The sequence below is a fragment of the Mytilus galloprovincialis genome, chromosome 8 (genome assembly GCF_965363235.1).
Source record: "Mytilus galloprovincialis chromosome 8, xbMytGall1.hap1.1, whole genome shotgun sequence".
NCBI lineage: Eukaryota > Metazoa > Mollusca > Bivalvia > Mytilida > Mytilidae > Mytilus > Mytilus galloprovincialis.
Window position 1 is genome coordinate 74,929,282 of NC_134845.1, and position 72,089 is coordinate 75,001,370.

The 72,089-nt window shown below is 32.3% G+C and overlaps 1 protein-coding gene and 2 long non-coding RNA genes across 3 annotated transcripts; 2 read left to right on the top strand and 1 right to left on the bottom strand.

The window, feature by feature from the left end:
* Positions 1-6,870: 6,870 nt before the first annotated feature.
* Positions 6,871-7,800, bottom strand: LOC143042573 (uncharacterized). Its single transcript, XR_012968050.1, has 2 exons — positions 7,561-7,800; positions 6,871-7,024 (listed from the first exon to the last, which is right to left on the bottom strand). It is a non-coding gene; the product is annotated as an uncharacterized LOC143042573 (long non-coding RNA).
* Positions 7,801-31,359: 23,559 nt separating this feature from the next.
* Positions 31,360-56,143, top strand: LOC143043774 (E3 ubiquitin-protein ligase MIB2-like). The gene is made up of 11 exons (XM_076215952.1): positions 31,360-31,428; positions 32,403-32,556; positions 41,622-41,814; positions 42,651-42,757; positions 43,715-43,891; positions 44,549-44,607; positions 46,800-46,965; positions 47,870-47,976; positions 48,621-48,711; positions 55,451-55,563; positions 56,084-56,143. Exons 1-11 carry the CDS (start codon positions 31,408-31,410, stop codon positions 56,141-56,143), a joined length of 1,248 nt encoding a protein of 415 aa, XP_076072067.1. The 5' UTR covers positions 31,360-31,407.
* Positions 56,144-68,476: 12,333 nt separating this feature from the next.
* LOC143043517 (uncharacterized) lies at positions 68,477-71,871 on the top strand. Its single transcript, XR_012968435.1, has 3 exons — positions 68,477-68,555; positions 71,216-71,264; positions 71,740-71,871. It is a non-coding gene; the product is annotated as an uncharacterized LOC143043517 (long non-coding RNA).
* The last annotated feature ends 218 nt before the right edge of the window (positions 71,872-72,089 follow it).

The window sequence follows — 72,089 nt, forward strand, 5'->3', positions numbered from 1 at the left end:
ATATTGTAGGTTCAAATAATTGCCAAGTCATACCAAATTCTTTACAGTTCGTATTTAATTCTTCTCCAGTATACACGCAGCAATAAGTAATAATCGCAAAGGATTTCCGGTTCGGATTCAGAACAATGTGTTTTGGCAAGTTGACGTCTTCCTCGAACTTTCATATACACCTAGTGAACTAGCACGTTGAAATAACGACTCAGCATATTATTATAGCACAAAGCAGGATACATAGTATTCATATAACATTAATATATCCTCGTCCGGGATAAATATAAACATTGCTTAATTGTTCGTTTCCGTTCTCCTACTTTGTTTGCTCCAACCAAATATCATAAAACTTATATACAATGCTTATTACCACACATACAGAATAAGTTTGAAATTGGGTGCCCTCACTTTTACTGTTCCTGAGTTGTGCCTATTTGTCAATGGAAAAATAGAAAAAAAAGTGTCGTTTCCGTTCTCTACTTTTTTAAAGCAAATGTTATACACAATGCTTATAGAGACAAAACAAACGGTCTTAATAAAATGAAGTTGTACAGGGGAAAATACTTATTTTTATTCACAGGCGAGGCATTTGTGGTCCATACACACATTCTTCTTTCATGCATCTATCATATTTCAATGATGTAATTTAAATAAAAAACTATTTTACTACAAGAAAAGACAATTGTATTGTGTTTGATATGTAACTTTGCTTAACATTTGACTTATACTAATGATCACACGTAGCTATTTTTGTAGCGGAGAGACGATTATAAATAAAGATGAACAACTTCCAAATAATGCTGATAGTACTGGTAAGTTACTAATACTGTTAAAGATATCGAAAGAAATGTCTTCGATGTTTTGAAACATTAAGTTATATTAGATTGTAATATGAGTAAGCATACAAATATAAAATCTCGTTCGGTTATTTATTGGGCTATTGGTACTTTACGGAACGGAACGGAACGGAACGGAACGGAAAAGAATTTCATTTAAGGTATCCAAAGGGGGCATTTATCAAAATTTCGAAAAATCTTTAAAACAAAACAAACTTTAAAATTTCTGTGTTTTACGGTTTTCCATATACAAATAACACAAATGTATACTAAATCTCATCTTCACAGGTGAAATGTGTAATAATGTATAACATCGGGAAATATACTCTGTAGATGAATATGTCGGATTGTCCTGATAAATTATCATGAAATTAACGCATTTGCAAGTCATGCATTATGATATCTAGACTGACCTCACGTCGTCCTTGATTAGAGACAGTGATCAAGTTGAATCTGATTTAAACTTATTAATTTATTTTTCCGTTCCGTTCCGTTCCGCAAAGTACCAATTGCTCTGAGGAATTGGTATTTAACGGAAAAAACGGAAACAGACATCTTTAATGTAATTAAAGCTGTATGATAACAAAAATTGTCTGACACCTCTTTTTGCATGAGTGGTATGTGTTTTAGATAGCATTTTCGACTTGATCAATAATAAAAAATTTAACACAAAGGCAGGTTACACAAAAAGTCTTTCGCCTTCCATCGGTAATTATATTTTAAAAAAGAGGCCTTCAACAGCCCGTTCCGACGATGATTAGAGACAGTGATCAAGTTGAATCTTTATTAAATCTTTTAATTTATTTTTCCGTTCCGTTCCGTTCCGCAAAGTACCAATTGCTCTGAGGAATTGGTATTTAACGGAAAAAACGGAAACAGACATCTTTAATGTAATAAAAGCAGTATGATAACAAAAATTGTCTGACACTCTTTTTGCATGAGTGGTATGTGTTTTAGTGGCATTTTCGACTTGATCAATAATAAAAAATTTAACACAGAGGCAGGTTACACAAAAGTCTTTCTCCTTCCATCGGTAATTATATTTTAAAAAAGAGGCCTTCAACAGCCCGTTCCGACGATGATTAGAGACAGTGATCAAGTTGAATCTGATTTAAACTTTTTAATTTATTTTTCCGTTCCGTTCCGTTCCGCAAAGTACCAATTGCTCTGAGGAATTGGTATTTAACGGAAAAAACGGAAACAGACATCTTTAATGTAATTAAAGCAGTATGATAACAAAAATTGTCTGACACCTCTTTTTGCATGAGTGGTATGTGTTTTAGATAGCATTTTCGACTTGATCAATAATAAAAAATTTAACACAGAGGCAGGTTACACAAAAAGTCTTTCTCCTTCCATCGGTAATTATATTTTAAAAAAGAGGCCTTCAACAGCCCGTTCCGACGATGATTAGAGACAGTGATCAAGTTGAATCTGATTTAAACTTTTTAATTTATTTTTCCGTTCCGTTCCGTTCCGCAAAGTACCAATTGCTCTGAGGAATTGGTATTTAACGGAAAAAACGGAAACAGACATCTTTAATGTAATTAAAGCAGTATGATAACAAAAATTGTCTGACACCTCTTTTTGCATGAGTGGTATGTGTTTTAGATAGCATTTTCGACTTGATCAATAATAAAAAATTTAACACAGAGGCAGGTTACACAAAAAGTCTTTCTCCTTCCATCGGTAATTATATTTTAAAAAAGAGGCCTTCAACAGCCCGTTCCGACGATGATTAGAGACAGTGATCAAGTTGAATCTGATTTAAACTTTTTAATTTATTTTTCCGTTCCGTTCCGTTCCGCAAAGTACCAATTGCTCTGAGGAATTGGTATTTAACGGAAAAAACGGAAACAGACATCTTTAATGTAATTAAAGCAGTATGATAACAAAAATTGTCTGACACCTCTTTTTGCATGAGTGGTATGTGTTTTAGATAGCATTTTCGACTTGATCAATAATACAAAATTTAACACAAAGGCAGGTTACACAAAAAGTCTTTCTCCTTCCATCGGTAATTATATTTTAAAAAAGAGGCCTTCAACAGCCCGTTCCGACGATGATTAGAGACAGTGATCAAGTTGAATCTGATTTAAACTTTTTAATTTATTTTTCCGTTCCGTTCCGTTCCGCAAAGTACCAATTGCTCTGAGGAATTGGTATTTAACGGAAAAAACGGAAACAGACATCTTTAATGTAATTAAAGCAGTATGATAACAAAAATTGTCTGACACCTCTTTTTGCATGAGTGGTATGTGTTTTAGATAGCATTTTCGACTTGATCAATAATACAAAATTTAACACAAAGGCAGGTTACACAAAAAGTCTTTCTCCTTCCATCGGTAATTATATTTTAAAAAAGAGGCCTTCAACAGCCCGTTCCGACGATGATTAGAGACAGTGATCAAGTTGAATCTGATTTAAACTTTTTAATTTATTTTTCCGTTCCGTTCCGTTCCGCAAAGTACCAATTGCTCTGAGGAATTGGTATTTAACGGAAAACACGGAAACAGACATCTTTAATGTAATAAAAGCAGTATGATAACAAAAATTGTCTGACACTCTTTTTGCATGAGTGGTATGTGTTTTAGATAGCATTTTCGACTTGATCAATAATAAAAAATTTAACACAGAGGCAGGTTACACAAAAAGTCTTTCTCCTTCCATCGGTAATTATATTTTAAAAAAGAGGCCTTCAACAGCCCGTTCCGACGATGATTAGAGACAGTGATCAAGTTGAATCTGATTTAAACTTTTTAATTTATTTTTCCGTTCCGTTCCGTTCCGCAAAGTACCAATTGCTCTGAGGAATTGGTATTTAACGGAAAAAACGGAAACAGACATCTTTAATGTAATTAAAGCAGTATGATAACAAAAATTGTCTGACACCTCTTTTTGCATGAGTGGTATGTGTTTTAGATAGCATTTTCGACTTGATCAATAATACAAAATTTAACACAAAGGCAGGTTACACAAAAAGTCTTTCTCCTTCCATCGGTAATCATATTTTAAAAAAGAGGCCTTCAACAGCCCGTTCCGACGATGATTAGAGACAGTGATCAAGTTGAATCTGATTTAAACTTTTTAATTTATTTTTCCGTTCCGTTCCGTTCCGCAAAGTACCAATTGCTCTGAGGAATTGGTATTTAACGGAAAAAACGGAAACAGACATCTTTAATGTAATTAAAGCAGTATGATAAAAAAAAATGTCTGACACCTCTTTTTGCATGAGTGGTATGTGTTTTAGATAGCATTTTCGACTTGATCAATAATAAAAAAATTAACACAAAGGCAGGTTACACAAAAAGTCTTTCTCCTTCCATCGGTAATTATATTTTAAAAAAGAGGCATTCAACAGCCCGTTCCGACGATGATTAGAGACAGTGATCAAGTTGAATCTGATTTAAACTTTTAAATTTATTTTTCCGTTCCGTTCCGTTCCGCAAAGTACCAATTGCTCTGAGGAATTGGTATTTAACGGAAAAAACGGAAACAGACATCTTTAATGTAATTAAAGCAGTATGATAACAAAAATTGTCTGACACTCTTTTTGCATGAGTGGTATGTGTTTTAGATAGCATTTTCGACTTGATCAATAATAAACAATTTAACACAGAGGCAGGTTACACAAAAAGTCTTTCTCCTTCCATCGGTAATTATATTTTAAAAAAGAGGCCTTCAACAGCCCGTTCCGACGATGATTAGAGACAGTGATCAAGTTGAATCTGATTTAAACTTTTAAATTTATTTTTCCGTTCCGTTCCGTTCCGCAAAGTACCAATTGCTCTGAGGAATTGGTATTTAACGGAAAAAACGGAAACAGACATCTTTAATGTAATTAAAGCAGTATGATAACAAAAATTGTCTGACACTCTTTTTGCATGAGTGGTATGTGTTTTAGATAGCATTTTCGACTTGATCAATAATAAAAAAATTAACACAAAGGCAGGTTACACAAAAAGTCTTTCTCCTTCCATCGGTAATTATATTTTAAAAAAGAGGCATTCAACAGCCCGTTCCGACGATGATTAGAGACAGTGATCAAGTTGAATCTGATTTAAACTTTTAAATTTATTTTTCCGTTCCGTTCCGTTCCGCAAAGTACCAATTGCTCTGAGGAATTGGTATTTAACGGAATCAACGGAAACAGACATCTATAATGTAATAAAAGCAGTATGATAAAAACAAGTCAGACCCTTCTTTTTTGAATGAGTGGTAAGTGTTTTAGATAGCATTTCGACTGGATCAATATTTAAATAAACAGCTGCGCCATGAGCGCATGATACGCCCGTCGTCTTGTGAAAAAACATAAATCTTTTTTGAATAACACAGGGTTGTACAGGATGTCATGCTTAGTATATCCTGACTCATTCCTTATTCCCGCTCAATAGGAAGATTGTACAAGATGTATTTGGAAACCCGACGCAACATTAGCCTGTTAAGTTTTAAGCAATAGAGATACAGCGCAACATGTGAAAAAAACCTCTTTTTTTACAAAATCTCAGTAACTCGAAAATATAAAAATGAATCATCACCAAAAAGTATACAGATCTTTAGATTAATATAACAAAGAAGTGTGTAAAGTTTTAAGCAATAATCATAAACCGTTTTTGAGATATGGTGCGACATGTAAACCCCCCCTTTTTTTTTTACAAAATACTCAATAACTCAAAAATGACATTTTGAATCATCACCAAAAAGTATACAGATATATTAAGATTAATATAACTAAGAAGCCTTTGAAGTTTTAAGCCATAATCAAGAATCGTTTTTGAGATACGGTGCGACATGTGAAAAAAACACACCCCTGTTTTAGTTACAAAGTGCCATAACTCAAAAAGTTGTAATCTTATTTTCACAAAAAAGTATACAGATCATTTGACCATCATAAGAAACAACTATGTTAAGTTTCAAAAAATTTGGATAAGTCGTTCTCAAGTTACGGTGCGACATGTTTACACCAGACAGACGGACGGACGGACGGACACTGGACATTTGTATACCATAATACGTCCCGTCAAAATTGACGGACGTATAAAAAATAACACAAAGACAGGTTAGACAAAAGGTCTTTCTACTTCCATTGGTAATTATAAATTAAAAAAGGGGCCTTCCGAAGATGATAAGAAACAGTGATCCCCATTTCCATTCTCAATTTTATATTAGAAACAAGGTCTCATAAATATTAAAACATATGTTTAAAATATATCTTCATAAAAATATGAGCACTAAACACTGGTTTACACTATAATAAAAAAATGTTTGCAAATTGTTAAAACATTTTCGGATTTATCAAAGCACTATAAAAAATGGTAACTCCTTAAAAGTCATAAAACCACAATAATAACTGCTGTTAATCAAAGTATTTATAAAAACTAAAAGTCTGTTCTGTTACAAAACCTATAGGCAAAGGTCTTACTATAATATTAGCGGGAAATTTCGGTTCTAGAGGTGCATTCCGTATTTAATCTGCAGGGGCGGATGCAGGAATTTTCGAAAGAGGGGGTGCTAACCCAGGTAACCCAGGGCAAAAGGGGGGGGTGCAAAACATATGTCCCGATACAAATGCATTGATCGGCAAAAATAAAGGGGGGGTGCAAACCCCCGGAACCCCCACCCCCTGGATCCGCCACTGAATCTGTTTTTTTTTCTCCTATCTCCTGATGACAGCTGGTGTGTCCGTAGATATTGTTTAAATTTTCTATATTTTCACTTTTTAATTAGTTTACCTGCACAATGGCGCAGAAGCAATATTTATTTTTTGGCGCAAATGAAAAACTACAACTTTTAAGAATTGGCGCAAAAGCAATGCGTACTTAAATATCAATCAAATTTGACCGTGCCCACAAAACGATTGTTCAAATTACGAATAGTTTCAGCTTAAAATCCATGGCACTCTAAAATGTAGATTTTTTAAATCACATAAATTCCATATCGATATACGTATATTTGGATCTATGCAATATGTTTATCTGGACATCAGCATGCTAGCTGTAATGACTCCCATCTATTCTTTGCGGGCATTAAATAATGGACTTCATTAAAGATAACCGTTTTATTTATTGTCATATAATCCACTCTATTAACACAATGTAGCATGAATAACAAAGGTATGCTGGTGTTCAATGAATGATTACAAATGATGACAGGTAAGTATAACTCCAAACTGAACGTGAACATCAAACGGTAAAAAGCTGAAAGAACAAATAAAAACTCAATATAAAACCTATCAATCAAAAAGATTTGCCAAAACATACAAAAATACAAAGTTGGCTTATGACACTAATTGTGTTCCATACATTCACATAAAAAATACAAGTATTAACAATATATCAAGTTTGTAACATAACTGTGAGTCAAAACTGGTGTGTTCAGCTTTTAATGTGTTGAAAACTCGACAAGTATCAAACATTATGTATGCAAATTATGACACGAATTGCTTTCCATACTTTAAAAATAACGAAATGAGGGGGGTGCTATGAATCATACAAAAATTACCAAAAAGGGTATTTGAATGTTTATAGAACATTTTTATAGTGTAAATGTTGTATCTGTGTGTTATCAAGTAATAACAAACGGTTGTGAAACAATAAAACAAATAATCTGGTGAAGTGGCATATTTGTCATCATTGTCATTTATCCAACGTTTTATACGTCATCAAAACACAATACATGTTATATATGTTTACAATAAACAGTTCTTCAAATTGTCAATATGCTATAAACGTACACTGTGCCGGAATCTGGCAGATATATCAATAAATGATGCTGAATCATCAACGTGAGCATGTAAATAAGGGGAAATTACAAAAGAGGGGAAAGTAACAAAGAAGATAGTAAATGTAAGTCAACTTTCGGAAACATCATGAAATAATTACGGACGAGTCAGTACACTAGCTTAGTTCCGTCATTTCAATAACATGGATGGCAATATGTTTGATTGATCTAACCATACGTTAACCAGTGTCCTTTGAATACTGTGATCATGCATGATGTGAACATTTTTTTCTATAGACATAGGTAGATTTGATTAATCCAAATAATATAGGTATAAAGCATACCGGTGTCCATGCAATTCATAATGCAATACAACAATATATAGAAATAAATTATGTTTTTTTTATGAAATGTATGTGCTTATGCAACATTATCAAACTGCTGTAATGCATTAGTTATAAACTTTGAAAGAACCGATGACTTTTCATTCGTTTTTAAACTCAAATGTACTTAAATAGCACATTTTAAACCGTAAGAAATTGGTTTATCTCTCGAAAAAACCTGAACTGTTCTCGAAAAAACCCGAACTGCTCTCGAAAAAACTTGAACAGATGGAAATGAATATACCCTTAAAATTGCCTTTTAATTACAATAACTAAAACTTTTGTTATATAGCATATGTAAATGTAAGGATATAAAGACATCATGTGTGCATGCTCTTTGAAATTTGCATTGGTTATGTGTATAGAAATTGCTTTTTTCTATATTTTGGCATAAAAGCATTATTAGGCCAAATCAAACTTTTTTAACTGCAAAGTATGTATGGTTGGCAACATCCTTTCATCACAAATACTTACTTAACTTGTTTGATTTTGTAAATTTAGTTTAAGCATTTATTTTACGTGTTACAGGAAAACATGTCTGTTTGTTTACATTTTTAGTCATAATCTCTCGAAAAAAACTGGACGCTCTCGAAAAAACCCGATCTCAACCGGACACTATACCTACGGTGGTAATACTGATACGTATTATTACATATCAGTAAAAAAAATCTACAAACAGTATGTTAATAAAGAGTTATGAAGTAAAATGTACATGGGACAAAATCACAAAAAATACATAGAATAATACAAATTATCAATGAACAGGTGTTATATATATGTCAGTTTGGTATGGTCAAGACGTTTGGTAAAGATAACATCCTTTTAAGAGAGTTATCTCGCCTTAACCAGTTATGGGGTTTTTCGTATTGCGGATTGCATTCCGTATTTGTATGATATGTTAGTTGATTTGTTCTCTTGATTTATTGTTACCATTCCATGTAGATGTGTTTTTGAAGAATAGAATTTATTAACTTGAATATTCGTTTATTATCTATGCCAGAAAGGAGCATTAAACAGGGCTTTACTTGACAGTGGATGTAGAGTCTGCAACAAAAAACGAATCATAGTATATTTTTAGCATTCTTTTAAACACATACAGTAGACGACTTTAGTTTTAATACCGATTTTGCCGCAAATACTAATATTCTCTTAGAAATCAAAGACGGTTACTTCGAAGTCGATAATAGGGCTATCTTAACTAGTTATCGTAAGTGTATACTAAGATTTAAGGGTCCTTTTAAGAGTGTATCAAAAAGCATTCTATTTTCGTTCTTTTCTTTCCCATAACTTCGTTTGATAAAACCCTTAAAACATTCTTAGTCTAAGCGCACTTATTAATTTTCGGACTTATCCGACAACGTTTTCTTTGAAATTCTTTGATTTACATGTTAGTTTGTCCCGAAAAAATCTAGTGAAATGTTTGTATCGTAGGGCTATCATGAATAGCAGTGACACGGACAGTGAATTAAATGTATGCAATTACTTTTGCAAATAATCTTACATGTTTTCAATTTGTTTCTTAATCCGTTATAAATCAAGAGGACTTGAGCGGCCAAGCAATACACGTACAGTTTCATTCCCTGACATTCCTCATGTGTAAAATAAAGGTCATTTTCATTCTAAGATAGGTTGATGTGTGGGTAGAACCGCACTTACATCAAAATGTTTTTTCACAAGACGACGGGCGTATCATGCGCTCATGGCGCAGCTGTTTATTTAAATATTGATCCAGTCGAAATGCTATCTAAAACACTTACCACTCATTCAAAAAAGAAGGGTCTGACTTGTTTTTATCATACTGCTTTTATTACATTATAGATGTCTGTTTCCGTTGATTCCGTTAAATACCAATTCCTCAGAGCAATTGGTACTTTGCGGAACGGAACGGAACGGAAAAATAAATTTAAAAGTTTAAATCAGATTCAACTTGATCACTGTCTCTAATCATCGTCGGAACGGGCTGTTGAATGCCTCTTTTTTAAAATATAATTACCGATGGAAGGAGAAAGACTTTTTGTGTAACCTGCCTTTGTGTTAATTTTTTTATTATTGATCAAGTCGAAAATGCTATCTAAAACACATACCACTCATGCAAAAAGAGTGTCAGACAATTTTTGTTATCATACTGCTTTAATTACATTAAAGATGTCTGTTTCCGTTTTTTCCGTTAAATACCAATTCCTCAGAGCAATTGGTACTTTGCGGAACGGAACGGAACGGAAAAATAAATTAAAAAGTTTAAATCAGATTCAACTTGATCACTGTCTCTAATCATCGTCGGAACGGGCTGTTGAAGGCCTCTTTTTTAAAATATAATTACCGATGGAAGGAGAAAGACTTTTTGTGTAACCTGCCTTTGTGTTAATTTTTTTATTATTGATCAAGTCGAAAATGCTATCTAAAACACATACCACTCATGCAAAAAGAGTGTCAGACAATTTTTGTTATCATACTGCTTTAATTACATTAAAGATGTCTGTTTCCGTTTTTTCCGTTAAATACCAATTCCTCAGAGCAATTGGTACTTTGCGGAACGGAACGGAACGGAAAAATAAATTTAAAAGTTTAAATCAGATTCAACTTGATCACTGTCTCTAATCATCGTCGGAACGGGCTGTTGAAGGCCTCTTTTTTAAAATATGATTACCGATGGAAGGAGAAAGACTTTTTGTGTAACCTGCCTTTGTGTTAAATTTTGTATTATTGATCAAGTCGAAAATGCTATCTAAAACACATACCACTCATGCAAAAAGAGGTGTCAGACATTTTTTTTTATCATACTGCTTTAATTACATTAAAGATGTCTGTTTCCGTTTTTTCCGTTAAATACCAATTCCTCAGAGCAATTGGTACTTTGCGGAACGGAACGGAACGGAAAAATAAATTAAAAAGTTTAAATCAGATTCAACTTGATCACTGTCTCTAATCATCGTCGGAACGGGCTGTTGAAGGCCTCTTTTTTAAAATATAATTACCGATGGAAGGAGAAAGACTTTTTGTGTAACCTGCCTCTGTGTTAAATTTTTTATTATTGATCAAGTCGAAAATGCTATCTAAAACACATACCACTCATGCAAAAAGAGTGTCAGACAATTTTTGTTATCATACTGCTTTAATTACATTAAAGATGTCTGTTTCCGTTTTTTCCGTTAAATACCAATTCCTCAGAGCAATTGGTACTTTGCGGAACGGAACGGAACGGAAAAATAAATTAAAAAGTTTAAATCAGATTCAACTTGATCACTGTCTCTAATCATCGTCGGAACGGGCTGTTGAAGGCCTCTTTTTTAAAATATAATTACCGATGGAAGGAGAAAGACTTTTTGTGTAACCTGCCTCTGTGTTAAATTTTTTATTATTGATCAAGTCGAAAATGCTATCTAAAACACATACCACTCATGCAAAAAGAGTGTCAGACAATTTTTGTTATCATACTGCTTTAATTACATTAAAGATGTCTGTTTCCGTTTTTTCCGTTAAATACCAATTCCTCAGAGCAATTGGTACTTTGCGGAACGGAACGGAACGGAAAAATAAATTTAAAAGTTTAAATCAGATTCAACTTGATCACTGTCTCTAATCATCGTCGGAACGGGCTGTTGAAGGCCTCTTTTTTAAAATATAATTACCGATGGAAGGAGAAAGACTTTTTGTGTAACCTGCCTTTGTGTTAATTTTTTTATTATTGATCAAGTCGAAAATGCTATCTAAAACACATACCACTCATGCAAAAAGAGGTGTCAGACAATTTTTGTTATCATACTGCTTTAATTACATTAAAGATGTCTGTTTCCGTTTTTTCCGTTAAATACCAATTCCTCAGAGCAATTGGTACTTTGCGGAACGGAACGGAACGGAAAAATAAATTAAAAGATTTAATAAAGATTCAACTTGATCACTGTCTCTAATCATCGTCGGAACAGGCTGTTGAAGGCCTCTTTTTTAAAATATAATTACCGATGGAAGGCGAAAGACTTTTTGTGTAACCTGCCTTTGTGTTAAATTTTTTATTATTGATCAAGTCGAAAATGCTATCTAAAACACATACCACTCATGCAAAAAGAGGTGTCAGACAATTTTTGTTATCATACAGCTTTAATTACATTAAAGATGTCCGTTTCCGTTTTTTCCGTTAAATACCAATTCCTCAGAGCAATTGGTACTTTGCGGAACGGAACGGAACGGAAAAATAAATTAATAAGTTTAAATCAGATTCAACTTGATCACTGTCTCTAATCAAGGACGACGTGAGGTCAGTCTAGATATCATAATGCATGACTTGCAAATGCGTTAATTTCATGATAATTTATCAGGACAATCCGACATATTCATCTACAGAGTATATTTCCCGATGTTATACATTATTACACATTTCACCTGTGAAGATGAGATTTAGTATACATTTGTGTTATTTGTATATGGAAAACCGTAAAACACAGAAATTTTAAAGTTTGTTTTGTTTTAAAGATTTTTCGAAATTTTGATAAATGCCCCCTTTGGATACCTTAAATGAAATTCTTTTCCGTTCCGTTCCGTTCCGTTCCGTTCCGTAAAGTACCAATAGCCATTTATTGCCCGTCGTTTACCGCATTTATAAACGCATATCTCAAAAGCGTTGGACCTATAGGCCTAGGAAACACCTGAATCTTTTATTCACCAGATCTAGAAGTGAACGCGAAAGTGTTTCAGATATCTCATTTGGCAAAACAGCTTTTTTCTGTTTGTTTGAATTATCCACTGCTGCTTATATACAACTTTAGTATATTCTGACATTAAAAAATGAATATTCAAGATGCAATTATTTAATGGATATATGTTTGTTAATTGGGTTATAGAGGTATAGGGGGAGGATTGAGATCTCATAAACATGTATAACTCCTCCGCAATTTTGCGCCTGTCCCAAATCAGGAGCCTCTGGCCTTTGGTAGTCTTGTATGATTTTTAATTTTAATTTCTTGTGTATAATTCGGAGTTTAGTATGACGTCAATTATCACTGTACTACTATACATATTTTTAAGGGGCCAGCTGAAGGACAACTACGGGTGCGGGAGTTTCTCGCTACATTGAAGACCCATTGGTGGCCTTCGGCTGTTGTCTGCTCTATGGTTGGGTTGTTGTCGTTTTGACACATTCTCCATTTCCTTTCTCAATTTTATTACTAAAATTATTGCTCGAGTGTTATGTGAATCGATAAATATAAACTGTTCTGTTGTATTTGAAAACAAAACTTTCTATTGTTTATAAGCACTGACATGTACGTATATATATATATATGTTAGTCTCAGATCGACGTCCGGTCTATAATCGACGTCCGTTTCTCAAATCAACGCCAAAATCTAATCGACGTCCGGTCTCTTATCGACGTCCGTTTCTCAAATCGACGTCTAAATCTAATCGACGTCCAATGTGACGTCATGTATTGCCAAAACTACGTCCGATTGATTCTAGTCGTCTTTAATCAATGTTCAATATCAATAAATAGTAAATTTCTGGACTTAATTGTTTACCCTTATTCCTGGACATGTTTTGTAGGGTTCAACCGAAATAGGTATCATGGCGGCGATGCTTATTAAAGTTTATCTTGATGAAAAGTTAATCGAATCAATCTACATAGCAGTGTGTCATTTCTATTCATGTTAATAAATGACATGCATGTGAGGGTATATCAAGGAGAAAACAACATAACGACAAAGAAAACCAAAAGACATCTAGAAGGCATTATTCAATTTTCAACAATAGACAAAATAAAGAAGTTCAGCTAATTCCTTTTTTTTGGATTATAAATCGGACTCTGATAGATTATTTCAACAAATTTCTGAGTTTTACATCTGGAGGAAACATATATGCAAGAAATCGGCATTATGTTTTATGTTGTGCACAACCGTTCTAGGTTAAGTTCTCACATTTTTAATCCCGATATATGCTTTATTGGCATGCAAATACAAAAGGAAGTTGATCCTACGAGTATGTTACTTACTAGTATAAATTAAAATATCGAGAAAAAAAATTGTCATCTTTATTTTGTAACATTATCTAAATGGTTATCTGAGTAAGCATACAATTACCTTTTTAGTAGGTGCATATCGTCCGGTTAATGCCTGTTGTTAATGATTTATTTTAGAAGATATACATTAAAACCATTCGACCAATATGAAACACCTGAATCTTTCCCCTCGGACGTTACATTCAAAGTAACAAAAACAAACGCGGTTTCTGTCTGTTAAAATTATCCACTGAAATGAATTTTCAAGATATGATTATCTAATTAATAAATGTTTAAACTACATGTAGATGTTTCGGTGAGTAAACTGATTGATTAAGTGGTATATGAACCAATAGGTATGAAAATACTGATAAATGCAGCATTCATTTTTGGTTCCCGTTCCTATTTCTATTTTTTATATAACTTGATACGCACTATAATTAGATATAACACGACGAGCTATGAGTGTCAAAGAGGCAACTCTCTATTCAATTAAAAATGAACAAGAATTATTTTATTTCTAATAACACATTAATTTGTTCATTTTAAAATATTTATCTGAATAACGGATTTCAAATTTCTAAATAACAATACTTTTTCAGATGATGCCATTAGCGTGAGCTATTGTAGTTTTACACCGTTTATTATTCATTCGACATAACTGCAATCAAATGAAATCAGGTTATATAAGTAATATTATAAGTAAGACATACAAATTGTAATGTTGAAAGAATAAAAATGAAAATACAAAATACAAAATATTAAAAAAAAAGTTTCATGATTTCCATCTGTTTCAATAGCTTTGTCGGCAAAAACGTCCTGGACATTGTTGCAGCTACATGAAACTTTATTTTGTCAAAACGAAAAAAATGGTGTTCCTTGCTGCCTGGCATGTCTTTCCCCCTCACACGAGCGAATAAAACCTTAAAGAAAGTTTGATGTGACAGTAAAATTGTAAATGTGTTTGAATACAAGACAAATCAAACACACCTTAAAACAAAATAAATCTTACACTGATATTCACTTTCTCTGTAAAATTTAACATAAATAAATAAACATCAATACCAAAACACAAAGAGTCATCACAATACTTCGGAAATTCTGAAATGAACAAGAAATAAGCCTGATATTGACTTCAAATCATCTTAGCAAATCGCCTGATTTGGCCATACATCTTGTTACCACAACATCGTTCGTTAATGTGTTACAGATATCTTGACATTCCGATAAAAAGCAGATATTTAGCCAAATATTATCTTCTTCCGAATTGACTTCTAAAAGTAAATCGGGCCGATTGAGGTCTTATACAGCTTTTTTACTGTCCTGTCTTTAAAATACACATATACTGCGCCTGCAAATACTGCTATGTAAAAACTATGATTTGTCAGTGCTATTGTACCCAAGTTTTAGAAGCATTGTGATATATATATATATATATAGTACTACTTAAAAAAGTCCTTTTTATTGTCTATGAAATTCAGGAATAACTAAATTTCGTTCACATTTAATTTTAACAGGGGTCAATTATGAAATTTGTTTACAGAATCATCAGTTGGGTATTCGTTACAAGTTTGGAACCGTCTGTAAATGCTGTACCATATTTGATATTCAGAGGAGGGGCGAAAGATACTAGAGGGACAATCAAATTCATAGATCGAGAATAAACTAACAACGCCATGGCTAAAAATGAAATAAAATGATAGTAGAGAAGACACAACATAGAACACTCAAAGTGGAAAGGAATTAAGATAATTTGAAATAACTTGCTTCCCAATCCACTATGAATGAATATGTTTAAAAAAAACAATATATAAAAAATAAAAATAATTTTAAGAAAACTAAAGACTTAGCAGCACGAACCCCATACAAAAAACTAGGCATGATCTCAGGTGCTCATGCGGTCTAAGCAGATCCTGTTCCACATGTGGCACCCAACAAACCCGGTAAATAGTTTAATTCGATAGGTAACATTCGTGAAAAGGAAAGGGGATTGTATTTACGACATACGAAAAATAATCGATATACGTTGTTAAACGGTTATTCCATAAACTCGTGAACAATTACTTGTAAAGCGATGAAGATACAAACTTTTGGTGAGAAGTATAGTATTGATAAATCATTTTGTAGAGGTGAAGCATCTTGAAATAATGTGTAATGAGTGTGGTAAATTTCCTATAAAAGGAGTCATATTGCAATGTTCAACATGCGAAGACTACAACTTGTGCAAAAAGTGTTTAGAAAACAAGAATAAGAAACACGATGCTGGTCATTTATTCAAGAGGATCGATAGCGAAAGGTAACATTGGTGAATTTTTGATATTGATATGTACTTTGCTCAATGGTATAGTTCTCAGTGGTGCAAACTGATTTTCAAAATCTATGTTCTACAAGTACTGTTTGATGGACAAACAAAAAAGCTGTGGGGTTGTAGAAAATTATTGAACATAAAAAACTGTCATGTCATTAACACTTATTTTAAATTATAATTAACTCATCGATAGTCTTGTGGTTACGTGTTTGCATCGAGTGCTGAATATTGTAGGTTCAAATAATTGCCAAGTAATACCAAATACTTTACAACTGGTATTTAATGCTTCTCCAGTAAGCATGCAGCAATAAGTAGTAATCGCAAAGGATTTCCGGTTCGGATTCAGAACAATGGGCTTGGACAAGTTAACGTCTTCCTCGAAGTGTCATATGAAACTAGTGAAATAGCACGTTAAAATAACGACTCAGTATATTGATATACTTAGTACCACAAAGCAGGATACATAGTATTCATATAACGTCAATATATCCTAGTCCGGGATATTCATATAGTAATACCCCTTTATAAACATAAACATTGCTTAATTTTTCTTTTTCGTTCTTTAACTTTATTTGCCTCAACCAAATATTATAAACACATTGCTTATTACCACACACACAGAATAAGTTTGAAATTGGGTGCCGTCACCTTTACTGTTCCTGAGTTGTGTCTATTTGTCAATGGAACAATATCAAAAAGTGTCATTTCCGTTCTCTACCTTTATTTTGTTTTACCAAATAGTATACACAATGCATATAGAGACAAAGCGAACGGTCTTAATAAAGTGAATTTATATGGGGAAAATATTCGTTTATATTCACAGGCGAGGCATCTGAGATCCATAAACACATGCTTCTTTCATGCATCTATCATATTTGAATGATTTTATTTGAATCAAAAGCATTTTACTACAAGAAAAGAACATTATATTGATATATAATTTTGATAAACTTTGAACTTAAACTAATGATCACATGTAGCTATTTTTGTAGCGGAGCGATATTAAGCAAAGATGAACAACTACCAAATAACGTTGATCGTACTGGTAAGTTACTAGTACTGTTTAACATATAAAACGGATGTCACCGATGTTTTGAAACATGAAGTTATATTAGATTGTAAAATGAGTAAGCATACAAATACAAATTTTACAATCGCATCATTTTCGGTTTTTATTGGCCGTCGGTAACCGTATTTATGAACATTTATATCTTAAAAGCGTTGGACCTATATGAAACACCTGAATCTTTTATTCCCAAAACGTTAAATTGAAAGTGATTCAAATATCTCATTTTTCAAACGTTGATAGGAAATATGTTTGTTAACTAAGTTAGTAAGATTATGATCGAGTGTTTTGTGAATCGAGAAGTAAGAATTGTTCTGTCGTATATACAAAGAAAGCCCTCTATTGTTTATAAGCACAAACATGTACGTAAATATATACAAATGCAACATTATTAAGCCGTCAGCGGTTTATGACGCTGCGGTTTCCGCGAACTAAAAACGTTTTTAAAAGTAAGTCCTCTTTGACCCAATAGAGAAAGTGACAATCGTTTTGATAGGTTGATTTGCCGAGAACAAAATTAAATTGTTTCCAGATTATAGAATTGGGTTTATGAGTATTTATCATATAATTAGCATTGATATGCTAGCTTTTGCATATGTGTAATGAAAAGTAAAATTACAAAAATACTGAACTTAGAGGAAGATCAATTGGGAAAGTCCATAATCACATCGCAAAATCAAATAACAAAACGCATCAAAAACGAATGGACAAAAACTGTCATATTCCTGACTTGGTACAGGCATTTTCAAATGTAGAAAATGGTGGATTAAACCTGGTTCTATAGCGCTAACCCTCTCACTTTAATGACAGTCTCATCAATTTCCGATATTTTTACATTGATGCGTTAAATAAACAGACACAATAAATGAGCGGAAGTACACAAGCCATAATTTCCCACCCGGCCTGATAACCCATATCAGCCCGGGCTGATAACCCATATCACGGGCGTCTCGTGCAAAAACCCATAACAGTGCTTCTCGTGCAAGTTACTTTCGGTGTTTCTGGTATCGATTGTTTACTTTTCCATTGTGACGTCAGATATTTTTTATGACGACGTCAAAATTTGCGGGAACTTTTGTCCCCAGTTTAGTACTTGCTAACAAATGTCATTGACAATTAAGAATCATTTTATAGTATAACAAACATGGAGTAATAATGATCATAAAACTCTTCCAAATTTTCAATGTTTCAAAATGCCTCTATAGAAAATGTTACCATACATATATATGGAGGTAGTGATGCTGTTGTTGGACAATTATAGTATATTGGATTCATAATTTAACTTCTTTATAAAGTTTTTGACTGTTTTAGTTATTGCATTTGTTTATTTGCCTTATTTAGTCCTGGTATCTATGATGAGTTTATTTACATAAAACTATTGTCGGAAGTATATGATAAAGCGATTAATACATGACCTCTTCCATATCAGCCTGGGTATCATCCCTCGGCCCATATCAGCGCCTCGACTCCGTCTCGGGCTGATATGGGGGTCTCGGGATGATACTCAGGCTGATATGGAAAAGGCCATGTATTAATCTCTATATTATGTATATGTTAATGTGAATTTAGTGTAATTTTTTTTTTTTATCAATAATACATGTTATAGATCATTAAATAAAGAAATGTGAGAATAATATTACGTATAACGGTCATTTCGTTTGAGGATGAGAGGAATTTTAGAAAAGAAATAGGATCTATCTTTCAGAAGAATGATGCAAAAATGTCGAATTTTTATATGTTTTTTTTTATATTCACGTTCCGTCAAATCATTAAGAATATGAATGAAACCCTTCAAAATCGAACATTTGAAAGACGTATTCGTACGTACAAGACATGTTTTAGACCCTTATTCTGTTTAAAGATCAACAACACATATCCTATGAAATTCTCGTCGAGAAAACATTGGTAAATTTTTATTCATCTTATTATAGATATTTCAGCATAAATAAGAATGAAGAGTATTTAACTTATTGTTATGATTTTCCACTCAGAAAATAGTAAAATCAATAAAATAGTTTGCAGCTAGGTTACCAAAAACAAACAATTTTTATGGGAAACGGACTCTTCATAAAATATTTAGATATTTCAATATGGTCATGTAATTACAGGAGACTTAAACATCATCGAAGACCGTGAGGTCAAATTATTTCTTAAGAAAGGACCTGAATATTGTCCTCAGTCTATAATAGATTGAAAACAGTGTAGTCAGGTCATTATAGACGCCATGTCTGTTTATTGTAAAATATGATGTAAACGTGAAAAATCTGATACAGCATCTGTATAGCCAGGTATTTGAATAAAGACGGTTGATATACGTATATATCATTTTTAAAACAATTTTGAAATCAATAATAGAGTCTTTGACATACCAGTTTTTAGAATAAAAAATAAACGCTAACTACTAGCAAACCGGTTTGTGTTCGTACCGACAGACAATAATGAAGTTTCCGTGTGACACATATACTACACGGAAGTTCTCTAAAACAAAATTATCAATTATTTTACCTTTCGGTCCGTACGCTCAACAGAGAGTCAAATTGTAAACAAGCATATCAATGCTATTTCCCAGCTGAAAGCTCTTCAAAAACATGTCTCTCTTACATTTGGTTGATTCAAGAACCTAACCTACCGTTATCTTGATGCTATTGTTCGTTAAATAAAAACTGGTTTATTAACGTTATAAGTCCATTAGCGTTGTTGTGCTTTTAATGCTTTGTTTTCAAAATACAGTGATTCAAACTTACTTGTACATAGATGAAGATACAAAGTTCGGAGGAGCATTACATTATATCTTTATAATTTTGTAGGGGAGAAACATCTAGGTGTGTGGTGTAAGGTGTGTAAGGAACATCCAACAGGAATCAGATGGAAATGTTTAGATTGTTGTCCAGTTTATGACCTGTGCACAAAGTGTTATCTGAATGATGAACACTTTGATAGTGGTCATTCATTTGAGAAGATCGAAAACGAAAAAGCAAGGAGGTGAGTTTTATTATAGTACTGATACGGACTAAACTCAACCTTTAAATTTTCTTGTGACAGTTGTGTAATCTGATTTTCAAAACCTATGCTCTACAAATACTGATAAAAGGACACAAAAAGCGGTGTTGTTGTTAAAGATAATCGAAGATAAAACAAAACTGTTATAAACATTATTCTTAATAAAAAACGTTGCATCAATGTAACATGTTTACCTCAATTACGAAGGTATTTGGGACAACATCCCTAATGCGCCTCGAAATGAGGAACTCAATAGGTACGTGTAAAGAAAAAATCTCTGTAAAGTGATATTGGACATGTTTCTATTTTTAGCAAATGACTGAGCTTAATCATTTGTGGTGATCATGAAAGTAGAGGAACATAGAATAAATGTGTAAAAACTATGGAGCTATTAAATGTGTTCAAAGTATTAAATTTTCAAAGAACTTATTGTGTTAAAAAATGGATATTTTACGACAAGTAGCATCATCACGACAAGATATTCGCGGTATGCTAATTTACGGAAAAAGTAATCTCACTTCGTACCCCGAAAATTTAACCACATATGTGAAAATGTCACGGCTTCGAAATGAGCTATCATACATATCCAAGTTTACGATATGGACTGAGCTACAGGAAAAAAAACGTTACCATTACCTCCTATGTAAAAACAATTAAAGATATTGATCAATTTGGTAAGAACCCCGGCCGGGTCAAACTTAAGAAATTCAAATTGGTATGTTTTACTTCAGCAGTAAGCTTGTCACATTAAGGTGGACGCGTAAAAGATTGGTCAGCGCGAAGTCCTAGTAAAGTGAAATTTCTTTCAGCAGTTTTTTTTACATGTACCTTGTGTACTATCCACGTTAAAAATCCGACTCTTGTGCAAAGTAGGGTATATTAAAATGCATACAACATTATCATGTAACGGTCCTGGATCAGCATGTTTTAAAATTTGACGCTGAATGTTCAACAGCCATCCTACATCATCATAATCGTTATCTAAATCGAAATCTACGTGTTCTTGAAAAAATCAAAGTGTCGATTTACCGGTTATGTGGTTAACCGTTCGATGTACCGAATGTGTATACAAAAATGGCTAACTATTAAACCGGTCTTTTCTTTTCAATTTTTATTCATTTTGGTATACATTTATATTCAGTTATTGATAATTTTTATTTTTTCCAATTTTAATATGACAGTTGTGGTTCATGAAATAATTAGATTTACAATTTCTTTGTTGAGTGTATCGATTGTCGTTGTAAACCTTGAAAACAATTTTACAAAACAACTTGTGATCAGCTAGTTGCAAGATTTCAAGCAAACATAATTAACATACATGTTTATTGTAATGAACAGAGTCGATTTTCATTCATTTTGTTTTTATTAAATACTGCGTAGACCTACATGCTAAACTGTAATCTTTGTTGTTCAAGGTTTTTCTCATACTTAAAACGAAATGCCGACTTAAAAATTGTGAAATGCAAATCATGGAATGGAAATAATGTATATTTTGGGGTACAAGTAAATGCGGGTGAACACGTATGCGGCCAAAATACCATCTTTTCAATATGAAGTTATAACAAAACCTTAAAAAAGATAAGAGAGAAATGGACTATTTAAAGATGAATGTCACCAAGAGTGCATAAAGCTTAATATTATAATGGTTAAGGATAAACTAAAATGTATCTTATCATAAAAAAATTAATCGGTCAAAATATTTTTCAAATAACCGGTTAGGTAAAAATTAAAATACCACAGTTGTAAATCGGATATGTTCCTTACGTCGTAACTACAATCCCCTTCCCTTTCATGAATGTGACCTACCGAATTAAGACTATTTACCGGAATTGTTATCACATAAGCAACACGACGGGTGCCGCATGTGGAGCAGGATCTGCTTACCCTTCCGGAGCACCTGAGATCACCCCTAGTTTTTTGGTGGGGTTCGTGTTGTTTATTATTTAGTTTTCTATGTTGTGTCGTGTGTGCTGTTGTTTGTTTGTCTTTTTCATTTTTAGCCATGGCGTTGTCAGTTTGTTTTAGATTTATGAGTTTGACTGTCCCTTAGGTATCTTTCGTCCCTCTTTTATAACGCAAGACGCTTAGTACTTAAAAAATGGGCACAACTCTTAATTGAATATTCAAAATAAAACCAACAAATGTGTATAGTTTAACTATTTTTATTAGTGATGTGATTTAAATAAAATATCATTTTACAACGTAACTAGACCATTTTAACCCATCTGTCTGATACTTAATATTTTTAAACATTGAACTTAAAACGTAGCTTTTATTGCAGCGAAAAGGTGAATTCAAAAAACTTGCCAACAACCTCAAAACCAAAAGGAAATGAAAAAGATGTAGAAGTTCAATCACGAAACAACATTAATCGTACAGGTAAGTTGCCCTATAAAACATCGAAAATATATTTTGAAACAATATGTTATCGCAAACTGCAATATGGGTAAGCTAACCTTCGCAAGTTGTCGTGTTTTTATTGTCCGTTGTTAATCGTAATTATAAAACTATCGCATGTAACTCTGGAACATATAGGAAACACTTGAATCTTTTCTTCCTTAGACGTAAACTTGAAAATGATTCCAATTTTTCAGTCGTTAAAACAACATATTGTTTATGTATCAAGTAAAAACAAATCAAGTCTTATTTGACATACAAAGATAGACATTGAAGATATTTTTGTTATGTCTTGATAAGGAAAAGAATGCTCGAGTGCAATATGAGGTAAGAAGTTATCACTGTTTTGTAGTTGTTCAGCGCAGCATTGATGTTGGGTTTCTGTTCTTTTTTTTGTTAACATTTTTTGAAACCGTATACTCCCTATAAGTTAGTTTGAAATGAGTAGGTTCAGTAAGACCCCCTTTTGGCCCCAACATATAGCAGCTTACAAAATGGTTAAAATGTAAACTTTAAGTTATTTTTTGGAAAGAAGAATGCCTCTGCGACATAAATATGGGCTCTTTTTGATAAAACAATGCACATGTATCGGGTACTAGCATCATTAAGTCATGCTAAATAAACTCATCAAAGATACCATGACTAAATTTTGTATATACTCCAGACGCGCGTTTCGTCTACAAAAGACTCATCAGTGACGCTCGAATCCAAAAAAGTTAAAAAGGCCAAATAAAGTACGAAGTTGAAGAGCATTGAGGACCAAAATTCCTAAAAGTTTTGCCAAATTCAGCTAAGGTAATCTATGTCTGAGGTAGAAAAGCCTTAGTATTTCAAAAATTCAATAATTTATAAACAGTTAATTTATAAATGTAACCATATCAATGAGAATTCATGTCAGCACAAAAGTGCTGACTACTGGGCTGGTGATACCCTCGGGGGAAAAAATCTCAACCAGCAGTGGCATCGACCCAGTGGTTGTAAATAAACTCATCAAAGATACCAGGACTAAATTCTGTATATACGCCAGACGTGCGTTTCGTCTACAAAAGACTCATCAGTGACGATCGAATCCAAAAAGTTGAAAAGTCCGAATAAAGTACGAAGTTGAAGAGCATTGAGGACCAAAATTCCTAAAAGTTTTTGCTAATTTATTAAAATCTTCCAAAATTTTTGCATTTTAGTTAAATTTGAGATGATTTCCGTTTTAAATGAAAGTGGTCGCAATTGTGTTCATTCTTTATAATGAAATGTAAGTTGTATATGATGATAATATATAACATATAGAAATGTTGAGGGTGAACACGTATGCGGCCAAAATACCATCTGAAAAGTGACATTTTTTGGCATATATGATAGAATTTTCATATTTAAGGTGGTATGGGAATCTAAAATAAAAATTATAGAATTTGTTCATACTTTGCCAAAACGTAGTATCTATTGATACATGTTGAAAAATATAATAAAAAGGATAGGTCACCGCGCATTTTCTCAAGCTACAGGACCAGACAAAATGACACATTTTGTATGGATTATACAGGAAAAAACACCATTTTGTGATTAGAAACTAAACAAAATGAGTGGTCGCAATTGTGTTCATTCTTTATAATGAAATGTAAGTTGTATATGATGATAATATATAACATATAGAAATGTTGAGGGTGAACACGTATGCGGCCAAAATACCATCTGAAAAGTGACATTTTTTGGCATATATGATAGATTTTTCATATTTAAGGTGGTATGGGAATCTAAAATAAAAATTATAGAATTTGTTCATACTTTGCCAAAACGTAGTATCTATTGATACATGTTGAAAAATATAATAAAAATGATAGGTCACCGCGCATTTTCTCAAGCTACAGGACCAGACAAAATGACACATTTTGTATGGATTATACAGGAAAAAACACCATTTTGTGATTAGAAACTAAACAAAATGAGTGGTCGCAATTGTGTTCATTCTTTATAATGAAATGTAAGTTGTATATGATGATAATATATAACATATAGAAATGTTGAGGGTGAACACGTATGCGGCCAAAATACCATCTGAAAAGTGACATTTTTTGGCATATATGATAGATTTTTCCTATTTAAGGTGGTATGGGAATCTAAAATAAAAATTATAGAATTTGTTCATACTTTGCCAAAACGTAGTATCTATTGATACATGTTGAAAAATATAATAAAAATGATAGGTCACCGCGCATTTTCTCAAGCTACAGGACCAGACAAAATGACACATTTTGTATGGATTATACAGGAAAAACACCATTTTGTGATTAGAAACTAAACAAAATGATAGAATTGTTAAATACTTCAGGAAAAGATAGCTTTCAGACACTGCTTTGAGAATATCAAAAGAAAAGATAGGGTCACCGTACGTTTTTCTCGGCTGAAATACAAAAAAGGAAAATTCCATGTAGAATCCTACAGAAAATGCACTGTTTTAGAGATACCTCCACTTAAAATGTTTATTTAAAAAAAATTAAAAACAACCAAAATTGATTAACATTTGCAAAAATATTAATATTTATAAGTTAAATTCTTATAAATTGGTTCTTATAAATGAAAATTCACATTAAATATCTGCATTCCTGCATCAAATTTTGCTAACTTGATGGAAAATCTGGACCTTTGGTTCTCTGTATTTTACAATCCAAGATGGAGGAAGACACCCATACCACATTAAGCTTGAATAGGAGAGTTTTTAATTAGTAAATCAGTTAAAATCTTTCTAATAAAGTAATTATATGAACTGAACTAGAAAATTACGTGTTCAAAAAGTGTCCAAAATCTTTCGTCAGATGAACCTGAAATTTGAGGCAAAAATCGGCCATTACCGGACCTACTACTTTTCAAGATATAGCAAGGCAGATCTTATGTAATATCTCGATATCTCAGTAGCATGAGTTTGAAATCAAACGGGGAAGAACAAAAAAATTACTTAAGCAAATTTACAGATCTAACAGTGTTGACTGATGTTAAGACGGGTTGTATATACAGAATGTACACAGCAATGTATCACCATCACTGCTTGTGATCCGATGGATAAATCTAACCATCAGCCTAACAATGTTAGATCGCAATTATTTTGTTCTTCCCTCGCCGGGATTCGAACTCATGTTACTGAGATATCGTGACACCAAATCGCCTGAACTGTATTCGACCTCTCGATCACCTTGGCTTCACATAAATAAAGCTTTCGGTGGTCGGGTGTATATGCTCTGGAACTTTCAGATCACTGAAAATACTTTAGGGTGAACTACAGACCACTTAAACTGTTTCCTTACTAAACAAAAACACTACATTATAGCTCAAGTTGCACACAGGTCGTCGTCGTAGTCCGTCGTGGCCACACTCATCATTAGGGTTTGCAGTTTAAACAATTTTCGATGACCCTGCTGGCCAACTAACATATCATACATGGCTTAAATAGAACTTAGGGAGATAATCAAGCTTTAGACTTATATCTCTGAAACTGAAGCAAAGTATAATGGTTGCACTATTTCATGCATCAATTGTGAATAAAGATATCTATGGAGCCTCTAGTTTTATTATATTTTATTCCTACATCGTCCGCTTTTGTAAAAAGATGTGTCATATCTAAATTGGCAAACACATTTTAATGCCATGTTTATTTTCTGAAACCTTAATCATACCTACAAACCATAAAACTCCAATTTCGGCAAATGTCAAAATATTAGTTTAAAATGATTAGTAGTTTTATACAATGTAGGCGTGATCGTTTGCTGTTTGGAAATATCAATAATTGCCAACTGACCACCCACAAGTAAACATATTTCACATACGCACAATTTAAGTATTTTATTGGTGTATGATATTTAATTTTCACATAAAACCTTTTCGTGGGCACAGAGAAGTTGCAGGCCGCAAGTAGTTACACTACCCAACTACTACTTTTCTCCTTTTTCTGTAAAACAAATCCACCATAAAATCTCACCAGAAAATACATATGGTGCACAATTTGACGGCCACTACAAGACATTCAGTATTTAAAGAGGACTCAATGAGTGTATATTTACTACAAACCAATAAACAGACAGATGGACATAATGCATATTATATATCCCTAGCTATCACTAACACTGTTATAAAAGTTTCTGAACCAAAGAATCAACTAGATAGTGTATATGTAAAGAGCCCTCCCGGCTAGTATAATATTTTTCTAAAGGAAGAATGCTTACGGGTATGGTTTGTTCAGTCTTGTATGATTTTGTTTTCAAAATGGATAAGACATACGGAAATAAAAATATTTACAAATGACGATATCTAAATTGAAAAGAAGGCTTGTACTGTGCAGATTCAGGACATATAATCTTGATAATGTATGTGTTTCATAACACGATATGAGGACGATATATTGGCTCTCAATAATGCCGATTTTATTATATACTAGAGAGATTGCAAATTGAAATGCATGTTGACATCTATGTATATAAAATTTATAAAACGGACAGCTTAAAACTAAAGTTTACGATTAAAAATATGTTTTTCATTTCCTTTTGTTAATAATCTATTTTAGATGGTGTCGTTCACTTGGCACCATATTAGGACCAATATATATACTTTACATATTCTTAATCTCAAATCATTCACTACCAATAGAAAAGTGAAGATTGTATCTCATTGACAGAAGTCTTCTATATGAAGATAACGGACACTTATATACCTATATTCAATTGTCTTGACAATTTTTCCGACAGGTACTGTTAAAAAACTTATCAAGCTAGAGAAAGAAACATTCAGATCTGACGCAAAAGTTAGATGGGACGACATTGAAATAAGATATCCTGTGGGCAGGGATGGACGATGTGATCTGAAATTTACAGAAAAAGCAAAAGGTCTATCATACTATGAGGATCATTTACCAACTGTATCAATAGGTAAGGGTTAAGTGTTGGCATTTTTTTAGGGGGCGGGGTAAATTTAGATCCAATGTACATAATACATAACAATGTTTTTCCTATTCATTTGACCAAATGTAAAACCTAAAAAATATTTCGAATTAATGCTGTTGACACTGAAACTTTACATTTACATTTACATTCCAAAGTAAAATAGATCATCCAAATATGCATATCAACGTTTTTGAGATAACTTGGGTTTGGAACACTCCATGTTTGAATTTGTTAAGTTTTATAGTAAGGTAGAAATTTAAAACGGATCAGACACTTACTACACATCTTTATATGCATCCTCCAATTATGCTGATGCTTGCTCAAGATGGGTTCAGTTGTCTCCCAGAAATGTCATAGACAATACAAGCTGAAAAAAATAATCTAACTTCTAAAATGGCATCCACTTTTAAAATATCAAACATTCAATATATGTTATTTTTACATTCTTACTATTTCTATGCGAACGGCGGTAGTTTTAAAAATTCTATAAAGTACAATAAAATCGAGAATGGAAATGGGGAATGTGTCAAAGAGACAACAACCCGACCATAGAGCAGACACCAGCAGAATGTCACCAACAGGTCTTCAATGCAGCGAGAAATTCCCGAACCCGGAGTCGTCCTTCAGCTGGCCTCTAAACAAATATATATACTAGTTCAGTGATAATGAACGCCATACTAAACTCCAAATTGTACACAAGAAACTAAAAGTTAAAATAATACAAAACAAACAAAGGCCAGAGGCTCCTGACTTGGGACAGGCGCAAAAATGCTTATTCTTCACAAACCAACGAACATTTATGCGAAACGTTAGAGAGTTTGATACATATTTCAATGTTTGACATTTTTTTTAGGAATTAAAATCGAAAACATATGCGTATTCAAATTAACATTTGTGTGAATAAACTCATCATAGATACGAGGATTTAATTTTGTACTTACACCAGACGCGCGTTTTTCTACAATAGACTAATTATAGGCACTCGAACCCCATCCCCCCCAAAAAAACCAAATAAAGTACGCAGTTGAAGAGTATTGAAAACAAAAATTCCTAAAAGTTTTGCCAAATACAGCTAGAGTAATCGATTCCTCTTCTAAGGTAGAAAAGCCTTCGTATTTAAAAAATCAAAAGTTTGATAAACAGTTAATTTATAAATATTACCATATCAATGACAATTCATGTCAGGACAGAAGTTCTGAATACTGGGCGGATGAAACCCTCGGGGAATTAAAATTCCAACGGCACAGGCAATGATCCAGTGGTTGTAGATGAATTCATTATCGAAACCAGGATTTTGAAGTTTCATTTACTTTAAGCATTAACAGTTTTACGGATGGAAACAGTTGCCATCTTGTACAATTTTAAATCAAGCTTATATTACAATTTCAGAAGGATAACATTCGTTATTAAATTGTGTTTCTTCCATTTTCGTTTATTTGATTTCGATAAATAGCGTTTACAAGTTTGGAAAAAACCATAACAGAATTTCCATTACAAACAATAGCAGATGTCATCCAAATTTACCAATTGCCACTAAACGGAAGTTATTTTAAAATTATTAAGGACTAAATGCACATATAAACATGACAGCACATATTTCTGTTAATTTCGCTTCAGTCTTTTATTGACCTAAATCGTCATATTAGAGACGAAATAATTCATGGAATTCCTAAATTTGTTATGAATTTACACATGGTCTTGGCCGTGATATTCGCTCAGAATAAAATCAAAATATCATGACCCATTCTATCTGTGAATTTCCAACAAATCTATAGCTTCCGTGTATTATTTCTTTATTAAAGTAATCATAGTAACCGCATTTTTATTAAAAAAAAATTATTCAGAAAATGCTTCAAAAGGAATAAGAGTAGTCCGAGGCAAAACATGGAAACCAGACGAAAATGATGATGGAGGTCATGGATGTGTTGGGACTATTGTTAATACTCATGAGGTATTGCTTTACTTTATATTTAGATCATCTCACATTTAGCGACTCTAATGTGTTTGATTTAAACATTTAATTTTTAAGAAACTTGATAAATATTGGTGTTCGATTGTTTTTGTTTTGTCTATAATTAAAAAAATATCCGTAGCACCTGAAATTGCTATTTGTGAATGCAGCAAACAAACAAAAATACAAGCGAGAAATACATAGATACCTCAATACAACTAATTATAGCGTGTTCCATCCTAGATATGTACTAAATATTTCCATATTCACAGAATAAATAGCAAAATTGGGGCCCCAGCAGAGTAATATGCCTTTCCCATGGGTCATTAAACAGATGATTTAACCTGTAAATGCTATTTTTTAATTTCAAAAAGGTATTTTGTATAGAAAACAATAACTGTTATTCGAAGTTTTGCAAATATTGATATTGGTAGTCAGTTCTATAAAACTTTCAGTGAATGCAGACACCAGACTGGCACCTTTGTACATACAACTTTTGCAAAGTTTGCTTTTTTAAACATTTCTTGTCCTTATATTAGCTAAATTATATTAGATATATGGCAAGAGATGATATTGATGTGTTGTGATTTCTAAGATGACCAGAGCTACAGCAGATTCAATACTTTATTTGATCTGGAATGCTGGAGCGATTTACTACTAAACTTTAGATTCATAGTATTCTGAAATGCATTGTATTAATTATCAGATAGTTTAAAACAGGTTAGTGTCATTTCATGAAGAAAAAAAACCTGCACATAGAGTAAGCTGACACTCATCACAGTCTTGTTTTCATATTCGTTAATAATTGAAACAAAGGTGGTCGTATAAAATGAACTGGGAAAGAATAGTATATACAGTTATTTCTTTTAAAGACGCGTTGCTTTTGATAAATAAGTATTGTTAAGAGAAAATGTGTTTTTCAAGAGTTTTCTATTTGAATAAATGTTAGTATAGGAGGCACTTATGAATAAATCTGTTTCTAAACCATGCCTCTTGTTTGGAAATATACAATTTTCATAGATATTTGGTTTTGTTTAGCACTGGTTTCTAGATATGATCTATATATTTATCTAAAAGAGACACAACTTTGGAATGTTATCAGTATATAAACACATGGCTGCTGCGAATTGTGAGTTCTAAGAGAGTTTCATAGTGAAGATAGAGGTAGAACAACACGTTTGAAAGATAAGTTTAAACTCTAAGAAGTGCGGGGCATATACATGTTGAAAATATGCTGCACAACTCAATGTTTTTCCCTCCAAATAAAAAAGAATTTCATAGAAAGTGTTTTTCTAGGATATATCTTTTACAAAACTTGATATAAAAAAGGATAAAATCGAGAATTGAAATGGGTAATGTGTCACAGCGACAACAACCATACCCTAGAGCAGACAACAGCCGAAAATATTATCTCTAAAAGATCGGTCATCATAAGTTTCTTTTGACAAAATCAACGTAAAGGTAACAAAGCACTATCAGATGCATCAATGATCTGAATTTATATATTGGACAAAATTATCTTGAAATATATTATAGAAGTATACTAAAACAAAAGGAAGCCATGTAATCTCTTTTACATGTGTTTGAAAGTCTTGTTTAAATCCTATAACTTTGAAATTAAAATTTCAGATGAGGAGATGAAACTAATTATAGATCATTACATGCTTACATAATTTGATTTACAAAGCGTAGAATGAGGGATAATTGTCTCATAAGTATCAATATGATACAACAGATAATAAACTTAATTATATAAGTGAATGATACAGTGATAAACTTTTTTTTGTTGTAGGATGTATTACCTTGTAAAATACAGTTATTGGCACAAGATAAACAAGAAGACAGTGAAATGAAGTCCAAAAGTAGTGTAGTAAGCGCTTTTGAATATTTAATGTGCCTGTCTAAATATGGAACTGTACAAATATTTGTAGTCTTGTTTTTTTTAATATTCTTTTGAAATGATTGTGGTAAATTGCATGATTTTAATATGTTTTGATCTTTTTGAAATTATAATAGTCAGCAGTCTTATGAGTTACCACTACAACATGACAATAAACAATCAATTTTTTATTAAAGATATAATTATATTTTTTTCATGAGTTTCTTCTGGAGGAAAATTATTTATGAAACATTCATTATGGTTCATTTTGGTCAAAACACCTACTGGATACACAGCTAACTATATCTTAAAGGTTATATGCCTCTGAATATTTAAGATGTTCATCCAGAGTGTTTTATCCGAATATTTCTATAAAATACTTATGATTGAATTGAATTGACAGTTTGTCTTTGTAAACATAGGTAAGAGATTTCCACAAATTGCTAGTGTCACAGTCATACGTTTTTATATCTAGATGTGCAGTTTGTCTCAAGTATTGTGCAAACATGTACATTGACAACAATTATATATTCACAAAAAGCCATCTGTTTAACATTAAAAAGTGTGAAGCCTGCAATTGCATCCAGTTACACTGACAACTTGACGATTCAAATGAAGAATGAAGAACATTATAAGCTTGACTTCGCCTCGAAAACACATTTAATAGTTTTTGGGGCAAATACAACTACTGAATACACAACTAAATATGTTTAAAATATATTTAGTATTCACGTTTAGCAAAGAATTACCTCCCTATGCATTGTTGGAATGCTCTTAATATTCGAATAAATAATACACTGAAATAACAATGAATTATTGTCTTATTAGTACCGATGCTACGTCTCATTCTTTTAAACAATAAGGATCTGTGTTATGCATACGCGCGTCTGGCGTACTAAATTATAATCCTGGTACCTTTGATAAAGATTATGTGTAATAACAATGACTAACGTTTGTTATTGTAGAAAGCATCAACTGGTAAATCATCGGCACAAGGTGAAGAAACAGATAGTCATTCAAAACCCGAAACAAAAGTTCATGTTCAGTGGGACAATGGTGAAGTTAGATGTTATGTCATAAAAGAAGATCTTCTAAGAATACTAGACAATAGACCAACTGGTATGTATATCTATTTTTATCTTACCGCCTATATGTTTATAGGGATATGATTGGTCAACGAACTACACGTTGTGAGTAAGTATATTTTGGTAAAGGGTGTCCTAAAACACATGGTTAGTTACCATTTAAGGTTAGCAATCATATGGGATCAATAAGGAATAACTTCCCTTCCAAAGCTAAAAACAAATCTGAATGGTTTTAACAAGCGACAAAACTGATTATAAACGATTGAAATACATTAATAAGACAAATTAAAAGCTAAAACGTTGTTATTGATTGCATTGTTATTTGTATAGACAAAAGGAAAGAGGTTCTTAGTCATCATTAAACTAAGAATTAAAGACTTAATCACTCTGATAGGCTGATAGTCCAAATACCACATGTGAAGACAGTTGATAAGTTAATTCATTACACGGTTTGCTACTGACCTAATACGATATAAATGTGGTAAGTAAATTCAATCTAGGGTGAGAGCGAAGCGTATTAGGTAACTAACACACCATATAACTTATAATATAGTGCACTCCAAGTTTTCAAATAGTTCTAAGTTCACATTAATTGAGTAGATTAGGGATAAACGCCAACTATACCTCAAAGACCTAAGAATTATTTAACTGTTTTTTTTCATAATACTGTATGGTATTGATTAGCCTACAAAAAACAAATGATGTCTTAATGTGATAAAAAAAAATAAAAAATCACTATTGTATATTCTTCCTGTAATGAAGATTGATAAAGAAACATTTAAGTGATTGATATGTTTGTTCTATTACAAAATTTAAGTTTATCTGATTTTTGACTGAATAGCGATGAAGTTTATGCATTTCCCTCAATTTTTGTTTTAAACTTTAATCATTTGTTGTAAGCATATTGAATCTTTTCTGATAAAACATTATCTACTGAAGCAAAATGAGACGTTAATATAAGATTAGGCAGACCTAAAATGAACTTCAATAAAGTAATATAAAATCAACGCCAAAACTTAGATTGATGACGTCATGTAATTCATTTTCATATTGTTTTTGGTGTATATTTTTCTTCATCTTGAAAAGAGGGATGAAAGATACCAGAGGGACAGTCAAACTCATAAATCGAAAATAAACTGACAATGTCATGGCTAAAAATGAAAAAAGACAAACTGACAAACAATAGTACATAAGACACAACATAGGAAATTAGCAAATAAAAAACACGAACCAAACCAACAACTGGGGGTGCTCCGAAAGGGAAGGCAGTTCATGATCAACATGTTGCACCCGTTGTGTTGCTTATCCTAGCACAAATTCGGTAAGTAGTCTTAATTCAGTAGGTCACATTCGTGAAAAGGGGAAGATATTATTAAAGAGAAGAAGATATTATAGTTACGACTTACGACTTAATGAACATATCATCTGTGACGGTTATTCCATAACGGTCAACTAACTCGTGTGTGTGTCCGTAAAATTCTCAAATGGATGATTTCAACCTCACCATTTGGAACTCTTGATTTGATAGCTTCCTTGTGAGTAGCAACCTTCATCTCTTTTGTCGTAAAGTTTTGTTTTCAGCCGACCCTCATGGTCAAATTCTAGATGTATGTCAAGATTTGAGGCAGACTTAACTGTATTTATAATATCCTTTATCTCTCTAGTTTGATGGAAAGGATTCGTTCAACAAAGTCACTAAATTGTGTATTATGAAAGTAGCTTGTAATTGTATGTTTTAACAGAAACAACCTGTGCTATTACCAATGTTATTTCAACTGATCGGGCGGAGTTTATGTTTTAATTTGCATAAGGACAGTCTATTTGAAGATGTGTGTGATAAGGATGATTGCCGTTATAATTATTACTGATTTCTAATCACCTATCAGTGTCATCAAATGAATTTACAAAACAATGATTGCACACTTTATTGATGAGTTTATCCTAAAACACCTATGTTAAGATGGACTGGTTTATTATGAGCGAACCGGCTAGACATCACCCAGTCAAGTGAAATAACTTGAGTAATAACACTTAACTTATGAACACATGTAAAACCATGAAAAAAAATGTGAAAAGAAATATTGTTATCATGGAATATGTCCGTGTTGGAGTTTTTTGTTCTCGGAAGTTTAATATTGAAAAACATGTATTTCTGATCTGATCCACATGATTTTCACATTTTATTTAAATATATATAGTCCACTGTACAACATTGTGAGAAAAAAAACCTTGATTGTTTACTATATTCTCTTTTTTGTGATTGATTTAAGCCTTCCAATTGATATTTCATCGTGTGTTTTTCTATGTTGTGAGTAAAAGGGAGAAGGTTTGTGTTCCATTTAAACGTTTAATCCCTCTGCAAATGTTTGCACATGTCCTAGGTCAGGAATCTGATGTACAGTAATTGTCGTTTCTTTATGTATTTTACACGTGTTTCTCGTTTCTCGTTTTTTTTTAATATAGATTAGACCGTTGGTTTTCCTGTTTGAATGGTTTTACACTGTAATTATGGGGCTCTTTATAGCTTGTTGTTCGGTGTGAGCCAAGGCTCCGTGTTGAAGTCCGTACCTTGACCTGAAATGATTTACTTTTATAAATTGTGATTTGGATTGAGAGTTGTCTCATTGGCTCTTATACCACATCTTCCTATATATTTCTATTAAATGTGAGTGGATTGATACACGTTTCCAATTTAATTTGTGTCAATTTTTTTTTAAAAGTTATCTTAATATTTAATCTGTGTACTGAGGATTAATTTATTTTCGTGGGTACCAATTTTCGTGGAATAAGGAAAACTAACATGCTTTTGATTATTTGAATTCGTGGTTTTGACGAATTCTGCATACAACCTTATAGAAAATTTGTTATATGTTGAACATTTAATTTCGTGGTTTACTTTATCCACGAAATTTACGAAAATTTGTATCCATCGAATAATAATGAAAAAAGAATGTCCAACGTAGATACAAGTATCTTGTCTCAGGGAGGGATAAATCCAACTTTGTAAAGGATCACTCTGATTCAAACAAAAAATTCTCTGAAACTGATATTATCAAGATGCTTGATTTCTTGATTGACAACATATTTGTTACGTTCGGAGGACGTGTTTTTCAACAGACTGTCGGCATTCCAATGGGAACAAACTGTGCCCCTCTACTTGCCGAATTGTTTCTTTATTATTATGAGGCTGACTTCATGCAGGAACTTCTTAGGAAGAAAGATAAGAAGTTAGCAATATCTTTTAACTCCACTTTCCGCTATATAGACGATGTTCTTTCACTAAATGATTTAAAATTTGGTGACTATGTGGAACGCATCGAGCTATAGATAAAGGATACTACAGATACAGTTAAGTCGGTCTCATATCTTGACTTACATCTAACAATTGACAATGAGGGTCTGTTGAAAACAAAACTTTACGACAAAAGAGATGATTTTAGCTTTCCAATTGTGAACTTTCCATTTCTAAGTAGCAACATTCCAGCAGCATCTGCATACGGGGTATATATCTCCCAATTGATACGATATTCCCGTGCTTGCATTTCTTATCATGATTTTCTTGATAGAGGGTTGCTTCTCACAAGGAAGCTATTAAACCAAGAGTTCCAAATGGTTAAGTTGAAATCTTCCCTACGTAAATTTTACGGGCGCCATCACGAGTTGGTTGACCGTTATTGAATAACTGTTTCACAAATGATATCGGATATGTTCCTTACGTCGTAACTACAATCCCCTTCCATTTCATGAATGTGACCTACCGAGTTAGACTATTTACCGACATTGTTATCACATAAGCAACACGATGTATGCCAGATGTGGAGCAGAGGTCACCCCTTGTTTTTTGTTGGGGTTTGTGTTGTTTATTCTTTAGTTTTCTATGTTGTGTCATGTGTGCTGTGTTTTTTTAATTTTTAGCCATGGCGTTGTTAGTTTGTTTTAGATTTATGAGTTTGAATGTCCCTTTGGTAGCTTTCGTCCCTCTTTTAAATCTTGTTAGCGTCCTTTGGATACCCACAATCTCCGAGGTGATCAAAGATGAAAGTATACGGTTGCCAGTAAAGTGTATACAGTTAATCGTATTGCGTAAAGCCTTGAAAAAGATGTTTCAACATATAATAAGCATGTTTGGTGAATGCACACGTTAAATCGCGGATAGCAATACGCATGCTACGTCAAGACCAAAATGTTGCAAAATACTTGTCCTACCTCTATGACAAATAGATTGCTGTCCCGCATATAAATCCCGAAACAACATCGTTTTTGAGTGTAAATCGTATTACTTAAACTGCTTGATTAATGAATTAGGTACTTACAATTCACTTTGAAAATCAACATATACTCTCACGACACTTACCAAAGAGGAAATCCTGGATAATTATAGGTCTGTTCCATGTTTCTTTGGAATTTCAACCTAAGATGAAGAACTGGATATTCCATCAAGGTATTGGATACCTAAACTACATAAGTGTCCTAACAAACAACGGCATATCTCTTGATCTTCCAAGTTCTCCACGAAACATCTTTCTAAATTACAAAATCTATTTTATCAGCAAACGAAACAGGGCTTTGTAGACAAATCCATACACTTAACATGTACTAGAACACACCCGTGATATCGCGGATCCGTGACTGAATTAAAGTATATAACTATGCGCAAGCCTTATTTTAGTATTAGTATTGTCATCTGATAAAGTCATGCTGATTATAAGATACACAGTTTTCTCTGCTTTCAAATCTTTCTGTTTGAACCCGTCGAACGGGAACTTATCAATTACTGATAATATCAATTATTTGGAAAACAAAAAGTCCTGGAATGGAGTATTTTTTAATCAACAGCATTGTCCTGTATTAGTTATAAATAAAGTTGAATTCTTTGATTCGCTGTTTTACGTCATGCCCGCTAACTAATTGAAAACTGTACCTATACGCCTTATTTTAGTCCAGATTTTTAGTATTCGTATTGTTATCTTAGAAAGTCTAAATGATTAAAATACTACAATAGGTAACAATTTGACAATTAACCCTGTGATTATGACCCGTGTAATACTATATAGCATATTTATCCCGAATACACCGTTTGGTGGTGCGCCTGTCAGATGCGGAACGTGTAGATAAGGTAATTGGTAACAGGTGAATATACTATTGGTACCGGTATCGGACCCGACTCGGAACTTCTTAATTATTGGCAATATTAATTACGTGGAAAACAAAAGGGCCTGGAGTAGTGTAATTTTTAATCTACACCTTTGTACTATATTAGTTATATATAAAGTTGAATTGTTTGATTCGTCGTTTTTACGTGATGACGGCTGACAAATTGGACCTCGTAATTTTAGTATTATAGATATATAGAAATTCCTCTAAAATGGAAGTGCTTACTTCCATTTTTCCGTTAAAAACATGTAGAAATGGTCTTTTATGAAGATTTATTCATCGGAGATAATCATCAGATGTAGATTAAAGAATTATCTTTACAATTTCGCAAACATATCAAACGTTTGTATTTTTAAGGCTACACACAACAATTCCTGATGTTCAATTTAAAGAGGCACTAGTTACGAGATGTATACAAAAATTTAATATCTTATTTTTTTGGCTCAATCAATAATGAAATACAAATAGTGAAATGATAACTAGCTCTAAGAAGCCAGTATGATTCAATTTTGTCAAAATAAGCTTAAAGTATAAATTGAATCATTGAATCCATATTCATGTATACTGTCACTAATAACATACATTTCAGTGATACTGTCGATCTAATCGTATGACATTTATGCACTATTTGAATTCATACGTTGCATTCACTTGAGTTCAGACTTCATAAGTTTTAGCAGAAAGAATGGTTGAAAACGACTCTACATAACTTTTACGGAAACCATCATGCATAGGTCGATCGATTAGCTACGTTTGTTTCCGGAGATATTAAAATACCATAAGTAATCAGATTTGAAAATGTACTAATGATGTCCCTATACTCTATTTTGACACTACCTCTGGAGGGCATTTAGTATCCGAGGGTATCACCAACCCAGCAGTCAGCACTTTGATGTTGATATATATGTCATTTATATGGTCATTTAATAAAATTCCTGTTAAAAAAGTTCTAATCTTTCAAAAACTAAGGTTTTTCTTAATCCAAGCGTAGATTACCCAAGCTGTATTTCGTACATTTTTTTTTTAAATTTTTAGTCTTCATTGCTCCTCAACTTTGTTCTTGATTTGCTTCATAACTATTTTTATCTGATCGTCATTGTGTTTCTTATATGGAGACGAAACCCGCGTCTGGCGTATTGTATTATATTATCTTATTCCTACACATTCCTAGGAATATGATTGGTTAAAAGCGTCCGCGGGGAGTCCGTGTATATTTAATATAAGGCTAGTGGGGAGGCGTGGGCTCATTATCTACACGGTTAGTAGTGGTGTTACGTCCGCTTATAAAAACAAAAAGGTACTGAGAAAAAAATCTTTATGGTTTTAACAGACGAAGAAATTGATGATAAAGGTGGAAACCAATGCATAAAATACATATAAACCCAACAAATTGTTATTGTTGGCGTCTGTTTTTGAAGGATCAATGGAAGTAGTTTCTTAATGCTAACAGTATTGAACATTTGCTCATTTTGGCAGGTCATTAGTCTAAATTTCACACGTCTACTAGATAGTCGGTAAGAAAAAATCGTTACATAGTGTGCTAGTGACATAATACGGTATGTATGGGGTCAGTAAATTCCATATGAGTATTTGAGCTTCGCTCTCATCCCATATGGAATTTACTGACCCCATATAAACTGTATTAGGTTACTAGAACACTATGTAACTAATAATCCTAGTACCTTTAATAACTAATTAGACTATGTGATGCATGCATACATATTATCAGTAAATGCTTACTTGAAGTGAATTTGTTTAACCCTAATGTCAATCTTCTTCATGAATGAATATAGAATGTATACATCATTATGTACGCAACTGTTTCTGCGTCTTGCGTAAATACAAAATTTAATCCTTGTATCTATGATTAGGTTTTTTTACAACCACTGCTTGTTAAGTTTTAATTCCCCCGAGGGTATCACCAGCCCAGTAGTCGGCTTCTGCGCTGACATGAGTTATCTTTGATATAGTCATATTTATGAATAAACTGTTTATAAAACTTTTGAATTTTTGAAATACTATGACTTTTTCACTCTCTGTTTTTAGTGGAGTTCGTGTTGTTTCTTAATTATTATTTATAACTGTTGATGAAAATGTCTTTTGGTTTTGTGAGTCCTTGTTTACTCCTTGGTTTTTATTGTTATTGTCTTCTACCTGAGGAATATATGAGCTTATCTGTATGTGGCAAAACTTTTAAGAATTTTGGTCCTCAATGCTCTTCAACTTCTTAATTTATTTGGTCATTTTTTTATTCGAATGTCACTGATGAGTCTTTTGTAGACGAAACCCGGTCTGGCGTTGATACATAATTTAACCCTGCATGGTATCTATGATGGTTTTATATTCATATAACTTACTATGTGGAGTATCTGATGAAAGGCTGTAGTTTTATAAATACCACATAGCTTTCATAGGTAAAAACATAACATTGTAAGTGCATAAAACACAGTTTGGAATCGATAACAAATTACTTATTGCAAATTGAATTTGATTAATTTTTTGATTTTTTTGATAAACGCACCTTTGACAACTCCGTGTGTGTCGGTCCGTTTATATAATGATAGATAATACTATGATATTTAGAGAGAACCACTGACCTTAGGTATGAAAGATTGACCAGCAGGTCCATGCTTTTAATATCAGAAAAAGATCACCTACAAAGAGCGGAGTTAAAACTGACGAACTCGGTGTTTACATGCTAGTGAATATTGTAGATCAACTATATAATTAGTTATCAAAGGTACCAGGATTATAATTTAGCACGCAAGACGCGTGGTTCGTATACATAAGACTCATCAGTGACGCTCATATCAAGTACAAAATTGAAGACCAAAAATTCCAAAACATTGTGCCAAAACCGACTAAGGTAATATATTCCTGGGATAACAAAATACCTTTGTTTTTCGGAAAAATTAAAGTAGTGACAACAGGAAATTTATCAAAATGTCCTTTAGATAAAGGCAACAGTAGTATATGGCTGTTTAGAACTGTTTAGTAAATCGATGGACAAAAAACAAAAACGGGATAACAAACTAAAACTGAGGGAAACGCAATAAATATAAGAGGAGAACAACGACACAACAATAAAATGTAGCACACACAGAAACGGACTGAGCATTAGAGAAAATCCGATGAGATGTCAAATATAACATCAAAACCAAATACATGAATTTGGGATAGAAAAGTACCGTGACACGTCTTATAGTAATGTAAATTCACATCATTTAAATGATATTCATGTCAACGTCGAAGTGTTGACTACTGGGTTATAAAACACTCGACTAGTATTCCACTAACACCATCATACACTATCCGTAATCTTTCAATATAATATAAAGAAATCAGGGAAACATTGAAACTAGAAATGTTATTGTTTGCTTTTAAGTTGTGGTATAGATTCTTAGACGTGTACATTTGCATATTCTTTAATTGCATTTGTCCCTTTGATTTGAACTCATTGGTGTGTACACAGCTACTTTTGCATATTTCGGTATCAAAAATCTGTAGCCCTGGGAATCGACTTTAAATATTCAGTACTATTTTATAACTTTAGAATTATTGTGATATTTAGGTATCTGTATTTATAGTTTTTGATCTGTACTTGAAATTAAAGTGCTACAGATTTTACGGTTATATTTTCAACATTTTGACATTTTGTCTTTTTCAAATTTGATAAAATTCTGATGTTCAAATATGGAATACTGTGATATTGTTGGTATTATTTTTGTACTAATATTTTAAATACAAATCAAATTCTGGATAGTACCTACACATCACAAAATTCTAAAGTAAAGAAATAATACTAAATGTTAAAAGTAAATTTCCATTTCTTTAGATTTAAAGTACAGAAATAGTACACTTGCACAAGTATCTGTGTATCTTTGCAGCTATCGATAAAAAGAAGACTTTTTAGATATACTTTAAATGACTATGTTTTTTACACAGGCATTGAACATGAAGGTTATTACTGTGATAGCTGTTACCCTCCAGAAAAAAAGAGTGATTCTATTGAATGCATTAAAGGAATCAGATGGAAGTGTTTGATTTGTCATGACCTTGACTTGTGTACTGATTGCTACATGAAGGATAATCATATTAAGGATCACAAGTTTCAAAGAAATCTAACACCAGACGAAAGGTATACTGTTTATTTGATTCTACATAAAGAGTGTCTTGTACAGCTGATGTTTATCATATTTTGCCAAAAGAATACCGATGTTCATATTTTCTATGGCAATATCAATAAGAATACATCATCGTTCCCTGGTTAGGGTATAGTTTAATGCTAGCAAACAATTTTAAACCACATGTGCCTGTTCAAAGTCATAAGATTTCAATGCAGTAGTTGACGTTTGTTGCTTTTTATCACATTTATTATTTGTTTTTTGTTTTGTTATAAAATAAACTCATCATAGATACCAGGACTAAAATTTTACACTTAATCATGCCCTGATTTTTTTCTTGTTAATTGTTTGGAAATTAAGGGAATCGGCATTGTTCTAGTGTAATACGATATTAGTATTTATCTATGTGTATCTATCGACTGATAATAAACTATTTATCACAGACCACCATCTATTTGTAGAGGTAATGTAAATAAAAAAAACTAACTTGAGTACAGTCACGATATGTTGATACTGTATGACGATTCAATGCGATGTTTATTATTGTCTGTACAGTTATGTTTTGCATATAAATTAAGTGTTTCCAAAGTTATAGTCACAGAAAGGACTTTAAACGTCTTATTTAATATTTTACGATTTCATTAGTTATAGATGTTCTCACAAAATGCACAATGATAGTCTACATTCGACTAGAACTGATATTTAATGATGTCCATACAAGTGTTAGATAGGAAACAACGTAATATTCTTGACTAACTATGTGAACTTCCTTTTGAAGAAAATGGTAGATTTAACCTGTTTTCATTGCAAGCTATACCAATCACTTATTACGCATGCATGTTTTTTTCAGAGAATCATTGCCTGTTAGTAGAAAGAATTCGAGAAAGTACCAATCCTTTGGAATATTTGAGGGGGCAAAAGTGGTTAAACTGCATGCTACGAATGACAGTAAATCAGGTGTTCTATTATAATTTACTGATTATCATTTTGCTAATTATCTCTAAAGATAAAAACGATTCACATTAATGTGTCGTTGCTGTTACATTTGTTACATGGCATAAGTGTATGATAAAAGATCGGTAGTAAATGTTTTACGCTTTTATTACACATGATGTTTTTAAACTTATTATTTTTAGCCCTGGTATTATAAAGTATCATGTCTTATCATACAACAATATCGGCAGAAACAATTACAACTCACTCTTAAATGCTACATTGATTACATACTCCAAATGAACAAGTTACAACACATTAAAAGAACAAAATCAAAGGAATGATAGGGGTTTATCGATAATCTTTACAAATTAATATATTTACCACGACTAACAACTAACAATAGAATAAACAGCATTGAAAACACACATAACATGGCTCCACATCATCAAATCGAACTTACATTTGACCATGTTATGTTATGATAGGTTTTTTTAGGATAAGAACTAAATTATCTCATAAACAGTAATAAAAGTATTGTATTATTTCGTGAAAAAATATTATTTAAAATCCCGTATGATGTAATGGCATTGATAAACTCTTCTTACTAAGGCATTTATTTTGAGTGGGTAACACATTCATGAGGAAGTCCTTTACATTCATTTAACCATCGAGCGATACATCTTTAGGATTACAAAAATAAAGGGAAATTCGAATGGTGCAAAATGGGAACATGCTTTTACCAGCCTTTAATGTGGACGTAAAATAAATGTCAAACATTGGTTGATTGGGAGAGTAGGATCAAGGAAACGGGTATAAGAATACCAAATAAAAAAGTTAACATTACAAGCCGACATGGTCAATAAGTAACTTTACATATAGTCTGCAGTAACAAATGAACGATCAATCATAGTAAATATATGTTGCAACAATTTACGGAACACATTTTGTAACATCTTATCATGTTGTATATTTCATTAGATAAATTTGGAATGGTAACAGAAATTTGCGATTGTGTAATGGACACAGGTTGGAGCGAGATCGAAGTACAATGGTCAGAAACAGATACTAGTCGCCATGATATACTTGAGCTTATATGCACAAAAGCAATGAACAGCCCTAACATATATTGGGATCATCTTCCGACCCTGGGCAAAGGTATGCGAAATACATATAACAAGTAATTTTATATACGCGAAACTCATGTCTGGATAGAATCTCCATTTTTTTATTTGATTGTGTGTTAGTAGATATAAGAGTATATGGTATGAGTGCCAATGATATTACTCTCCATCTTAGTCACAATTTGTAATAGTAAACCATTAAAGGTCAAAGAATAGTCGCCAAAATTGATTGAGCAACTCTTCAGCGCGTGAACTTTTTAAATTTTTTCCATTGCTTTCACCCTATCATGTTTGATGAGACATTTATAATCGACAGACGCGTCTGGTGCAGAAGAATTCATACTGTTAATTTTTTATTGATTTGGTAAGTGACCACATAATGGAAATAAACTCATCATTGATACCAGGATTAAAAATTTAGATTTACGCCACACGCGCGTTTCGTCTACAAAAGACTCATCAGTGACGCTCGAATAAAAAAATGTATAAAGTTATCACGAAATGCATTGTTTGTTATTGTTGTCTCAAATACCAATGCACTGAATGGCGTTCTTTATTTTTTGTCAATGTGGATTTTTATTATATTTTTGTTGACTTTTGAAAAATAAATGTATTAGATAATGTTAACAAACTTTATTGGCAATGGTTGTAATTTTCCATATTTTATGTTTATCTTTATTTTGATGTTTAGTTCCCCGTGCCTTTTTTGAAGTTGACTATGTCTTTGATCGTAGAGAATTGAAGAAAAAGGTAAATATCAAATGAAAAGTATCATATAATTTAAACCGATTAAGAATTCGACAAAGCTTTCAATGTCTTTGTCATATAATCGCCAAAGCTACACATCAATTATCTCTGGAAGGATTTTTGAAGAAACACAGTAACAAGATGTATAAAAGAAGGCAAATACTAACACGAAATTTTTTATTTTTCGGTCTTTTGACCAGTTTCATCTCTATAATTTAAATTAACGCTTTCAACCCTGTATGGTTTAATACAAATATTATATAGTCAGCTTCAAGTGTAAAAAAAAATACGACGGAAAGTACTTAACGACACTCTCTTTTTAAGGTTCCGTGACTGCGCATACAGCATTTGGAAGGATTATTCATTCTTACGTGCACACGACCCTTTCCTTACTTTGAGTTCTTTATATACTTTTGTCAAGTACGAGAGCCTGTTATTAATTGGAGGTTTTTGTTGAGTGTCTGCCATATAATTTTGTCGTTTATTGTTTTAGAATAAACAAGTTAATTTTCCCTTTTATGTTGTTGTATATTTACGTAAACATCTATGTTTATAACAAATTTCGTGTGTTGCTCTCGCTAAATACATGTAATAAATTCAGCATGAAAACATGTAATAATACCAATCATGATGTACATGTTGAGATTAATATTTATTAACATTAGCTCTGAAAACACATTTGAAATAGTTGAAACGATCCATTACTGTCTGAATTATTGATTAACATTATAACGAGGGCTTTCGTTTTATCATAAAAGCTATTCAGCATAAAAATAGAATTCAACACAACTGGAGGATCTGCTACATAACTCGATTTTTTTCTATATATTAACATATTATTTATTGAAACATTAAGGGAACTGTACCACTTGTATTTTTTTCTATTTGATAAGTTAAGCCTTTTTCAACTGATTTTTGTAGTTCGTTCTTTTGTTGTACTGTGATACATGTATATACAAAACATAAACTATGATTGTTTTGTTTCAATCACTAATGAAAGTGAAATAGTGAAATAATTATTCGCTTTTATGAGCTATTATGGTTCAATTTTGTCAAAATAAGCTAAGAACCACGTCCACTTGTATTTTTGTCCGTCTGATGAGTTAAGCCTTTTTCAACTGATTTTTATAGTTCGTTCTTATGTTGTAGCTTTTATACCTCTGTCCCAGATTAGGAGAGGGTTAGGATCCCGCTAACATGTTTACACCTGCCATATTATGTATGTAGGTGCCTGTCCCAAGTCAGTAGCCTGTAATTCAGTAGTTGTCGTTTTTTTTATGTGTCACATATTTGTTTTTCGTTCATTTTTTTTCCTATAAATAAGGCCGTTTGTTCCATCGATTGAATTGTTTTACATTGTCATTTCGGGGCCTTTTACAGTTGACGATACGGTATGGGCTTTGCTCATAGTTGAAGGCCGTACGATTTCCTCTAATTGTTAATTTCTGTGTTATTTTAGTCTCTTGTGGAGAGTTGTCTCATTGGCAATCATACCACATCTTCTTTTTTATTTGTAATATATTGCTGTTCCCTAGTCATCAATCGAGGGAGCTAAAACAAATATTAAAATGAGAAAAAACAATGGAGCAACAGAAACAGTGAACTGCTACTAAAACAAACGCCAACACACATAAAAACATACTATTTGATAACAGATAAACATGATGCTTTCATCTTCCCATATATGAGTTTCAACAATCGCTGTCATATATCTTATAACTTGGATCCTCAATGCTCTTCAACTTTGTACTTGTGTGGCGTTATAACTATTTCGATATGAGCGTCACTGATGAGTTTTATGTAGGCGAAACGCTCGTCTGGCGTACTAAATTATAACCCTGGTACTTTTGATAACTATTATGACGTTTCAAGCACAAGTAATGATCATGATTGTGAACACTATACGGTATTCATCATCAGGGTATTATCGTCTACAAAATTGCTTAAACAATGTCACCAGATTTTTATCAGATGATTTATATATGTAGTTTTAGCTTAGAGGTTCGTCTCTATAAGTTACACAACGATTTTAATTGTTTAACATATTTGAAGTAAATTTGTTACTGCACCCAATCCGAATTGAATGCGCTATAATACCTTTCATGTGTTTGATTGTAGACGTTATGCGTCTTTTATTTTATGTTTACAAATAGTTTACATGTTTTTTTATTGTGATGGAAAACAAATATTTCCAGATTAATGTTGATATTTGGAGAGACATCGGACAAGATATAAAGGAAACTTATAAACCTAGCGTGTATGTAATATTTGCTGATCACCCAGAACTAGACACAGGAGATGAAAAACAACAAAAAGATGAAAAGGCTGAACGACTAGTTGATGAAGTCATAGCATTTACAAGTTAGTAAAAAATACTATTTAACAATGATGTCGTGAATTAATCATAAAGTAAACATATATTTCTCTACGAAATTTGTATTTCTAGTCTTTAAAATAAATAAAGCTTTTGGGAATGACATAAAGTTTTAAAATAGAATCATTGGAAGAGTGAGAGTATTGCATCTAAGTCAATGCCTGTCTCGGAATCTATTAACCATAGCGTGAATATTATACTTTTGGAATTATGGATCCTCAATGCTCTTCACCTTTGTACTAGTTTGGCTTTATAAATATTTGAATAGAGCGTCACTGATGAGTCTTTTGTAGACGAAACGCGCGTCTGGAGTACTTTTAAATATTAACGTCTCCTCGGAGACATTATTATGAATTGAACGATGAACATTCAGTGCGCTGAATGCTTCTAACTACCTGATTGGAGATATTACGAGACGTGAATAATCAAAGTGTGTTTATTGGTTAGAAAATCCAAACCTAGTTAATGTCTTTCAATCCCGTAGAGTATCGGATTTGTCCTCTCTATTTTAGCAAATAGATGTTGCCTGGTCATTAATCATGCATATTCATGATATTGGTACACAGGTAACTATTATCTATGAATAGCCGAATCTTCTGGAGTGTTGTTATCACACACATTGTTAAACGGTACTTCATAACGTGTGACTTCGCGTGTGTGGTAAAATTTGTTGATTGATATGCAAGGCTATTTTGAATGAATTATAATTTAATCTACAAAGCGAGAACACTTTCCATTTTTATCAGCTAAGAGACGGCTAGCCTTTTTTTGAAAAGCCATTACTTGTAATCCTGGTACCTTTGATAACTATTTACTGCAAGTTGATTGAAACAATCACAATGTATATTCTTGGTGTATAAGGTTGATCTTTTTTAATTTTTTAAATTGCAGAGAAGACAAAACTACCATGTCACATTGCAGGAAAAAGGATCATGTTCCGCGGTGGCTCATCTAACTCTCTGTTCATTCACTATGACACTGAGAAGGATGTCATTCAGGTATTTGGTATACTTATTAAAAAGAAGATGTGGTATGAATGCAAATGAGACAACTCCCCACAACAGACCAAAATGACATAGAAAGTAACAACTATAGGTCACCGTACGGCTTTCAACAATGATCAAAACCCATACCGCATAGCCAGCGAAAAAAAGGCCCCGAAATGACAATATAAAAACGAGAAAACTAACACATATACCTAATTTGGCGGGGTTTAATATGTTAACTATAAAAATCAGTAGAAAAAAGCTTAACTCATCATCTGATGGATAAATTGTCTTTTTTATTAAGTCAAATCTGAGTAACACAAATATACTGTTGTATATTTTTCAAGAACTCATTTTGAATATGCGCCAGAGATAATTACTCACTCATTACTACATAAACATAAATTATTCCATGTTGTTGTATGTTAGGAAAAGTTACTATACCATTAAATATGATAAATTCATAACTTTATAATGTGTTCTTTTTAGAAATTTGAATGTGCAAATCCCGATAGTTGATAAAATTAAACAAAAACAAGCCCTAATTGAATTGCAAATTTTCTTTAAAAAATAATTGCAGAGACATCTTATGAAATAAGAAATTATTATTACAAGTGTTAAATACGTAGAAATTGTAAATATTTTTTTTTTAATAGGATTTTGTGAATAAAGGTTTCAAAGTGTTCGAAAGGGGAGACGTTAAAGACAATGTGGATGAAATTCGATACTTTAAAAGAATGGCGGAATGTATGTATTTATTTCTAGGAATACTAAATTTATTGCAGAATAAATTAAAAGACACTAAAGGGTGAAAATTGTAGTCAAAAGGGTGCGATCCCACCAATGAGACCGTCTTTGATAGGGTTCTTCAATCCACACAGGAAAACTAACAAACCATGACAAATGTAAAATAAAAACGAAGAACGAGAAACGCAGATAAACCACACAAACAAACGACAAAAAATTAACAACAGGCTCTTGACTTGAATCAGATGCATAAAATAATAGTTTAAATGCGATATCTTAAAAGACCGGATGTTGTTCGAGGTTGGCTAATACATAATTTAATTAAGAAATAATACATGACAGCCGTAGATTTGTTTTCATTTAACCATGGGTTGAGCATTCATATTCGTTTTATGTTACCCTGAGCGTTAGCGAGGGGTAAAATATGAATAAATATGCTCAATCCATGAGCATAGAAAACAATAATCTTTCGTCACTGAACTGGCTGGTCCGTAAACAAATTATATAATTGTTCAAACATATTTGAACAATTGTCATCTACCAAAGGCCAAATATTTTATCGTCCTTACAATTTTTGATTGTATATTCAGAAATGGTAATACGTTGTGTCATAGCATTAACTGAAAGCATTATCTTCACTCATATATATCAGAAATGTTAACAGACAAATAAAGGAACATGCCTCATCTAGTATTTCAAACATAATGTTTAAACAATCCAAAAACTAATATTGCAGTTAAAACGCTTAAGATATGCTATTTTGTCAAACAGTGTATTAATGTTTTCTTTACACTCTTAAAGTCAAAAGAAATTAATAATAACTCCGCTGTTCGCTTGGTGCAAATAACATTTAAAGGCTGAATATCTACCTTTGATTTTTATTCAGAAAACAAATGCATCATACGAACCTTGTCATGTGCTACAACATTTTTGTTCAATTACTCATTTTTTGCACTTAACAATAAAACTATAGGTTTGTAAATGATATGTTAATGTATAAACAGTTCTCTGAACATTGGCATATTATTTCTATTGTATATTTGTTTTGTATTAACATACCTTCAATATTTATCTTTGAGATGCTTTTGAAACCTTGACAAATGTAAAAAAAAAAGTGTTTTTAGCATATGTTACCACCAGATTAAATGATTAAATCATGAACGAATTATCAAATCTTGTAAGTTTTGTATTTGTTTTTTTTTACTTCAGATTGTAATACATAATATATCATCCAAGTGTATTTACTATAGTTCAAAGTACACTTAAAGCTGTTAAGCTAATGATATAAAGAGAATTCGTCATCCATTCTTATATTGAAGTTAACGACTTAGACCAACTCCTAAAATGAGTGCTGAAAAACCAATATAATATTGCATCATAAAAAAATAAGGTTGCTATGCTCACAAAATACTTGAATACAATAACGCCTTTTTCCTTAAAAATGGAATGAGTTAATATGACGACTTCGATATACTAGTTTATTTTCCCCTCAAATATTTCCATTTAGAACTCTTGTACATGTAGTTGGTCTTGTACGAAAGTTCAATAAATAACATAATAATGTAAAGTTTACACATTGTAATGTATTACTTCCTCTGATTCATGAAATCCTTTTAAAGATAATTATTATCATTCACATATATACTATCAAACGAGCAGACCTCATTTTGTGTGTCGCTTCTCTTCATTCCAGAATTAACTAATCATCATGCTTCTGTGTCCTAAAGGTACAATGGATAGTCGCATTTGTCATCCATTCTTATGAATATTCAGTTTGGGTTATATTGGGAGAAAAATGAAAATAATATTATTTCCGTTATCAAACCGACCTTTATGTCAGACATGACTACCGGTTTTAACATTGAAAACCAACACCGTATACTAGATAATAAAAAAGAAAAATAAATAAACCAATCAGAGCGTTGTCCATATCGTGGTTTTTATATCGTAAAAACCACTACTATTATACCTCGGTTTTAACTTGCACATAATTTTCATAAGTACTCGGACGGGGACAGGGCAATTATTTTCGCGTTTATCTGCATGTTTACTATGATTGTTATACTACTATAATATAAAGAGACTCTCAATATAGTATAGCAGTGAATTTCCGTCATCAAATCGACTTTTAAGTCAGACATGACTGCCGGTTTTAACATTGAGAACCAATCGGATGATAGATAACAACAATGATAAATAAATAAGCCAACCAGAACGATGTCCATATCGCGGTTTTTAGATCGAAAAAAAAACACTACTATATATTATACTTCGGTTTTACCTTACACATAATTTTATAAGTACTCGGACGAGGACAGGACAATTATTATTTTTGCGTTTACCTGCATGTATACTATTATTAATATACTACTGTAATGTTTATTGGTCGCTAAGGTTACTAATAAGTAGAATCTTATTGTAGCAATGCATGGTTTACGCTAGAGAAAGAGTTAGGTAGATTTAGACGTTTGGCGGGAAAGTTAGTGGTTAAGTCTACGGGTATGGGGGTGTTTGAGATGGATTGTGGTGTTTGGTATCGGGAACATTTAGAGAACCCCCTTATCCAGAAAATAGTATATTCGCCCTGAGTTATATAAGAGGGTGAGGAACAGACTTCGGGTCTGTCGATATACTTACAGAGGAAGGCCAGTGTAGCAGATTAGGCATGTTACATAGCTGTAAGTGATACTGTCAAGGACAACTTGGTCTTACATAGGAAATTGACAGAGCAGACTGTCCCGTTTGGAGGACAGGCCGTAACAGTACGCACTGTCTGGTAGTGACAGACTGTCCCATCTAGAGGACAGGTTGTACCAGCACACACTGTCTGATTCAGACAGACTGTACCAGCCATACTGTCTTTTACTGACAGACCGTCCAATCTTGAGGACAGGCTGTTATATTGTATTATATACACATGGAAAAAGTATTGCAACACCAAATTGAAATTCAAATTAAAAAAATACTCTTTATTTTTTTGTGATATAATTTGTTGAAATAGAACTAGTTAAACATTATTTAAATATCACCTGAGTTTGATTAATAAATATCGACTCGATAAGTTCTTATCTGCACATGAAGCTACTGTACTCGTAAACAATAAAACAGCTGTTTTTATCCTCATTGATTTCAATACTTTAAATAACCAAGTTTATAAAGTTATTTGATTGACACCTTGTAATTGGTCATCCACAACTGCAGCAAGAAAGCAGATAATCATCATGAGAGAAGCAGGTATGTCGCTGTAACAATTGCACGTATTGTTGGTATCGCCATTTCACTATACGTGATTTTGAGAATATAAATCAGGCAACAAACGCTATTAAAGACCTTCCGAGATCAAGAAGACCCCCTATAACATCTGCTAGTGAAAATCAAGCATAAAAAAGGTTGGTCAGAAGGAAACTCATTGCAAAGAAAACAATTCTAAAAAGAGAATGATAACCATACAGGAGTCTTTAAACAAGAACTGTTCGAGATCGGCTCTTCTCTACTGGTTAACCATTAATGCCCGTTTCCAATGTAGTGCAGAGCTCACCAAAGTTGAAAATTAGCATCGTGGAGGAAGATTCATTGTTCCAATGGAATTCGGTTTATCTTCCTCGGCCCGATCGTAGCCCGGATTTGAACCGTATCGAGCATATATGGGACACTATTGGGCGTAAAGTACACGAAATGACACCCCAGTTCATACACGTCATGAAAAAAACAATACCCTTTGTCAGGAATGGTTGCTGCAACCTTAGCAACAAATTAGTCGACTTATGGCAGGAATCAGAAGACGTTAAGATGCGATTATTCGTTTGAATGGAGGCTGCGCACAAAGTACTAATTCTTTGGCGTATAACGATCAACCAAGATGTGAACAATCATCTTAAGATTAATTTTGAAATGTTTGACATTGTAAAGTTCGACTACAGTTAAAGTTGTAAAATGCATTTTTTGTACAAAAACCACTTCATTTTGTTATAAAAATTCTGGTTAGATAAAACATTTTTTTCATACATTTTTGGTTCGTTTAAATGCCAATGTTATCATATAATACGTTCCAACATTATTTTACAAATATTTAATCATATTCCATCCAATATAAGAGGCTGATTTTTTAAGTTTTAAAAGATCAAGGTGTTGCAATACTTTTTTCCATGTGTATAGTTGTATATACAGATTTGTCTGTTGTTACTTTATATCGATAAAGAGCCCGTGTGCATATTTTAGTTCATTGTCCATATATACATAGTTGGTGTTTTTAGTATTACCGTATTGTTTGTGGACAACTTGGATCCAAGTATTTACTGGAACGGACTTTTGTGATATAATCGCCTGGTTACGCGTTACACTACTATAATATATATTGAGACTCTATATATAATAGAGCAATGATCGCCATGGAGAAGAAACTTTATAGAATTGATAGTTAATAGAAAATTAAATACACTTAAATATTTATTATATAGATACGTATGTTCATAGTATACAGAAACCTTGAAAAAAAAGAGAGGGCTTAAAAATATTGTCCTGTCTCCATGTACCTATATGACTTTTGATATGATTTCTTAAATTCTACAGTCATAAAATCGTTTACAAAAATTCTTTCTAAATTAGTTAACATACTTTCAACCAAGCTTAAAATGTCCGCAATTTTGCTTTTATGGTTAACCGGTTTGAAACTTGCACATAAATTTTATAAAAGTATTCGGGGACAGGACAATTTGTATAGCGTTAATAGAGACTCTCCATTTAATATAGCAGAAGAAATTGATCGTTTATGGCAAATACACTTAATTTATAGTATGCTTATGTTCATAGTATACAGAAACGCATATAATGGAATTTAACAGAAAAAAAAAAGAACTTTGAAAACAAGGGAGAGGGCTTAAGGTGGTATCGCCATTTTGGTTAATAAAAAACAGTGAACCAGATATTTAATCGAATTTGCAAAACTTGATGCAGGAATGCAGATATCAAAGCGAATTTTCATTTTAAATAACAAATGTATATGATTATAATTTTTAAATATTAATATTGGTAAAAGTGTAGATTATCTTTACTTGATTATTATTTTTTGGAAATTGTCATTTTAATGGGAGGTAACTCTGAAATAGTTCATTTTCTGAAGGAATCTACATGGAATTTTGCTATTTTGTATTCTAGCTGCAAAAAACGTATGGTGACCCTATCTTTTCTTATGATATTCTGAAAGCATTTACCAAAAACTATCTTCTCATATTTTATTTTACAATTCTACCATTTAGTTTAGCGTTTAATACACGATGGTCTTGAAGTATAGATTTTGCGTACTGACGTTGTTTATCATCTTAATAACGTGTTATATTATTCTTTTATTTGTCTTTATAAATATTACTTTTACTGTTAAGTCTGTTTTTTTAGATATTCTTTTTGACGTAACTCTGTGCTTATGTATCCTATCATACTTTGAAGGACAAAATTATTTCATGATGTGACTCTATACCTATGTATCTTGTCATACTTTGAATGACAAAATTATTTTATTTATTAATAGTACTTTTACTGTTAACCCACTTTTTTTGTGATATACATTTGACGTGACTCTGTACTTATGTATCCCGTCATACTTTGAACTACACTATTAATTTATTTATTATTACTTTATACTGTTTAGTCAGTTGTTGTTATATCTATTTTGCGTTACTGTATTTATGCATCCCGTCATACTTTGAACGACAAAATTATTTCATGTCTACCTGTGCGAATTTCAAACGAGCAATTTTACACCAGTACTCAAAACCCTCCTTCCTTGATGGGTGCATTTTATATAGACAAATAAAATCGTATAATGTAATCAAAATGAGAATTTTAATTTGATGTATGCCTTTTTGTGCTTCTTCGTTACATTTGTTGTTTTTATAGTGATTAAGATGATAACACAATGTTGACTTCTGTGCCCCTATTTTTGACATTTTTAACTATTATGTCCGTTTGTTTTGTTCACGCATCGGTGACAATATAATGGAATGTGATACGACTGTCATACAAGTGAGAGGTTTAGCTAGCTATAAAACCAGGTTCAATCCACCATTTTCTACATTTGAAAATGCCTGTACCAAGTCAGGAATATGACAGTTCTTGTCCATTCGTTTTTGATGCGTTTTGTTATTTGATTTTGCCATGTGATTATGGACTTTCCTAATTGATTTTCCTCTAAGTATAGTATTTTTGTGATTTTACTTTTTACATAATGATATTTTTTCCTGTATCATCCATACATAAATTTGTGATTTAGTCACAACCTGTAGCTTGAGAAAATGCTCGATGACCTATCATTTTTATTATATTTTTGAACATATATATACATAAAAAAAAACATTTTGGCAAAGATGAACAAATTATATCATTTATAATTTAGACACCCATACCACCTTAGATTGTTTCCCAGTACCTATGAATTTTGATACCTTTCCACAATTCTCCAGATATGAAATCATTCACTGAAATTCTCCAGACACACACTGTTTTACAAAAAATTCTGCCTACAATAGTTTACAAACTTTCAACTAAGCTCTAAATGATCGCGATTTCGCGGGTGTTTTCTAGTATTTTATAAATCATCAACAGGACGAAATTTAACATTGAGAGAACGAGAAGTTGGCTCTTTGAGTGAACTCGATCTGAAGTAAATCGGTATTGATACATTTCATTTGGTTTCTTCTTATTTTTTTAATCTAAAAAATGTTGAATCTTTTTTTTTTCTTAACAGCCGATCTGGGAGAAAGACTTCTGCCAGTCATTATATCACTTAGAAAAGGTGGATTACGAGAAAGTGTGATGAGAAGTGCAGCAGAATTGAAAATACCTATAATTCAATTAAAGGTATTTTTTATATTGACTAACATGTTGATGAATATTCTAACAATAGCCTAGCGCCGTTGTTTTCCCCGAATTGTATCCGTGATTATAAATAAATACAATGTTCTAATGAATTTAATTGATGCAAATAAACGATTGATTGATTTTTTTTACATATTTGTCTCTTTTATATATATTTTTTTAATAACTGGTGGTGTTGTTGTGATATCCCAATAACATGCGTTCGAATCTCGTTTAGGGAATTATAAAAATTTGCCTCTGCAAATTTGCAGATTTACCCATGTTGTGCTTAAATTTATTAACATTTGGTCGATGCTACTGCTATCTAGAACTGTGTTGCTACAACACTTTAGAAATCACTTTAAGAATTTATCTCCCTAAAGGAAAGCTCTGATTCCTAGTATCAAACTTGGCATCGGCTTTTCTGTCTTAATGTTGTCATTTTTGGATTAAATCTCTAGATTCGTGACATCGATTAGCAATGATGAAAAAATGTTACTAAAAATGTAGTTACTTCAACTAGGTCCATGACACTGTTAGTGGACTGTTCAAATGGTTACTGAATGTATTACCAACAAAGTAGCATGTGCTTGTTTGTCTTTTATAAAGTAATGCTTTTCATATTTAAGGGTTCATGTTCATGACTTTAGTAATTACCTTTATGTATAAAAAAAGAAGATGTGGTATGATTGCCAATAAGACAACTATCCACAAAAGACCAAAATGACACAGACATTAACAACTATAGGTCACCGTACGGCCTTCAACAATAAGCAAAGCCCATACCGCGATAAGACAATGTAAAACAATTCAAACGAGAAACTAACGGCCTTATTTATGTAAAAAAAGTGAACGAAAAAAGAAATATGTAACACATATTTATGGTACAGATTTTTCTTCACTAAATAAGTTTTTTAATTGATTTCTTTTCCATGAGCTAAACAGAAAAATGAATTATATCAGCAGTCTAATAAAGCTCTTGTGTCAATCTTTTATTCATTTAAAAGATGTTGTTTATATCAACCCAACAGAAATGTGAAATGTTCGATAGTCTTGTTGGATCGATCTTGATCTATGGTTCTTATAAATGAGGGTTTCATCATGTCATGGACGTTGACAAGGTTATAATTTTTGTAGATTTGTACTTAAAGTTGGTAAAAGAAACATGTTTGTGCTGTTATCGGCGAACTTGGTAATTTGCCAATGCATATTATTAGAAAAAAATACTTATTATTGGTTGAAAACCGTTACCAAGAAATCTCCTATTGTATTTGATGTATATAAAATGTTAGTTGATGATGCTGTGAATGATAAAACAAAATGGGCGCACACTATTCGTACTTTAATGAATTATCTTGGTTTTAATTGTTTATGATATAACTAAGAAAACCTTTTTTTTTATATGAAGCTTTGAAACTACACTTCTATGATCAGTTTATACAAAGTTGGCGTTCTAGTATGACGGATTGTGAAAAAATGTATATTTTGAAAATGTTTAAAATTGACTTTTGTTTGAAAAAATATCTATTTATTAATATAACTAAAAGAGGGAAAAAAGATACCAGAGGGACAGTAAAACTCATACATCGAAGATAAACTGACAACATCATGGCTTAAAATGAGAAAGACAAACAGACAAACAATAGTACACATGAAACATCAAAGAAAACGAAAGAATAAACAACACGAACCCAACCAAAAAACAGGGATGATCCGGAAGGGTAAGCAGATCCTGCTCCACATGTGGCACCCGTCGTGTTGCTTATGTTATAACAAATCCAGTAAATAGTCTAGTTCGGTTGGTCACATTCATGAGAGGGAACGGAATTGTAGTTACGACGTGAGAAACTTATCCGATATCATTTGTGAAACGGTTATTCACTAACGGTCAACCAACTCGTGATGGCGTCTGTAAAAATTACGAAGTGATGATTTCAACTTCACCATATGGAACTATTGATTTAATAGCTTCCTTGTGAGTAACAACCCTCTATCAAGAAAATCATGATAGGAAATGCAAGCACGGGAATATCGTATCAATTGGGAGATGTGAGTCCCTTAAACTCAATATTGAAATTGGTAGATATAACAATTTGCATCGTAAAAAAAGCAAATGTCAATGATGCAATATAAAAACCATTGAAAATGAATTTTATTTTCTAATGAATTGTCCGGCATTTCCGTCTAAGATCATTGCCTAAATACTATTGTTCTTGCCCTAATGAGTCAAACTGTTTACCACATATTAAAACATGTTCAATAACATCGGTATTAAAAACTGTGTTGTGTGTTAAATGAAAACTGGAGAGTACGGTCACAATAGATCATAAGGTACTATTTGTTTAATATGTTGTTATTTCTAGTTATTATGTCATGTCATTGTGGGGTCTTGCCTTATCTGAAATGTCTTTCCACTCAATGGTGTTATTCGAAAGCTCTTTTATTTTAAACAAACACTGGATTCCAGTGACTGATTTTGTTTATCGTAGGTCGTAGCTTGTATCCTGCAGGGGATGATCGATTATATATTGCATGCTTTAATATCATTCTTTAAATAACATTTTATACACTCTATATAAAATAATATTAGTCAAATAGTGTGATTTCACCCCATATGGAATTTTCTGTCCCCAAACATCGTATTAAGTCATTTTAAATAAAAACTTAATACTAAGAAATGTTCAACCAAATAACACCATGGTCACGCCTATCGTTTATGTGTGTAAAACACATTACATTAACTGCTTGACAAACGAATTAGGAATTGACAATTCACTTAGAAACTCAACATATACCCTCACGGCACTTACCAAAGAGGAAATCATGGATAAACATAGGTCTGTTCTATGTTCCTTTTGAATTTCAAGACAAGATAAAGAATTAGATTTTCCATCACTGTATTGGATACCTAAACATAAGTGTCCTTACAAACAACGGTATATTGCTGGGTCTCCACGAAACCTCTTTCTAAATTATTAACATCTATTTTATCAGCAATCAAAGACGGGCCTCAAAGTTATTGTGAAACTGCCTATTCTAGAGTTGACGCGAATCAGATGTGGATACTTTAAAAAAAAAAGTCTAAAGATCTTTTACATACAATCTAGCTCTTTTTCATCTTGCCATAGTATAAAAAGTTTGATTTTTCTACACTTTACATAAGTATTTCACATTTCAAACCAAAAGACAAATTGTTTCATAAAAAAAGAATGGCCAACGAAGATACAAGTATCTTGTCTTAGGAAGGGATAAATCCTACTTTGTAAAGGATCACTCTGATTCAAACAAAAATATCTCTGAAATTGACATAATCAAAATGCTTGATTCCTTGATTGACAACATATTTGTTTCGTTCGGAGAACGTATTTTTCAACAGACTGCCGGCATTGCAATGGGAACCAATTGTGTCCCTCTTCTTGTCGACTTATTTTTTTTATAATCATGAGGCTGACTTCTTACAGGAACTTCTTTAATATCCCTTATCTCTACTTTCCGCTATACAGATGATGTTCTGTCACTAAATAATTCAAAATTCGGTGACTATGTCGAACGCATTTATACCTTCGAAATAGAGATAAAGTATACAACATATAATTGTTTGTATGGAGGCACATATTTGCTAGTCAACAGAAAGTAAGACATGTAGGTTAATCATATAGGCTTGGCCATGGTATTTTTTGTTTCTAGTATGGATTCTAGTTTAGATTTTCATCTTGTCAGTGTTGTACATTTTTTACTATAAATCATTGATAAAAATGCTAAATACAACACAATTTCAGAAACACACAACCGAAGTAACTGTTTTAACACCAGTTAAGTTTACTAACAGGAATCAGTCGATAGAGATGGAGGAACACAATAGTGATGTTAAGAATCCATGGAGTGTCAAGAAATCGAAATCAAAAGTTTACGATTTAGGACGGTATGATGATGAGGATGATCCACATGAAATATCATTGCTTTCGGAGGTTCATTTTGAGTGTAAAGATGACTTAGATGCTATCATATGCTATTTGATAATTGCAGGTATACATTGTTGATTTGTGTGTTAATTGTCATTAAACTCGCATACAATGCTCGTCATATCCTTAGGATCTTCAAAATAATTTTTCGAAGCGGTCCAGAATATCCTTTGAGACTTGTGTCCCATTCTGTATTTAATGTAAGTAAAATGTAATTGTCATATAAACCATAAGTGATAAGGACCTTTTGATTTGAGGTCCTTGGTCTATGAAAAAAATAAAATTTGGCCAAGATCAAAAGTCAAGGTCATTTTGTACATCATATAAGATATCGAAAACATATTATACTTAGTTGTTAGTTTCCACATGTCGCAAGACATTCATATTGGTTAAAAGGATACGCTAACATTGTTTTATATTTTTCTGCCGTCTTTTATTTTTACGATATGCGTTTAGTTATAAAATTTTTCGACCTTTGTCTTTACCTCATATGCATATATGATGAAGCCATGTGACTTTTTTCATTAGGTTTCAAGTCATTTAATCTCGGAAAAGTCAACAGGAAATGACCTTATGTAAACCGGAAGTAGCTATTTTTGTACTTAACTTATATAAAAGTATATAGAACCAGATATGTTGGAATCAGTTTCAAATCAACATTCAAATTGTACCGGAAGTTACAAAATTCAAACCGAAAGTATCAATTTATCTGCCTTATCAAAAGAAAACATTGTATAGAAACCACCTTTTTTTTAAATCAGCTTACAATTAGCCAGCATTTGACGCTGGAAATGACATTTTAAACCGAATTTTACTATTTTCATTTCAAAATACATGTTTTTTGGGGTGTTCAGACCTATAATTGTTCTATGTACAATTTGGTTTTAATTATAAATATGTTATCATTGTCCTTATACTATTGTTTGTTTTGATATTTCAGTGGCAATGGAAGATTGCTCAATGGAAGACAAAATATATGTAAGATTTGAAATATTTGCAATGCATAAAGAGTAGAATTTCAGTTGACAAAAAACATAAAAATAAAATGGCCTTATAACAGACGTGTTCAGCCGCAGTTTCATTCATCTCACACATAAGATTTTGAATTTTATTTCGCTCATATCATGTGTTTACTACTAAGGATAGACTTTTAAAGTATTCAACTTATCTTTCACTTATCTATGATCAGATATATGATTTTTTCGCAGCATTGTTGTACCTTTAGGTTCTCTTTGTGCAATTATTGTATCATATAATAGGTCAATCCAGGAAGAAAAGTGTCTCATTTCTCTTGTAAAAAAGTTTTTATTTAAATGATTATTTTTGCAGGGGGAATTTACTGACATGTACCCAAATGCACTGTCGATGTATCTTTTGAAGCAGGGGAAATGGAAGATCCCGAAAGAAAACATCAAAAAGTCGTTTAACCAGCGTTCGATAGAATACATTTATGAACGGGTATATAAATATATATTTGAATAGAAACGTAAACAATCTAAATTGAAAACAACGTTCAAACTTATGATTGCGTAGGAAAATAATCAAAAATTTTATACATGTGCATGCAAAATATATTTCTTGTTAGAGGGGTATAAATATAGCACAAACAACATTTTCCAAAAGACTTAAAAAGTGAAACAGTATATTTAAACAAATGGCATTTAACTAGCAGTTCAAATAAGCGATGTTCAGAAATTCAGCTGACTGTCATTGGAGATTACCAGATGTAACAAAATGGATCATAATATAGATTTATTCCCAAACAGAACACAATAATCTTGCAGAAAAGATGAGGTTCCAAAATTTGTACATTATATACAGATATTGATAAAAAATGTCTCTTAAGTGACGTTAGGAATCGAAACGGTATTTGGAAGGTATATAAGTTACCATAATTTAGAATTGACTTTTTATTTTTTGAAGACTTATAATAAGATTAACGTATCACATAAATTTGTAAGAATGCCGATATTTGATATTCTAAATTATACATATATTTTTTTTATATATATATCAAATAAACGTTGAGAGATAGTTGTTAATTTGTATGTCATTTTGGTTGGCTTATTAGCAATCATACACCATCTGTTTCATGCATAGTTCATTATTTATAAACTCATGTACATCAAAGAAAAATCTAAAGGGCAATTTTTACAAGATCAAATGATCAAACAAATAGAACATTTGAAAAATTTGCAATTAGAACATATACATTTTTTTGTGGAAATTTTATGACAGGATTTAGCTGTTGACTTTGAAAAAGGATTGTGGAAAGACCTTGAAAGTAGCACACATTTGGCATATCAACATCCTTTATTAGAAGGTATGTTCTTACAAATACCATATAGGATTTTGCTCAAACCGAATAACTACAAAATAATCCGTAAAAAAACAAAATAAACTGTTTAAATCAATTGTAGTAGGTTTACTTATCTTATTTGGTATGAAAGACTGGTATATTATCAACATCGATTAAACTACAAGATATTTTTTTGTGTCGAATAATGTCTTTGTTAATAATTTTTATATATTTTAACTACTACACTGTGTGCAATTTAATCTTTATGTCGAAAAGGCAGGCCATTACAACTTTCAACCAACATAGAATATGACATATTTGGCTTCATATCTTTAGGTCCGTTTACGTCGTACTACTGATTCTCAATTGTGTTTACGTGTGCGGCTTTTAAAGCAAGAATTCATGACATAGTTTCATTGAAACAGACAAAAACATCATCTCGTCTCAGTGCTGCATCATTTAGCAGTTTTTTTGTATACATCATGCTGTTATTCATAAAATGACAACAAATACAAAATTGCAGGTAGTTTTTCTGTTCAACTCAATTTCATGCATCTATTCTTGGAGACCGTTTGTATTATAACAATGTTTCTTTTCCTCGAACACCCAACAGATAGAACACACATTAAAACCAATCCAAACCTACAATGATTGTCTTATTAAGGTTAATTCAATAAACACGACTAAACAACACTACCTAATAAAATAAATAAATTGCAAAGCTTCTAAATTTCTAAAGCAAACAAGAAAATCAAACTATGTCCATAGCAACAGTGCCTTTTTGACTAATTTTGGTTCATAACTACAAATCAGAACAGGGTTGGATCATGTGTCACAAGTATCCGGAATTGAAATTCTCATAAAATGCAGATGTTTAACAATATTACGTTTTCATCGATTCAAGTAGTAGACGACGACTTCGTGGTTGTAGTTTTAAGATACACATTTGTACTACATGCAAATCAAATGCTGGACAAAAGCAGTGCACTTTTTGGGTATTTTGTTTCCCTAATTTTCAGAGGGTCCGTGCTATTAATGTAGCATTAATTAAAATGTTTTTATAATGTATGAAATTCAAGATTAACACTATTAACCAATTTAGTACACTATTCTGCTATTTGCGGCAGTTAGTTCTTATTTTAATGATAGTGGAAGCTAGCATGTACGGAGAGAACTGCCGACCTTCGAAATAAACTGACAATCCTAGTCAATTAGTATAAGTTTCAAGTGTGCCTACAAGTTGTGTGTTTCGAATTCACAACCTCTAATGATGACAGCCTTGTGAAAAAGTCGTTTGACTATTTTAAATTTGAATAATTTGCATAAAAGTTTCTTTTTAGTTATATTAATAACAACTACAGTATGTGCTGATTGATTGAGTTTGCTTTTCATTCAGTAATGAAACGTTTTCGTATTCGTTTTCTTTTGTGACGTACATGCACTAATGTAAGAAACTAGAGGCCGTTTTGAGCGTTGATTTGCTTACATCACTGAAAACAAATGACAAAATCAACCATATGTGCTTCAATGTATATGAATTCAAAAGCATGCATGTGTTTGTTGAAGCATTGTTAGTATGTATAGAATAATAGAAAGCACTACCGAAAAAAGTTTTTACACACTTTTCAGCAGCTTTTTCATGCTTTTTTTTATTTATGTTGTTTCATTTTTAGGTAAAGAAAAGAGATTAGGAGTGCCAATATCTGAATTGTATGGGCTCATTTTTTTTGCTCTTTTACAAAAACATTTCTGGGACGGGGCCAAACAGTTAATAGAAACTGGATTTGTAAGTAATATTAGTGCAATTATACTTTACTCATGTAACATGTAACAATACTAACTTTGTCTCCTAATACATGTAACGAAACTTGATTATATTAGAATTTCTGTAAATGCAACGGGACATGAATATGCCCATATCCAATATAAGTCAGATGATAGAGTATGTATATAAAAGCCTAATCACTTAAAGGAATTTCTCTACTCAGTTTTGAAATAACAAGCTTTTAATCAAATTTGTATATATTGTAAGGGGATGAATAAACAAACTTAAAGAGCAAAAATAAAATATAGGTGAATGTGTTTGTATTCGAGATACAAGCCATTATGATTTTAGTGGGAAAATGTTCCCTCTTGATTTTTCATAGCTGGGTCATTGACAAGTTTAAGATCTCAAATAGATATAACAGATTTACATATAAAAAAAAATGAGATCCTATGGGCAATTTGTTTGAGGGCATTCAAATTGATAAAACCAGATGATTCCAAAACATGACAAGCGACCTTCCTTAATGGTTTTTATTGGGGGAATAATAATATGGATTTTTGAATATTTTTCTGGGAATATCGATGTTGTATTCTAATCTCCTTGATTTACCTGACAGGCTGCACTGATATTTTTTTGATAAATATCTTAGCTTTCTAATCTTATACATTATTTCTATAAAGCATTTGTAAAAATTGATATTCTGAACTTTAATATTACCTTAAGTAGGCAACAATTGAAGTTTTATCATGGACCATAAATTACACAGTGATGACATTTTACAAACAAAATTTTTTAACGCAATGTTTAGCTTAACAACACACCCGTGTATTTTGAATTAAGGACATCACATGAGTTTTAATTTTCTTTTACTGTAATATATGTCAGTTGAGTTCGAACAAATCTTAATCCATTATTTAATGTGTAGATTCGGATCCGTCATATTCTCATTGGGTGTGTGATTATAGACACAGCTGCGGATTATTGGAGAACTGCCCCTGCATTGCAAGAAAGATTGAGAAGATTGAATAAGTATAAAACTAAAGAAATACGAAAACATAGTTTCTATTAGTAAATAGGGTAAAGCTGTTCCGAAGCTTAAACACTGATGCTCTGATATTAAAAAAAACTTAACGAGCAAGCTTCGTTATTCAGTGTTAGGGCGTGTCCTGGTTTAATAAATCTCAAAACAACATAGAACAGACAGCACGAAGGCACACGGGCTTTTAAAATGTGCGTCTGATAAGTATTTACAAATCAAGAACTCAGACTTGAAAAAGTTGTGCTGCACACTTTAACTGAAAAAAATGTCTGAAAATGGTTCCGACCCATTTCGTAACTGAGTCCTTGACTCAATCAATTCTGTATTTGGAAAAACGTCAACGCAATATTTCAAAGTGATGTCACGTTCAAATCATTTATTCTTTAGAAAACGGAACATTTGACGTTCTCGACTTATTGTGTAGCATTTAATTTCAGAGTCATTAGCACCCCAGTGTAAGAATATATAATGGGCGTTCGGAATTTTTTCTGTCATGCTCGAATGATAAATCAATGTCGTTTTTTCTCATCCTGATGATTGAATACACAATCCTAGACTTTAAAGTAAAGGACATGCATGCTTTAAAGTCTTGGAGTCCTTTTTAAATCATCTTTATCTAATCCTTGTTTTTATTTATAACAAAGCAAGTTCAGTGACATAGTTTTAATCTATTTTAACTTATAGCTGATGATCACACAAGACTATATCCTACGTCTGACATCATAAACTGTGCATATAACTTATAAGTGCTAATTAGAATTGTTTTCATATCAGTCAAAGTTAACATTTCCCCAGTGATATATCCTCTTGAAAATGAGAATTTTGTGTAGGGATCGGAACCTACGAATTTAAAGATTTTGAGAAATATCGCAAATAGTTTACAGACGATTTTGATGATAAGAGCTATTAAGACATATTTGGCTTATCTAAAAGGTATATAAATATATTGCCTGAAATAAAAACTTTCAATGCAAGACTAGTTTATTTTTTTTACCTTCTTCCCTTTACCTCATAGCATTACACAATTAACTAATCCTCTTCTGTAAATAAACATTGTATTATGATTTAATTCTTTCTTTCTTAGGGTCTTCACTAAGAGAGCGATTCGTATTTTGAGCTGTATATATGAAGATGACAAAAAACCGGGTGTACATATAAACCATGCTGGAAGATTATTGTTAAATCATGGATATATAAAGGATACAATAAAAACACAGAACAAAACATTTTTGGACAACCCCGTTGTGAAAAATATTATAAACAAAATGTGGTACGGATGCGAGCAGATTAATTTTAAAACGGTATGACGTTTCTTATTCTCTAAAATCAGTTCGTATATCCCCTACTGAAATATTTGAATGCAATTACTGAAAGTTAGCTTTGTAACCTTTTGAGCATAATTGGTTAGTGTTTCAAGATGACATTTCGCCAATATTTCTGAATTTAATTATTATCGAAGTCTGTATTGCTCTTTTAAGTTATAGAAGTCTGTAAAACTTAATATTAAATTCATAGCATTTGATGTTGCTTAACTAGAATCCAGTTTTTACTTATCGTTTAATGAACTCGAAAAATATTTACCAACATTAAAGCTACACGAATGATCTAAGTGGGACCGAAACATCAAACTTTGTAATATCATATTTTTACGATCTTGATTATGCACATTTAGATAGAATATGAACTAATGCTGTCTGCTTTTCTTTTTGAGATGTGTTGACAATTCTAGTTTGATATTGGACGATTTATTGGTAATATTGTCAATTCTTTATTAGCTCACCTGGCCCGAAGGGCCAAGTCAGCCTATGCCATCACTTGGCGTCCGTCGTCGTCCGTCGTCTGTCGTCGTCTGTCGTCGTAAACTATTTCAAGAATCTTCTCCTCTGAAACTACTAGGCCAAATACTTCCAAACTTTAACTGAATGTTCCTTGGTATCTAGTTTATAAATTGTATCCGAAGTTTTGATCTATCAACAAACATGGTCGCCATTGCTAAAAATAGAACATAGGGGTCAAATGCAGTTTTGGGCTTATATCTCAAAAACGAAAGCATTTAGAGCAAATCTGACATGGGGTTAAAATGTTCATTATGTCAAGATCTATCAGCCCTGAATCAAACAACCCATTGTTGGGTTGCTGCCACTTAATTGGTAATTTTAAGGAAATTTTGCAGTTTTTGGTATTATCTTGAATATTATTATAGATAGAGATAAACTGTAAACAACAAAAATGTTTATCAAAGTAAGATCTACAAATAAGTTTAATGACTAAAAATGCCAGTTGACGCCTTAAGGAGTTATTTCTTTAATGATAATTTTACACAATTTTTCATTGTTTGCTAACTTAAAAAAATCTTTTTCTCTTAAACTACTGAACCAATTTCACTTTAATTTAAAACTTAACAATCCTTAGGGTAACTTGTATTAATTTGTGTTTTTTATACCCCCCAAAAGCAAAGTTTTGGGGAAGTATATAGGATCACCCTGTCCGTCCGTCTGTCCGTCCATATGTCTCGTAAACGCAACTCCTCCTTAATGGATGGACCAATATTAATGAAACTTCACACAGTTGTAGTACACAACCTGAGGATGTGCATGAAGGAAAATATTTCTGGTCGGAATTATTTTAAGGGAGATAATTGATTTTACTTAGTTAAATATAGCTAGAATTGGCAACAAGCTTGTAAGCGCAACTACTCCTAAACAGATTAATCAATATTGATGAAACTTTACACAGTTTTTGTACACAACCTGTAGATGTGCATGAAGGAAGATATTTCTGGTAAGATTTTTTTCAAGGGAGATAAGCACAACTCCTCCTAAATGACTGTACCAATATTAATTAAACTTTACACAGATCCAGTACATGACCAGAGAATGTGCATAAAGGAAGATATTCTTGGTCTGAAATATTTGAAGGGAGATAATTAACTTAATTTATATAGATTTAGTTATTTTTTTGGTTTCTACACACTGACTTAAAATATGCAAAGAGAGATAACTCTAATTATTATTAATTTTAAATGTTCTTTCATTTCCTTTTACTTCAAGAAAAATAGCCAATGTTGCTAGGGGTAAAATGCATTATTTTTGCCTGTGAAGAAAATATGACAGATACAAAGAATGTTTGAATGGCATATTTTAGCACACACTGAAAGGCAAAAATAATCATTGATGAATGATTTAAACCAAAAAAATGAAGGTGAGCGATACAGGCTCTTGAGAACCTCTTGTTTTTTGTAAAACCTTATACATATTTTGCATAGCTTTTTACGTTTAAAAATCGCCTTTTGGATTCAATATTTACAATACATTATAAAAATTACAAAAAAGCGAGACATATTTTTGTATAAAAGTACTGCTTTTTGCCTTATACTATTATGTATATGTTGAAATCCGTAATTTACAAGAATTCATTTCACATGATGAAATATATAACACATGTAGTTGAAACAGTTATTATCATTATACAGAAATTTAAACTTCTATGTGACAAGAAATTTATTGGTTAACTATTATGATTATTTTCGTATATGCAATGAAATGTCATGTGACATTTTTTCTATAGTAGTGGACAGAATAAAACGTTACTTATGTCAAGTATTTCATTATTTGTATCACTCTCTATTTCTCTGTAAACATCTAATACTAAGTAATCATTGAAAACTTTACACGTTTGGTTTTAAACCTTGTTTTTGCGTTAAGTCGTTTAGTAATAAAGAAATTGAGATCACACACCGTTAACCAAAACTTCTGAAAATAATGATACAACGTGTTTAATCAATGGGTCGAGTGTACAGATATGTGCAGATATCAAAAGCAATGTATTTCTCTTATTTTAGATTGTTAGCTTCATTGTTCTTGCCTGCTGCCACATTATCATATTACCTTTCCTGATGATCAGTTTGGAAAAAGGTCCGCTGCTTCCGTAAGTTTGAGAATTAATGTCAATCACAAAACAGTGTCACCTGTCAGTGGCAAGAATTTTATATCTGATATCATTAAGTTGTGTCTTTCTTAATCGTTATTATATAAACACTTTTTAACGACACATTGAAACCATGCTTGTTGTGTCACCAAAAATACATAATGTTACAAAAATAAAGCACATTTTAACAATTTAAAGTGGATGTCAATTGTTTGCAAGCCAAACAAAAAAAAATCAAATTAATCTGTGTACGACTTCAAACTGTAGACCTCAGATTGATGTTTTGTACATTTTTATTAAAATCTGTTATAAAATCAACCGAAATAGTTTCAGTTCTTATATATCATTTCAATTAAAATGTTTGCATTGACTGTTCCTCACGAAAATAGATTCCAGAAAAGCGCTTCTGACGCATGGAAATTGTGAAGTATTGTTTGTGGTCCCAAGTCGTGTTTATTCAAACATCAAATGCATGTAGTAATTTTGATCCGTACAAGGTTCCATAATAAAAAAATGTTCCATTTAGAGCTCATTTGCCTCTTGAATTTTTAAATGTCAGGTGCATTTGACAAAAAGCACCTATTACTGATTTAATTATTATGACCTTTCTTATCAACAATCCCTTTTTAGTGATTTCACTCCTATAAACAGAGGAACAGTTCAACAACTGTTTTACAATGTTTCGGTATAACCATATGAGACGGGACAAAAGAAATCTGTAAACATTTATTGAACCCCGGTGTGTTAAGTTTTTATTTTGCTGTATATTGTTTGTACAAGCCCCAGTTCCACTAGACCACGATCGCACCACGCTCACCACGATCTAAAATAAATTCAGATCGTGGTGAGGTCGCGGTATTAGCTGCAGAAAATGTAAATTTTCGTTGCTTTCACGATGGTACTACGTCCTCATTACGCTTCTACAACGATCCCGCTACGATTATAACACGTTCTTTACGCGCTTATTCTGCGACCTCACTACGCTTATCAAGATCTTTCTACGCTCATCACGTTCTTACTACGACCATTCCGCGAGTTATCCGACTGCAACACGATCTTACCACCCTTCTACTGCGATTATAGCACGTTCTTACCACGATTATACTACGTTCATACCGCGATCTTACTACTCTCTCAGCAATAACGTCAACATCGTGTTCAATATCAAAAACAGATTCATTCCTTCTATTTCTGATTAACACGTAGATTTCTTGAAAACAATACAGTCATATGCATGCCACTAAAATCTAATAGAACACGTGGCGTTGTGGTAGGGTTGATGTAGAATCAGAGGGGTCTCTAATAGTAACGAATCTTTATCAAGTAGAGATGTCGGACCGACCAATCCGACCTAAATTACAACCTTTTGCTGGTCAATAAAGCTGAAATGGCGATATTTTAGTGAAAGATTGCAGATGTGACACAGATGTGTCAATTGATATAGGAAGATGTGGTATGAGTGTCAATGAGACAACTATCCATCCAAGTAACAATTTTTAAAAGTAAACCATTATAGGCCAAGGTACGGCCTTAAACACGGAGCCTTGGCTCACACCGAACAGCAAGCTACAAAGGGCTCCCAAAATTACTAGTGTAAAACCATTCAAACGGGAAAACCAACGGTCTAATCTATATGAAAACGAGAAGCATGGTTGAGCCGTTAGAGAATATGGACAAGAAGTCTCAATTACATACAGACAAACAAAACCTTTTTTTTAATTATAATATATTTAATATATTTTATGTGAAAATGACATTGAGAAGGATGGTCGTAGTATGAACGTAGTCAGGTCGTAAGAAGAGCGTGGTGAGGACGGCAAGGGCGTACTATGGTCGTGAACAGCGTGGTATAGTCGTAGTGGAAGCGTAGGTGGGTCACGATGAGAATGTGATGGTCGTAGTGAGGTCGTTAACGTCGCTTTCAGAATCACGCTTTTTCTACGCTCTCGCTACGATGGTACAGCGACCTTTGCAATCTTACTACGATCATAGTGCGCTCTCACTACGCTATTTCTACGACCTGATTTCGCCACGACCGCACCATGAATGTTTTGAACATGTTCAAAGTTGGGCACGCTCATCACGATCTTGAAGACCTCCCCACGACCGTGATACGACCTTACTGCGATCTACACGATCGTACTACGATCATCAAAATTTGCATTTTTTTCACAGATCGCAGTGCGATCGTGTCCTAGCTGGACTGCGGTATTAAACTTGTATTGCTAATATATAAAAGAATATATTCACACTGTTGTTTGTCTTTCGGTCTTTCATTTTTTACCATATCGTTGTCAGTTTCTTGTCGATTTATGAGTTTAAATGTACCTATGGTATTATTCTACTTTCGTCGACGGTTTAAAGAATCACCTATAAAGGAATTTGGTGATTAACTGATTCGTACTTATTTGATATACTGGAGATTCAGTATTATTTGTGAAATACAAATGTAATAGTTATTGAACATAATGTTTTATGTTCAATAAATAAGTACTTTAAGGTTCAAGAAAGAAGAAACTATTCTTGATTACGCAATGACATGTCTGAATAGTATCAATCATTTTAGGTCATTTAATTTGTCGAAATTTGCATATTATCCATTATGATTTCATTCAAAAAACAGACCAAAGTTGTTGTGAAACATAAAGAGCTATTTTCAGATTATATGAAAAGTACAAGCTGCCGTTCGTGAAAGTGTTTATCAATATGGTAAGTTACTTGAATTTTTATAATGAAAACAAAATTGTTACTTTTTCAGGACGTGTTGTTAAATAGTCAATTGATATTACTATTAAAAATGTAAAATCACAAAAATATCCAACACTGGGGATATTCAAAACGGAATGTCCCTTATTGATGGCAAAAACAAAAGCTCAAACACATCAAACGAATGGATAAAGACTGCCATATTTCTGACTTTGTAAATGCAATTTCTAATGTAGAAAATGGTGGATTGAACCTCGTTTTAAAAGACCTTGGCTATCCATAAGGTTCTCACACGATTTTCAAATATGATATGAATGTAAGTGAAAGAACCATAAGCTCTTTTATCTTAAGTTGACTATGTTAATGGTTAATGTTCAATTTATCATGACTTAATTAATAAACTTTTGGCATTTGGTCGGTAATGTATTCTAGAAAAAAATCTATTGTCGATTTATAGCAAAAAAATTATTTTTAATAGCTTGGATTTTTGACTCTTCTACTTGCCTATGCTTACATGCTACTGTTTGACTACAAGGATAATGGCATTTCTAATACTGACATTTTCATCATTACCTGGATGGTGAGCTTTTTCTTGGATGAAATCAAGCAGGTAATTACAATCTGTTAACATCTTTCTTTTGTTTTGTTGCAGATTTCGAATATTATGAAATCGTTGAAAAAATAATAATCTTATGATTATAGCATCATGATCACTCTCAGACTTATATTTATAATATCGAATTAAAGTGTGGTTGTTTTTTTGTCTAATTATGAACAAAGGAAATTATATTTTTTCAGATTCACAATTTATCTTACACAACTAATACC

Bases quoted from the DNA above. Each gene is read 5' to 3' on its own strand.
- LOC143043774 (XM_076215952.1), top strand. From the start codon at position 31,408: ATGAAGTCCAAAAGTAGTGTA. The intron at 42,758-43,714 runs GTGTTCTATTAT...ATATTTCATTAG, and splicing joins TACGAATGACAGTAAATCAG to ATAAATTTGGAATGGTAACA. The intron at 46,966-47,869 runs GTTAGTAAAAAA...TTTAAATTGCAG, and splicing joins TGAAGTCATAGCATTTACAA to AGAAGACAAAACTACCATGT.